Genomic DNA, 72,089 nt, shown 5'->3' with positions numbered 1-72,089 from the left:
TCATGCCAATTTGCAGGTTTACCCAGCGGGTCTTCCATCAATGATTGAGCTGTTTCGATCATCTTTTTACACATTTCCAACCTCTGTTTTTCTATTTTCGCATATGGATAAGTCATCCACCTTTGCTCTTGGGTTTGGTTCTTTTGAAGTCTAGCTTCATAAGGCTTTAGAAGCGCATCCAACTGCTCATTTACCTTGTCAGCCATTACAGATCCTCCTGATCCTGCACTTTTGGGCTCTGCTATTTCCTTGGGTGCTATGGTTGCTGTGGTGTGTGAGCTTAAGCTAGCTAGATCCTCTAACCGCTCTAATCTATCCTTTGTATGTTTCAACTCCTCAGATAGAGCTGTTTGCTCTCGTTTCTTCCTGGATTTCATACGTGCCTTTCTAGCTTTCCAAGTGCTTCTCTGATCTTTCGTTTCTGAACTTTGGGCATCGGTTTTTGGCTCTTCAACTATGGGTTGGTTCGTCATTCTTTGAGCTTGGGCTCGTGTTACTTCCTGAATAGGTATGATTGTTTCATTTTCTAACTCCACACTCAGTGCAATATGCGTTGACTCTAATGATTTCATCATGAGGACAGTCTCTCAGCCAATGGTCTCCACCACACTTGTAGTAGGGTCCCTTGGGTTGTTGAGGTGCTCCTTGAGCTCCTCTTTGTTGGTATGCATGTCTCTGTCCGCCCATGCCTCTGTTGGCTATGAACAACAATGTTCGTTTATCTAAGCTATATCTTCCTTCTCCTGCTGCCTGTGCAGCAGTTGGTGGTCCTGTATTTCCTATCATGCTCCATGGTTCTGATGTCGAGGGTTCTTCCGATGGATAATAGACAGGGTTTGCTGCATATCCATTGGGATCTTCATAATATGCATGCATAGGCACCAAAGCCTTATCCTCTGATTCGGTTACGGTTGGTGTGTATCTTATACCAACTGGTCGTAATCCTGGTAGGGGTGGTTGTTGCCCCAACACTGGTTGTGGTCTTTCTACACCTACAGGTCCTGGTAGGTTGCCTGCTTGATATCTAGGCATCGGTGGAGCTTGAGGAGAAGCTACTGGAGCTTGGGGGGCGTAAGGTCTCTCTCTCACATACCCCTGGTTATAATAACATTCCTCGGTCCCATGGTTTGTCCATTTTTGTTCAATAGCACACCACTTGGGCTGTTTAGCCTGGGGTTTGGCGTACAAGTTAATCTTTTTTAGCACTTTATCTACAAGCTACTCCTGGTTTACAACTACTTCTCCTTTCGGTGCTGTCTTAGAAGACTTGCTTCCACTTTCTTGTGAAGACGAATCGTCATCAAGGTCCTTGAACTCCCCCTCTTTGTAGACCGCACAATTGTCCACAAGGTAAAGAGCCTCCTTGGTCAACTCATTCAACGTCGTGCTCCTCTTCATATGTAAGTCTTTCTGGAGATTCGCATTCCTTAGTCCCTGGATGAATATCAGCATGAGCTTGGACTGAGTTGGCAGTTCTTCCACAGGACAGAACTTAACATATCTTTTTAGTCTTAGGGCTGCCTTTCGTATAGATTCCCCATCTTTCTGTTTGAATTTATGGATTTTTGAGACGGTATTATGAGCTATCCCCCTTTGTGAGAATTCATCGATAAATTCGTCAAACACTTCCTCCATAGACTCAAAGTCTCTACGCTCTACAGAGTCAAACCAAGTGGCAGCATCATCCTCTAGGGTTAGTCCAAACCCTGCAAATAGGGTAGGAAAGTCTAACACCTCTTCGGCTCTAATTACACGCACAAAGGCTTCTACATGATCTCTTGGGTCTCTGCTTCCTGTGTATTTCTTGTTTACCCATTTTTGCACTTGAGAAATTCTAATTCTCCGATGGTCCACAAACCTCATCATTGGATCCCCACGTCCTAATCGATATACCTCTTCAGGTCTTCTGTAATAGGCTGGTTCCTCTCCCAATTTTGCTCCTAAGCCATAATTTCTAACGGTTCTCACTGGAGGTGGTTCATCTCTTCGAACTCGTTCTATGGGTGGTCCTCCAGGCTCTGTTGACCCTTGAGTCTTTGGCTTACTCTCTCCTTGATACTTTGAATAGAGTGGTGGTCCTTGCAAATCCCTTAGCCCTCGTGCGGCTTGATAACCTTCTCGGTTTTGGTCTTGTTCCAATGTTGCACTCTGTCGGAGCCATGCCTGCAATGATGGCTGGTTTACTGGTTGGTTTTGGTTGTTGAATGCTTGCGGTCGGGTGGAATGTCAGGTAGCGTCATACTCATCAGAAAAGGGATTGGTCGACTTACTTGGGGTGTAGGTGGCTCTTGGCACTTCTTCAGGGGCATATGCTGATCTCCTGGACATGTTGCCCTTTCTACCTCCTCTGGGAGAATACATTGGTATTATCGCCCGTATCTATCAACAGAAACTATACCCTTCCCCATGGCAGTTTCATAAGAGAATAAGTAAAGAACCTTGTCTTTGCTTAATTCGTTTACGTGTGGTTCTTTGCTGCGAAAGTAAGCGACTATACCCTCACTCTCATGCTTGTAGATTCCCAAGTTCTTGTTATAAGTTGGAACCCTTGTTGTTTTCTTATCATACATAAAAATAGCTCCGGGCCGATCAATGTTTGGTGGCGATTCTTGAGCTTCTGAAACCATTTTCCCTTTCGCCACGTTATCTCCATATCTGTTGTAATCTTCAGGGTTACTGACTATTAGATAGTGGTTCCCCTTTTCGTCTCGGAATCTATCTCCATTATCATAGACTCGGATTATCTCCAATCTCTGAGCCGGCCTCTCTTCGATACAAATGCACTTGCATCCTCGATAGTCAGAATAGACTAGGGCTCCCCTTGAGTTTGTTTCCTCTAAGAAGATCACAGTGAGTTTGGAATCATTCAAAGGATTCAAGGAGGTGCTTCCTCCTCGCATCGGTCCGTCGTATGTGAAACCTCCTGGCTGTGACTACCCATCATGAAGAAAGATTTGTCTGACAAAGTGTCAGTATCACTACCTTCCTCAATAATCGGTGCTACAGGATCTAACCTTGCCTGAGTCACACTCTCTTCGGTGGACACTAAGCTACCTTGGTCACCTGCCACCTTTTGGTCTCTAACAATGTATCTTCCTGATCTTAAATTCATCAAACTTATCAATGCAATTTATCACAAATCCAACCACTCACCTAGCAAAGGATCAGTTTCTGCACAACTTCTTGCTTTGTTGCTGAATATACCTGTACACAAGCGTTTAATTTCGGCAATCAAATCAAAGCATTTATCTGCTAGAGGTTATCTTAGTAATGATTGGTATGTTAATCTCAACCACTACTATATTTTATACACTGCTGATGTTTTGGATTAGGTCTGCTAATCTGAAACTGTACTTTCCTCGGATGTTTGTCAATTTACGTGAAAAAGTCTGAATTCAATCTTTGCTCCATCAAATGGACTAACAAGGTTCAAATTCACTTCTGAAAGAAGTTCTGGAACCCTTAAGCCAAATGGAATCTCACTATCTAAGCCCGGTCAAATTTTCTCGTCAGCAAGCCCCAATAGACATCCTATGCGTAGGATGTCTCCTGCTTTGTTTTGCTTGGATTTTTGCACTATGGTTTCCCCTTGATGTGCTGAGTCTACAGCTGTTTTCACTTTTTGATTTGGACACCTATTAGCTAGTCAATGAGTTAGAAATCTGTTCCAATAGCCTGTTGCTGATCTTGATCAGTCTAATCAACTCCAATTTGGACCAAAATTGACTAGGAGGCTTGCCTTAGGCTATACAACACCTTACTATGCCCAGTGTCAAAGTCTGGCTTCAATTTCTTGCTTTAGACATCCTACGCGTAGGATGTCTTTTTCATCATAATGGCTTCAAACTCAAAGCACAGGCTCCCCTTGAGTTGCTGATCACTTTGGTATACTCAAAATCTGGTTTAGAGTGTAAAATCACACAGAAGACATCCTACGCGTAGGATGTCTTTTTGGCATGTTTGACCCCAGACTTGACCCACAGTCTCCCCTTGATGTCAGTAACCCAGTGGTATGCTTAGATTTTGGTTTGGATTTCAAAAGTCCCCAATTTTAGTTGTTCTTGCCTTTTTCAGTCAAAAGTGCTAAAGTCTGCTTTGAACCCAATTTTCTCACCCAAATGAGATGAAACCCCTCTCAGTCACTCAATATATCATGCAAGACATGCTCATGCAGCCATTTTATGGTTTTGGTCTCAAAATAATGTTTTGGCACAATTTGGGTAGGATGTCTGGCAATTTCAGTCTATCTGGCCTTATCCCGTCAAGATATGGTCAAATTTCCACTTTCCAGTTGAAATTAGGGTAAACCCCACCTTCTGAACACACTGCTCAACTCAAAATCCCAAAATTCCCACCAAATTAGCTTGTAGACATCCTACGCGTAGGATGTCTCCTGGCTTGAAATTAATTTTTTTCCTGACAGAAATGCTCCTGATGCTCTGTAGCTCTATCAAAAACACTCACAGTAACTTTTGGATTTCTCTTAGGCTTTCAAACACACTTTTGCGTCTTTTACAAACTTGTGATGAATTTACCAAGCAAGTATACATGCATGAAATGCTCTAGATCCTGAATCATGATGTCCTACTTACTCTACTCCTACTCATCATGTGAAATGGTGATAATGGTGTTTTGGTTGCTTTCTGGCCTCTCCGGACTCTCAAGCTCTCCTCTCATCGCTTCTACCACTCCAACTCCTACTCAAGAACTCGACTACTACCTTAAACTATCTTGGTCTACCTAATCTACCTAAGTCGAAGGATCTAGGCCAGACACACGCTTCCTGGACTCCCTCTAAGACCTAGAGAGTCCTCCACCCTCTGATCCTATCTAAATGTAAAACGAGACTCTTGGCAAGCCAAAAAATCCCAATCCTCAAGGATTAGTTTCGGTCACCTACCTAAGGTTTTCGTCCCCGGCAGCGGCGCCAATGTTGGACGGATACGCGGCGATGGACGTCACCACAACGAGAACTCACCTAACATATAATGTCAGCTAAGGACGAAGCTCGACCCGCAGGCGCGTGGAAGCAAGCATAAGGTGTCAACCTACACTCAACCGACTCCTAACTAATTCCTACAGAGGTCTCTACCAATTGTCTAAGTCACAGCTTTAAAGAGTGCATAAGAGGAAACTTCCTACAACGCTTTCTACAGCCGAATACCCATCAAACAATCTCAAAACACAATAGAACTTGAAGGAGACCCTACTAACACCAATAGGTCGCTCTCCCTAAGGTCTATGAACCAAAACCCCAACCCAAAACACCCGGTGCAAAATCACGTAGGATATCTGGCCGAAAGTTGTAGGTCTTCATTTCCGAAATCTAAAGTGCCTAATGCGTAGCTCTACTCAATGTGAACGCGTGGATATGCTGCAATGCAAAATCGGACAACGTATGCTCACCCAAACACCAAATGAAGCTCGTAGAAGGAGCTCGCAAAACCGGACCGTACGCACACAATGTAGGTATCGGCGCGTAGCTCTCGTTGGGGGCAACACGCTGCACTTCGCCGCACTCGATTCCGACCATCGGTGCACACGTAGCATCAAGATGAAGCTCACACTCTCTCTCATACACAGTACGCTCACTCACAGACTTCAAAACTTGTTTTTTAAAATGACAAAAGGTTTTTCATTAAGGTCAAAAAGTGGTATATATACCTTATAATTCTCAAACCCTAAAGTTCCAAAATCAACCATCTACTCAATCTAACTATCAAAACTGGGATACAATCTGGAAACTTCTGTAAGTCCCAATATTTACAAGGTGAAAAATCAGGTTTTCCTCAATGAATGAATAATTACAAAAATAATAATCTTCCGAGTAGTTAGTTGCCGTGGGGTGTGTCCAGCTTCTAACATTGTTCTTATCTAAAGCTGAGCTCCATTGAAGTTTATGGGGATTGGGTAGTGAAAAGTTTTGGGTTTTTGCATGTGTGTTAGAAGGGGTTCTCAAAGCATCGTAACAAGGGTAGCCATGGCTTTCTCTTATCCGAAGTTTCATGGAAGAAGTGATGAAGATGTGGAAGACTTTTTGGAAAAGATGGAGGTTGCCTACATTAGGAACCAGATTCATGACCCTGCGCAGATGTTACGTCTTCTCCAAATTTGTTTGAAGAGTGATGCACGAGTTTGTTCCAAAGCATTTGAAGAAGAGTTGCGTGGGGCTAATCCACCTGTAAGATTGAGTTGGGACAATCTATGGCATGGATTGGAAGTGGAGTTTGTGAAGACAGAAGATCCCGACAAAGTGTGGCAAGAAGTACAAGGTTTGGTGCAGAAGGAAGGTGAGCCAGTAGATGCGTACATACGTAAGTTTTCATTGGCATGGGAGAGGATGTGCAAGGCCTTAGCACCACAAGTACCCCCACCTGACATGATGAAGAAGGACAGATTCTTGGCTGGTCTTTGGGAGAATATACGTTGGAGAGTGGAGCTAAAGAAGCCTAGGACATATGAAGATGCACTAGAGGTAGCAAGGAACAAAGAGTGGAAGCTGAGGAAAATGAGTCAATTAGGGGTGGAGTCTTTGCCCATGAGGTCTGAATTTCAGCCTATGGATTCTTCGCAAGGTCGTGTGCCAAGGGTTCATCATGAACCATTGGTTTCTGTTACTCCTCAGGTTATGCCAGCAGTAGTCACTACAACAGTGCAAGATGATGGGCTAAGGCAAGACATGAGCCAAGTGGTAGATTTAATGAAGAATCTCAGCCTAAACATGCTAGGTCAAGTGGGAAATAATCAAGGTCGAGGGAGGTTTGCAAATCAGCCAAGAGGTGAAGAAAGACCTAGGAATGGTGTTGGACAGAGCAATGGTAGGTTTTGGAGGCAGATGCCCACATGTTATAATTGCAGAGAGTTGGGCCACATCAGCCCGCAATGTGATAAGCCACCAAGTATGGGGGGAGACATGTACCCATTGCCACGACAGGTGCTAACTAGGTCAAATGATTATGGCATCGAAATTAAGGGAGATGAAGGAACCAGTGGATTAACCCAGGAAGAAAAGGGAAAGACAAAAGTGATAAGTGTAGTCACCTTGGAGAAGGCATCAAAGCTAGAGGATACATTAGTGATGCCTATTGGGAAGAGGACCACAGAGGACAAGGAAGGAAGAAGTGCCCCAGGTCCTAGTAAGAAGAAGGGAAAGAGCCATGAAGGCGAGGATGTCAAGGCCAAGAGGAAAAGGAGAGCTCGTCACAAGTTTCATGTTTCAGATTTTCCACTATGGGATGGGCAATTAAGCTATGACTTGAAGGAGGATCTGACAAGTAGGAAGGAAGATGTTACTTTTGGGCAGCTTATAGAGATGGTGCCTAAGCGAAAGCGACAATGGAAGAGGATGGTTAACCCAATGGAGAAAGAGCCAGAGAGAGCTTCAGTGAAGGTGTTGGCGATGGATGAGCTACCAGACATTTGCCCAATAGTAGATGTGTGGCACAAAAGAAAAAAATATGGGACAAGGTTATGTGGATGGTGGAGCCCAAATATGTGTCATAACACACTCATGGGTCTCACAGTGACTGGGGTGTAAGGCTTTCGGATTAGATTAGCAAACCATCAAAAAGTAAAATGTTTGGGTGTTGTAAACAGCTTAGAAGTGGAGGCATATGATGCAAAGGTAGTGGTTGATTTTCATGTGATGCGAGCAGGGTTGTGAGCATATCCTATTATACTGGGTAGACCATGGTTACGTGCAGTGGGAGTTGTTCAAGATTGGAGACGTGGTACGATTAGCCTCTATGGAAAGACAGGTGCCAAGAAGCTTTATAATATGGACACAAGGAAACAGTTGGAGGAGCTTTATGAAGATGAGGATAAGTCTACTGATGAAGACTATTCCACAGTGTCTGATGAGGACAGTGATAGTACTACCAGCAGTGATGAGGATGCTGATGTTGCATTTCTTTTGACGGACAAAGAAATCCAGGAGTCTGGTTTAGTCACATTTGCAAATGAAGTTGAAGATGAAAGTGAAGGGCCTTATGAATTGATTGAAGGGCTAATGCAAACCAAGGTTGAATTGTCAAAGAAGCAGAAACTGATGACACAAATGATCAGTGGAGACCTCTCAGCTATGGAGAAGGAGATATATTTGCACATGCTGGCTAGTTTTCTTGATTTGTTCATTACTTCATATGAAGAGATCAGAGGGTTCAAGGGAGAAGAGATGCATATAGAGCTGAAAGAAGGTGCTAAACCAGTGCGACAAAGGCTAAGACGGATGGGTCAAGAGCAAATGGAAGCCTTGCGGGAAGAGGTGGACAAGTTATTGACGGCAGGGTTCATAGTCCCAATGGAAACCACAGGATGGGTGAGTCCAGTAGTAGTCAGCCCAAAGAAGGATGGGAAGTGGAGGATTTGTGTAGATTTTAAGCCCTTAAATGCAGCCACTAAGAAGAACCCATATCCTCTTCCATTCATCGATCAGATCTTGGATTCAGTGGCAAGTTATGAGAGGTACAATGTGTGTGATGGTTTTTCAGGCTATCTTCAATTGAAGATTGCTCTTAAAGACCGCACAAAGACAACTTTTATTACGCCATGGGGCTGCTATTGCTACATGGTATTTCCATTTGGGTTGTCAAATGGACCATCTTTCTATCAAGAGAGAGCAAATTGGGTATTGGAACCATTCATTGGTAGTTGTGTTAAGGCTTTTATGGACGACTTCTGTGTCTATAGCAGTAGGGCTGAGCACCATGAGAAGCTACAGATGGTATTGGCTCGATATGATTAATGTGGAGGACAACTTAATCCAAATAAATGTCATTTAGCACTGCCAAGGGTGAAGTTATTGGGCCATATGGTGTCAGAAAATGGCATTGAAGCTGATCCAGACAAGGTTAAGTCTATTATTCTTCTTCCATCACCTACGAGTACGAAGCAATTGGCAACCTTTATACACAAAGTGAAGTACATGGCACGGTTTATTCCATTGTCTTCACAGCTCCTTTATCCATTACAGCAAGTGGCAAAGCATGATCCATTGCAATGGGATGACAAGTGTGAAGAAGTGTTTCAAGAGGTGAAAGAGGTGTTAGGGGGGTTGTCACCCATGCAGGCTCCTGATTGGGAGAAAGTTTTTTATGTAAATCCATCAGTAGGGGGTGATGCCATTGGAGCCATGCTATTGCAAAAGGGGAAGGGCAGCAATTATATGAGGCCAGTGTATTGTGCAAGCCGAGTGAAGTTGGTAGCAGAGAGAAATTTCTCGGAAGTAGAGCTAGTGATGGCCAGTGTAATATTTGCTTGTCGAAGATTTCGTCATTACTTGCTACCACGACCTTTTGTTTTCTTGACGAGTTATGCCTTTTTGCCACAGTTAATTAATGGCACTAACATGTCAAATGTGGTGAAGAAATGGGTAATTGAGCTACAAGAGTTTGAGTTCTCTTTTCTAGTGGAAGACAGTACAAGGGCTACCCTAGCCGATTTGTTGACTTACAAGGAGAATCCCCTTCTTGTTAAGGAAGAGGTGGTGAGAAAGGTAGTTGAAGAAGTGCCACAGATCAGCAATGCACATGTGTTGTTCTTTGATGGCTCTTACAGAAAGAGCCATGATGCGGCTGCAGGGGGTATAGCACTTTATGATCCAGAGGGGAAGCTAGTATGCAAGAGAGGGTTCAAATTGGATGCACATAGTAACAATGAGGCTGAATATGCTACTTTGGAAGCCGGATTACACATTTGTTTGAAGCATGGGATTAGAAGGTTGAGCATAAAAGTGAAGCCTTGTTGGTTGTGAAGCAAGTGCTTGTTGATTAGAAGCCTTGTTGGTTCTGAAGCAAGTGCTGGGTGTGTGGAAGAGAAAGAACACCTCATTGAAGGAAATGTGTTTCAGAATTAAAGGCTTGTTAAAAAAGTTCGAAGCATGGAGCATCAGACATATTGAACGTGCTCTCAAAGGAGAGGCACATGAAGCAGCTCAAAGCATGATTGGGGAGCTATTTGTGTTGAGGACCAACTTACCTCTTTATCATGGCCGGGAAAGTTTGGCTCAAGAAGAGGAGTTTTTGCTAACAGGAATCATTCCGAAGGACATTCAAAAGTCTAAAAAGTACGGTTTTGTGCGTAGAGCATACAGGTACAAATTGATTGTTGATGTCCTGTACATGAAAGGGGCTGATCTCGTGTTGAGACGTGTACCTTGGCGGGAGGAGCTTTACAGAGTGTTGGAAGAGAATCATGAAGGCGCATGTGGTGGCCATTTTTCTCTAAAGATCACCTTGCATAAGATCTTGCAAGAAGGGTATGTATGGCCTAGTTTGCACAAGGATGTTCACCATTGGTGTAGGTCTTGCAATAGGTGTCAAGCATTTGGGAAGAGAGTGTTGAAGCCAGAGCTACGAAAAACCATTATGGCCTTTGATGTGTTTGAAAAGTGGGGAATTGATGCAATAGGCCCGTTACCTATCACAAGCAGGGGCAAAAGCTATATTTTGACTGCAGTGGACTATCTCTCTAAATGGGTAGAGGCTATAGCACTAAAACAAATCACTGCAAAGGATGTGGCAAAATTTGTGTACGATGAAATATGTTGCAATTTTGGGGTGCCACTGGAGCTACTTTCAGATAAGGGGCCAGGATTTAGAGCTAAACTGCTAGACTTTTTATGCGCAAAGATGTAGATTAGGCATCAACATACAACTCCTTATTACCCGCAGTGTAATGGCCTAAATGAGAGGTTCAATGGTGAGTTGTTTCAAATCCTTTCGAAAGTGACAGAGCACCAAGGAAAGAATTGGGATTTGGAATTGCGTAGTTCATTATGGGCTTATCGTACTTCGATGAAGACAGGTACAGAGTTTACTCCATTTCATTTGGTATATGGAAAGGAAGCACTATTGCCTGTGGAGGTAGAGTTGCCTGCAGTAAAGATTTAGAAAAGTTGCTTGGGCCACCTAGTGATGCATTCAAAGAGAGGCTCTTGCAGTTACAAGAGGTTCAGCTGGATAGGATGAGTGCAATGGAGCATTATGGACAAATGCAAGATAAGGCTTTGGCAAAGATAAATGAAAATGTCAAAAGTAAGGGTATCAAGAAGCATGACTTGGTTTTGTGCTACAACAGTAAGCTGGACAACACCTTCCAAAAGAAGTTTCAAATTAAGTAGGAAGGCCCTTTCAAGGTAGTGGAGTGTTTTTCGAATGGCACTTGTCAGTTGGCTAACCTGGATGGGATTTTACATAAGTCAAGGGTAAATGGATTGCGTCTTAAATTATATCATGCTAGATTAATGATGGTGGAGCAAAATGATCTGTCTGTGGATCAAGCAGTGTTGGTGAAAGATGAGGAGACGTGTGCCAGGTGTGTGGATGGATGCAGCAGGGTGACAACTATGGACTACGAGGTCAGTTTTTGGCTTGTTCGGGGTCCGTTTGAGGTCAACTAAAAGGCCAAGGGTGCCCAAGTAATAAAGCTAAGTGTGAGAACTGAAAAAACAGAGAGAAGACCAGAAAAAACGTGGAGAGAAGAGGAGAAACAGCCGCAACTGTGTTTTTGGAGCCTGTTTTGGCCGTAAACTGCTCATCCGAGGTCGGATTTGAGCACTTTGACATTGTAGACTAGGGTTTTGGGCCGTTCCAGACGCGATGGCGCTATCCATTTTGCCAAATTACTCATTGTTTTTTTTTTTTTGCTATTTTGGCTGTGTAAGTTTCTCCTATGAGCGAAGCTTCTGCTCCAGTTTGTGATTGTATCTGGCTTATTTTACCCATTTGTGTGAGCTATTTGCCCCATTAGTGTTGGCCCATGCTGAATTGTATCTAAACATCAGAAATTCTCCTCTTTTGATCTGAGTTTTTTTAGTGTGTGTGTGTGTGTATCTCTCTGTGTGGAGTGGGAAAACGGATAGTCTCTCTCCTCTCACTCCATAGGTGTGTTCCCTATCTCGGCCAGGCAGGTGTGTTGTGTAAGCCGAGTGGTACCCCATAGTGTGTGTGTGTATATCCTTCCAAGAGTGTGTGTCGGGTCATTATAGAGGCGTTTTGTGTGTTTCCATCCCGCTCACAACGTAATGCATCTATACTCTTTATAATGCACCTTAAATTTTTCAAGCTCAAAGAGCCCCTCCACGTGTCGCTCCCTCTTTACTTCTCCAAGGGCCTGGCCAGTGTTCGGGAAAAATGTGTCTTAGCTTAATATCGTGCCATTTTCAATTTCAACAAAAGTGCCAGTTGAGGGCAAGGGGAAAGGAGAAATTCTGCCCCAAAATAGAGAAAAATAGTGTAAAAACCCGAAAAATGAAGTAAATTTTCTAAAATTTCCTCTTGGCAAATTCAAGGAAAGGAATTTTGTATGTTTGAAAAAATGATTTTTCCCAAACACTACTCATCACTCACCATTCTTTTCCCGTGATCTACAGCAATGCTTGAGCGCGTGCACATTCTGTGTGTGTGACATAGAGAGAGAGAGAGAGAGAGAGAGAGAGAGAGAGAGAGAGAGAGAGAGAGAGACATTGAGTCTCTGACCTTGCGATTGACCACGGTTTGTTGACCACGGTTTGTATGTGGGTGTTTGTGTGTGTAGGATGAATTCAACTATCAAAGCATGAAAAAAGCCAATCATCCATAGGTAAAAAAAGTTAGAAAAATGTATATTCATCATGTATAACTTGGGCAATGTACAATCAAGGAAGGAAAAACTCCCATTAAACCATTTTCATGCAAGATATGGTAAGTCCTCCAAATGTTACCTGCCACCATCACAGCCAACAACAAAAGAGAGTTAGAAGTGGTAGGCAGGTGTCATCAATGAAGGACACTTGTTATCGATGTCTGCCATAGCTTAAGGCAAGAAATTTAAAGAGGAGGTAATCCTATGATGAAGGCCCAGACCTGATTGGGGAGCTCCATATAGAGCTGGTTAGGGAAGTATGGTCCAATCAAAAAGTCTTGCAAACTCAAGCTCTCAATATCCCACACTGCTACTTTCATATCGATCTGCAGATTTTCCATTTTGAAAAAGTAGGCCAGAGTGGTCTGCTCACGCAAAGTGGGGTGGTGGGAGTATGGGGCGACGTGGGAGAGGTGGTAGGGTCTCCTTCTTTGATATAGCCCTAAATTGGTACCCGCCATGCAAGGATGTATGCCAGCGTAGTGGTCTAGTGGAAGTGTGTGGGGGTGATTTGTGGTACTTCCCACCTGGCTAACGAGTATCACCCTTATGATGTCAAAATCACTCACTTTAGCCTTAGATTCCATAGGAAAACAAATCCAATGTAATTAGGAAAGTGTAGGAAACACCCTCCTCTTTTCACTAGGTCAATTATGTTTGTAGGAGAGTCCACTAATGGGGGCACTAGACCCCCATTAGGGACCTAGTGCCCACCTCTTGAGGCATAAGTTGACTTTTTTGAAGTACACGATTGAAGGTTTTTTGTGGCTTCCAAGTACATGTATATGATTATCCATAATCTAATTCTCTCAAAGACATTCTGACAGAAGGCTTGTACAAGGGATTTTATATCAAAGCAGGCTTGTTCTATAGAGTGGTTACAGAAGATTATGGGTTTGATTGGGATAATATGACTTTGTAAGACCAGTTAGAAGGTCTATTGTTGCCTCTGTGGATAAATTTCAGAACATGGGCGGGCACCACCATACTTTTGTCTATCCTAGATCTATGTAGTTCCCCATGATGTACTTCAAGCTTCATATTGAGGAAAGTTGTGCTCATACCTTTGCCTTCTTTAAAGATGGTGTTGTTGTCATATATGGAGAGGCAGGGAGGATAAATGGGTTTGGTGATAGTGAAATAACTGGGCTGCTCATTGTTAACCCAAAAAATATCATCAAAGAACCTGAAGGGAGTTTTGAGTTGGAGAAGGCGATGCCGATGAAGAGGGTCTTTTAGGATTGAGTTGATGTAGTTGTATTCCAATGCATGTAGGTAGAGGTTACACCAAATGGGAGAGCATGCAAGTCCCATGGGGATCCCATTAATCTACATGTAGACTCTCCCATTACACTTGATGTACATATTGTTAATCAGCCAGGAGTTCAATTCTAGGACTTGTCTCTTGTCGAAGGATAACCAGTTTTTGTAAGGTTGTTGCGACTAGTTTCCACTTGCACACTTACTTGGGAAATTTTTAAATGAGATGAAAGGTCCCTGCTGATCAAAGACATAGCTAATGAGGGAGTTCATGATGGTAATGATATCGATATTGCCTTGATGAGGAATGTTCTCATAGCATTTCTTTACATCAGAGCCGAAAATACAGAGGTTACTTTTCTTGGGAGATTTAGGATAACCTCATATAGCGAGCCGACAACCCACCAATATTGTAGCTTGATATTGCAACATAACATGGATTTTTGGTTGAGTGAGTGTGCCCTATTTTTTAGGCATGGGATACATGTTTTGAGAATACATGGTAAGAGTAAAGAAACCTCTAAAAAACAACAATTAGGCCCACATGTGATCCACCTAAAGGCATTTTTATGGGCTTTATAAATAGCCATTAGGTAGGGTAAAGGAGAGAGGTTTTTTAATTGATATTTGGTGAGGAAATCACCAATTGTTTGCAAATTGTCAGTTTGGGGTATATTAATAGGCAGAAAATCTAATTCTGCTAGCCTCTACTTGGCTTCCTGGGTCATGAAGGCTGGACATATGAAGACAGGGTTATTGGCAACTTTGTCTAAGCATGTAATAAAATATTTTCTTTTTAGGGCCTCAATGAATTGATCCATAGGGGCAATCATTTTGATAGAGTGTTTAGATGACAGTGTAGTTTCACAGTATGCGCAAAATAGGTTTTTAATCCTACCCTCTTGAAGATGGGGAGGTAGGGATAAAATGCAACTCTTAATTATGTTGAAAAAACACATCCACAGTTCACTTATGGAAATATGTTTGCACAAAGGTTGAGAAGGCATATGATTAAGCCCTTTCATGAGAATGTTTTTGATATATTGATCATCAATGTACTTGAGATCAAAAAATAGTACATGGTTTAGATTGCTCAAATAACGAGGGGTAGCCTCATTGCACTGACATGGAGGTAGTTCAGTATTAGAAAAAACTTCCTTAGCATTGCATATCTGTAGTTTAATAGGTTCCATAAAGGACCAAGCAAAACATAGATCGTCCCATAGCTCATTAGTTGGAACATCTAATCCATACAAACAAAGGCCAAAAAAGGCATGGATAGACCTTACATCCATAAAGGCATTTCTGTAGGTAAGATGCATGAAGTCACAACCCTTGGAGGGATGATTTGATACTAGACAAAATCTACCAACTTCATCCTTGGTAACATCCTGCAATCATTAGAAATACAACAGCTTCTTAGCACTAGGAACACATCCTGGAGCACGAGAAGTAGCAATATGGGTAGGGGTAAAACAAGGGGTAGTAGGGGATGGTCTGGTAGCTTGTGCCACAGGGAGGCTAATATTAGAATAACTAGCAAAAGATTCAGAAGGTGAGAACACTGGATTAAGTATCTAGGGTTTTAACCCTTCCTCTATCTTCCTCTCCCTTGGTCAATCCTTCCCCTCTTTCCATGCCTATAGTCAGAACTAGACTCTTTGGCAGGTAGCACAGCTTTTTGTAGGAAGGATTCCATCTCATTATTCTGAGCATCAAGTGGGGCTTGTTGGAATAAGGCATCTTGTTTGATGTATACTTTGAGCCTTTCCCTGTACATATGGTGAATGAGAAGTGCTTTGATTCCTTCTTGTCCTTCAGTAGACACCCATTTGAGGAATTTTAGGGTGGACTTCTTCAAAGAGTCAACTGGAAAAAATGAAGCAACTTTAAACATTATTAGCCATAGAGCATGATCAAACCATAGAACGTTGCCGTCTCTGCATTGGTCTCCTTCACCATTGAAATCACAGCCACATTTGATGATGGAGCGATGAATGTTCCATAACTGTGTAGTATAGCTAGGGTCCCTCCCGGTTAGGGATATTACACCTTTAACTCCTAAGACACACCCAAGATTGATTGAGCATCGCTGTGTCTCAAACTGCGCCATGGTGAAGGGACATCCAGTAAGATAGGGCTCAATGATATTTGAAGAATTCGTCATGAGGATTTGTTGCAGGCCAATTCTTGCTACCTCTTTATCTCTATCATTCGGAAGGGTAAGTAGGAATTTCTCATTGATGGGGGCAAGTAGGGAATAATTTCCAAAACCCCAAACCTTTTGATGAGTGCCATGTAACATAGGTTCCAACCATCGATGTGGAATGAAAGGGTCAGTATATGCTTCCATAGGTTTTGAAGCTTTGTCCAAGGCTGCCCCTGCTACAACGAATTCCTCCTTGACTATTGCTTTCTCCTCCTCATCCAATTCTTCAGGTATTAGGTCCCTCATGGGGTTAGAGGGTGGTGAGAGGAGGGTGAACATGGGAGCACCCTGCAGCATGCCTTTCTTCTTCTGTCTCACCAAAGGGTCATTCCTAAGCTTCTTCCCATGCATCTCCATAAATCTTCTCATGATAGAAGGTGATCCTTCTGGGATCCTTCCCACCATTCCCTCCTTTCTCTGTTATCCTCATTAACGATGTTGGGGATAATGGTACTAATTTCTTTGACTTTATCAATAGCCAGTGCCAAGTTTTCCTTGGCTCATGCATAAATACAAATCCAGGCGGGTACGTCTAGAGTAGAGAGAAGCATACTCTCAAAACCTGCACCAGTAGTGAGACATGCCAAATCATGCTAAATGATAGTAGTGTGGAAGAGAGGGTCTCTGATACAGAGAAGAAGGCCTTGTATGAAGGATGCAATAGTCGGTAATTGCTCCGAATAGCCCAGCCTTAAAAGATCCTCATTCTAGGAGTTAGCTACATCTTGTAATAGGAGAATTAAAAGTTATGTAAGCTCAAAATTTTAACAAAGGATCTTAGTCATCTTTGAAGGCTGCCAAGACCATTAGTGTGTGTAGGATGAATTCAACTATTAGAGCATGAAAAAAGCCAATCATCCATAGATTAAAAAAGTCCAGAAAAATGTATATTCATCATGTATAACTTGGGCAATGTACAATCAAGGAAGAAAAAACTCCCATTAAACCATTTGCATGCAAGATATGGTAAGTCCTCCAAATGTTACCTGCCACCATCAAAGCCAACAACAGAAAGAGAGTTAGAAGTGGTAGGTAGGTGTCATCAATGAAGGACACTTGTTATCGATGTCCGCCATAGCTTAAGGCAATAAATTTAAAGAGGAGGTAATCCTATGATGAAGGCCCATGACTGATTCGGGAGCTCCATATAGAGCTGGTTAGGGAAGTATGGTCCAATCAAAAAGTCTTGCAAACTCAAGCTCTCAATATCCCACACTGCTACCTTCATTTAGATCTACAGATTTTCCATTTTGAAAAGTAGGCGAGAATGGTCTGCTCACGCAGAGTGGGATGGTGGGAGTATGAGGCTACGTGGGAGAGGTGGTAGGGTCTCCTTCTTTGATATAGCCCTGAATCGGTACCTGCCATGCAAGGATGTATGAAAGCGTAGTGGTCTAGTGGAAGTGTGTGGGAGTGATTTGTGGTCCTTCCCGCCTGGCTAACAAGTATCACCGTGATAGACGACTTTCGGAAATCAAAGAAAAAAAAGAAAAAAACTTATCCCCCCCCCGTAGCTTATTCTCTCTCTCATTTTCCCTACATACCTCTCTCTAATATCCTCTCTCCCTCTCTCCCAAATTTACGCCCACTCTCATTACCGCCCCCCCCCCCCTCCGCTTTCCCGTATTCTTACACTCACCCTTTACATCCCCCCCACACTTCCCCCCCCTTTGGCCCGCTAATATTCTTTCCCCGACCCCTCTTCCCCACCCACTCACCTCACCCTCCCCTCGGCCTCATTCCCTCCCCCTTGGCCCGCTAATATATTCCCTCACTCCCACCCATTGACTTGCTTCCCTCCTCTCGTCCTTAAGCTCCCATGCAAGACAGTAGATACTATTCCCTCTCCCTCTCACCCACACATCTCCCCTACCCCACTCCATTGCCAACCCCCCCCCCCCCCCCCCCCTTTCCTTCACTCTCTTGTCCGGTGGCCCACAAGGCGCGGCCCTCATCCCTCTCTCTCTCCCTCACGAGCCGGTGGAGGTGCAGGAAATACTCTCTCTCTCTCTCTCTCTCTCTCTCTCTCTCTCTCTCTCTCTCTCTCTCTCTCTCTCTCTCTCTCTCTCTCTCTCTCTCTCTCTTATCCACACACCCTATCCCTCCCTCTCCCTCACAATCTCTCTCTCATCCCAACGCTCCCCCTCTCTCTCTGTCCCTCTCGGGCGCTTAGGCAGCGCAGTCCAATCTCTCTCTCTCTCCTTCTCACGGACAGCAGAAGTAGACCTCCCCCCCTCTCTCTCTCCACACACACCATCACACACCATCGCTCTCCCCCTTTGGCGTTGTGCACGAGCCCACAACACCACACTCTCTCTCTGCCACTTGGGCACTCAGGCCGCAGCAGACCGTCACACACACGCACACACGCACACCATACACACACACACGCACACCGCACGCACTCACGCTCTCTCTCTACCCATCTTCCCCCCCCATCCGCCTCGCGTAGTTTTAGCAGGCAGCCGGCCGTCAACCATCAACGAAAAAAAAAAAACAAAAAGAAATATATATATATATATTGTATATATATAACCCCCTTCCCACGCACGTTTACGCGCACACACATACATATACATACACACACATCCGCCCTCATGCACCAATACATACACACACACGCATATATGCACCGCACCAGAAATACAAAAAAAAAAAACAAAGGTTACGACTACAACATCGACAAATAAGGAAGAAGGATCCAAACCACGCGCCGCCAATAAGAAAAAGAGAAAATGCACCGAAGGCATGCCCCGGCCGACTCCGAAAAGAAGTACGCTCGACATCAACGCACCAGCAGCACACCATTTGCCGGCAACACGCAACCACGACGCCATTCCAGTAATTTATAGGTTATTTTCATCATTATCTTCAGTTTTTACCCGAGCCATTGTAAATTTCCATTTTTTTTATAAATATCTTCTCTCTAGGTGATGGTCACAAAAGCCCACCTAGAGATTCCCATCTTTTAATAACCTCCCAAAACAAAGCAAGGGTCAACCACACCGGGCCCACCACTTGCTTTGTCTCCCCGATTAAGCTTACCCTAACCACACTAGGATTACCATAATCCAAGCAGCCAACACCTATAAATTGGCACTAAGAGTCACTATCGGGGGGGGGGGGGGGGGGGCAATTCATGAGGAGTCAAGCATTTGGTAGAGTGTAGTGGGAAGGATTGACACCATCACCATCACCGGAAGGGGGATTTGCGTGTTGGGTTTGCCTTGGGAATTGCACCATGCGAAGGGAGCCACATCCATCTCTCGACTCCAATGGTCGATGCACACACGTATACACACTCTTGGTAGTAAGTATTCACAATCATTGAGTTGTCTTAGAGAACGCACCAAGTAGGTTGCACCACCTCCTCTCCCTATCTCTCTACCACCATGGCATGCCACTTTGTAAATGTTGCAGAAATAATTCACCCTCACACCCCCGAGGGTTTTCATCATTTGCAAATCTCTCTCTCTCTCTCTCTCTCTCTCTCTCTCTCTCTCTCTCTCTCTCTCTCTCTCTCTCTCTCTCTCTCTCTCTAAGTTTGCAGTGTTCATATCATCATGGTTTGCGTCCTAGCCGCTCAAAGCTAGGTGGTGCCCCCTGTTTACTTTACCGTGGCAGGCTCGAGTCGCACCATTCGGCCCCCGTCGTTTTAGAGGCCGTCGGGGTTCGGGGTGCGCTTCGCGTCCGTCATTTGGTGCCCCCACTGAGGAGGGCTTTTCTAAGACCCTTCAATTTACAATGTTGAAAGTGACGCCCACTATCAATCATGGACGAATGGCTGAAGGAATTTTCTAACTGGAGGACCGAAGAAGAGGAGACGAAGGAGGCACTAGCCGCCTTCATTGAGGTGCTACTACCAGGCTGCAGTGTCGTCAGCATTCAAGAGGTAAATTCTCCATCTCGTGTCGCTCGTTCTAACTATAAATCGAAAGCATCAGGTGGGAGGTTGGTGAAGTGCCATCACTATGTCAACCAAGGCACACTGTCAATGAGTGCCAGCAACGAAGGTAGCGAAAGGGCTGAAGTCATCTACATCGACATTCATTGCGAAGAAATCAGTCACGTCAAGGAAGGGAAGCAAACGGTGAGACCTCTTTTCCCTAAAGAAAGTGCAGTCAAAGATATAACTCCAAAGTGGCCTAAAGGGGCTGCTCGAGCCAAAGGCAAGGAGAAGATAAGCCAGTCTGGAAACACATGACTCCGAAGGGAGAAACATTTGACCAAGCAAGAGCTTCAAACTCAAAAAGCCGGGTTGTACCCACTTTGTCAAGGAAGAAGTCATCCGAAGATAAGCGGCGGAAGGTCGCCTACCGATTTGCACGACGCATGCGAGTGCTACCAATCCACTTCGACAATCCAGAAGAAGAAGTGGTAAGAAGATTCCCATGTCCTAGAGAAGAGTGGTTCGGCTACTGCTCTCTCTATTTTGGGAAGCGAGTGGAGGACCTCCTCCTCTCCCTGTACAACTTATCCTGAAGAGACTCTCTACCACGGGAGAAACCCAATGGGCTGGGGACTAGTTGCAACTGAATGGAGTAGAATTCATGCAACACGCCGATTACGGAAATTACTTGCAATTTTTGTTAGCCAAAAGGCTGTGATTGGTCAGACACGTCGCCATCACCCCGTACGTGTTGAGAAACGAAGGAAAGGTAGAGCCCATGAAAGGCGACGACCTCTTGTGGATGTGCCGACTCATCAACACTGGCACGGTAAGAGTATAAGTAAGTATTCCACGCTCTGTGCATGATGGAAAACGGGCCGACGGCATTCCCGTTCAGATTCCTGCAGCATATGCATGTGAATATCTATGTAGATAGGAAAGTCTTCTACCAACAGAAGATCGTATACCTATTCGGTGCGGCGGTACTAGGAGAAATCCTCAATTCCCTGAACCCTATCATTCTTCCCATATTAGATTACCATCATTCCTTTAATGTCTCTATTTTTATCCTATTTTAACCTATCCACCCACCCCTGTAAAAAGCCGCTATGAGCCGCTATTGTTAATGTAAAAATGTAAAAAAGAAAAAAAGAAAAAAGAAAAAAGGGTTTGTAATTTCCTGAGTCACCACCATGGCAAGCGTTTCTTTCCCCACGTTCAGTGGAAAGAAGGGAGAGGATCTCACCACCGACTTTTTGGATGATTTCGATATTGCTTGTGTCCTCTCTAACAAAGATGACGACGTTTCACGACTTAGAATTTTTCCTCTATTGATGAAAGTAGAGGCCAAGTCCTGGTATAATGCATTGCCCCAGGCTACCAAGAATGCATGGGATGTGTTAAGGGCTGCTTTTGTAAAGAGTTTTGGTGGAGGCACAACCTCGGAGAAGCTATGGCAGCTACTGACAGAATTAAAGCAGGGAGGCCTGCTAGAGTATGCCACCTACGAGTCCAAGTTTGTGGACTTATGGGAGAGATGGGTTGCCTCACTGGAGGAAGGTGAAGGAGCGCCTAATTTCCTAAAGAAGGACCGTTTCATTACTGGTCTATGGTCGCCGCTTAGAGAGAAGGTGAAGGGAAGGTTTCCTGCAACATATGAGTTGGCAGTCGAAGTAGCCCACCTTAAAGACAAGAAGCTGCACATGCAAGCAAGAGTAAACGAGTCAGAGGAAACAAGTTCGGCCCGACCAACCCCAGTGGCTGCAACAGCCAATCATAGAGTCCAACCGCAGGAGGCATTAGAAGAGCAGCAAGACCTGCTGAGTCGCATCACCACCCAACTAGAGAGTTTATCTGTGCATCTGGTGCAGCAAGGGCATGCATCTGGCAGAAACCCAGAACAAGGATGGGGACAACGAAGGCAGAACCCAGAGTACCACTGTTACAACTGCGGGGAAGATGGCCATGGAATGTACTACTGCCCACACCCGAGGAGGCAGAATTTCAATAGAGGGGGGAGACAGAATCAGATCTCTCCGCCAAGAGCAAGACCACCACCACCTAGGTAGCTAGGACCAATCCCACCGGTCCAAATCCTTCGACCACCTGTACAACAGCAACCACCACCCCAAACTCTCATTCCGCCACTACCCCCACCACCTGCTGTGAACCAAGCGGTGAGTGTTATTATCTTGGAGGCTAAAGGGAAGGCGAAGAAGGAAGAATCAGCTCGAGAGAAGCACAAAGGAAAAGCGAAGGTAGAAGAAGTGGATCCTATGGGAGTGAAGCGTGTGAGGCACAAGGAGGCATCTCAAAGAGAAGAGAAGATGAAAGGGAAGGCCGAGTCTAGCAAGCAAGCAACTAAACCGCGGTGGAAGATAGACATCGTGGACTTCTCACTAGGTGAGTATGCAAAACCCTATGACTTAGTTCAGGATGTGTTAATGCAGGGCCCGAAGATAACTTGGCCCCAATTACTCCACCTTGCACCCAGAATGAGGAGGCAATGGACGAAAATGGTAAGTACCAGGAAATCAAGACCCAAGATAGTTGGGGCTATCTCTGGGAGGGATCTCGACGACATCCTGCCAACCATGGACGCTCACATCAAGGGGCAACGGATTTCAAAAGTCTACATAGATGGTGGCGCACAAATATGCATCATGAGTGAAAAGATGATGCACCATCTAGGTCTAGAGGTAAGTAGGCCAGCACCCTATCGAGCCAAGATGGCAAACAATGTAAGAGTGAAATGCGTAGGCATTGTAAATGCGGTCAAAGTAAAAGCATTCAATACAAAAGTGGAGGTAGACATCTTTGTCATGCCACACAAAGGGGAGGGCTACCCCATCATTCTTGGGAGGCCTTGGCTTATGGCTATGGAAGCCAAACAAGACTGGAGCACCAGGATGATCCAGATGAAGGATGCTAAAGGGAAGTCCATATGCTACGACATGAGGACTGGAAAGCAACGCAACATGATCTTGGAGGCTTCAGAAGACGAGTCCACCGGCGACTACTCGTCTACCTCAAGAGAAGAGACGACCACCACCAACGGAAGTGACAGTAGCATCGAAGTAATGGGAGTCATTCTTAAAGACCCAAATAGATTAACACAATGTGAAACAACCTCGACAAACCAAGAGGGATCATCAGGTATGCAGTCCTTGGCGGATGCAGGTAAGCTACAAAAAAAGCTCTCAAATGAGTTAACCAATGAAGAAAGAAAGGAGTACGTCTCCATGCTAGGTAACTTCACTACTTTGTTCATAGATGGCTATGATAAGATCACAGGAATTACAGTAGTACAACACCACATAAAGCTCAAGGAAGGCAGTAAACCCGTAGTACAAAAGCTCAGAAGACTTGGAGTAATCCAACAAGAGGCATTGCTTAAAGAAGTGAGAAGTTTGCTACAAGCAGGTTTCATCTATCCTGTCGAAGACTCAGAATGGGTCTCCCCAGTAGTAGTCACACCAAAAAAAAATGGTAAGTGGAGAGTCTGTGTGGAATATAAACCTCTCAATGCAGCCACGAAGAGGGACCACTTTCCCCTCCCATTCCAGGATGAAATACTCAATGAAGTGGCTGGTCACGAACGATACACAGTATGTGATGGCTACTCAGGATACTTCCAGATTAGCATTGCGGAGGAGGATCAGAAGAAGACAACCTTCATCAGACCTTGGGGATGTTTTTCCTATAGAGTAATGCCGTTTGGCCTCACTAATGCCCCGGCCACATTTCAACGCTATGTGACTTTTGTTTTCCAACCCTACTTTGGAACATCAATATGGGTTTTCATAGATGCTTTTTGCATTTATAGTTCACGAGCCCTTCATTTAAGCAAAGTCTATGATGGCTTAACCAGGCTCCAAACCTTGGGTGGCCAACTCAACGTGGACAAGTGTCACATTGGTGAGAGCAAAGTCACTCTCCTTGGTCATGTAATTTCAGCAAAAGAAATCGAGGCTGACGCAAGCAAGATTCAGGCTCCGGTATCTTTATCGTCACCCACCACCGCCAAGCAGCTGGTTTCTTTCCTTCAGAAGGTAAGATACTTAAGCAGGTTCATTCACCTGCTCTCTCAAGTGGTCCTTCCCCTACAACAACTCACCCAGAGGGATGTCTTCTCATGGAGTGAAGAGAACGAGCAGCAGTTTACTGAGGTGAAGCAAATCCTAGCTAAGCTTCCCACTATTTCACCTCCTAAGTGGGACGAGCCATTTTATGTGAACCCCAGTGTGGGAAGTGATACACTCGGAGCAGTGCTAATGCAAAAGGACCCCAAAAATTCTTTCATGCGCCCTATTTACTTCTCTAGTCGGGTCATGACCCCGTCAGAAAAAGGATTTACCGAAGTAGAACACATGGTTGTGGCACTAATGTTTGCTACCACAAAGTTCCGCTCCTATCTCCTGCCTAGACCCTTTGTAATCCTGACAATGGAGGAGGTCTTCCTATATGTAATGCGACACATGGATGATCTCAAAGTGGTTAATTAGACTACAAGAGTTTGACTACACCATGCAAGTAGAAAACTCCACCAGGGCTAGTTTAGCGGGAATTCTCACTCATCGCCATTATGAGAAGAAGCTGAAGGTCAACACGGAAGCAAAGGAAGAAACACCAACGATAGAAAGTCCTAGGCTAGAGAGAGCTCACTCTCTTTTCTTTGACGGAGCATACAAGAGAACAACGGATCAGTCTGTAGCAAGCATGGTCATTTTCAATGAACAGCAAGAAAGAGTATTCTCCATGGGGCAGTTATTACACTCCCACTCCAACAATGAAGCAGAATATGCATCCCTAATTCTTGGGTTGGAACAATGTATTTCACAAAGAATTCAGCGCCTAAATGTGTTCGGCGACGCTTTGCTTTTGATAAGGCAGATAAATGGCACCTGGGATTGCAAAAAACACGTTTTACTTGGTCAACTTCGCCAAGTTAAGGACCTTCTAAAGAGGTTTGAAGCAGTGAAACTATTCCATGTCCCCAGAGCAGAAAATCAAGAGGCAGATGCACTAGCTAAAGAAAGAATACAAGACGTTCCCGTAGGGGCGATTAAATTAAAACTACCCCTCTTCCAAGGTAGTGATGATATGCCCGATATCATCAGTTTTCTAGATACAGGAGAATGTCTAGTAGGACACACCAAAGGCCAAAAACAGTGGCTGGTAAGGAAGGCTACTAGGTACCGCCTTATAGACGACCACTTGTATTGTAAGGGCAAATATCAAATTCTCAGGCGGGTGCCAACCTCCAGTGAAATCAGAAATGTAATTTCAAGTTGCCATGACGACGTCTGCGGTGGTCATTTTGCTCTAGATATCACCAGTAGGAAGATTCTATAGGCAGGATACTTTTGGCCTAGTTCGAACAGGGATGTACACCATTGGTGTAAAACATGCAAGGCTTGTCAAGTGGCCAGTGATCGCACGTTGACCTACGAGCCACAAACCCCTATCATTTCATATGGTCCTTTTGAGAAATGGGGAATAGATGCAATCGGTTCTTTACCAAGGGCCCAATCAGGTAAATTGTACATCATAGTGGGTGTAGACTACATGACTCGATGGGCAGAAGCAACGGTCACCACCCGCATTATAGCCCAAGAGGTGGCAAAGTTCATTTTTGAGCATATCGTTTGCCGTTTTGGCACTCCTCTTGAGATAATATCATATAGAGGACCAGGATTCAAAGGTGATTTGGTGGGAGAACTGATGAAGAAGTTAGGCATCACACGTAGGCATTCCACACCATACTATCCACAATGCAATGGTCTGGTAGAGAAGGTAAATGGAATGATTTGCAAAACCATCACAAAACAGGTGAACAACCACACAGGGGACTGGGATAAACATCTCATGACAGCTCTTTGGGCCTACAGAACAACGTTCCGAACATCACTAGGTTTCACTCCTTTCCATCTAGTTTATGGGAAGGAGGCAATTCTACCCATTGAGGTACAAATAGCCAGCTTACAAGTTTTGGCTAGCCAGACACATCGTCCAATTGTAAACCTCCGAAACCACATCTTGGATCTAGAGAGACTCCAACTGGATAGGGAAGAAGCAATCAATCACTATGCAGCACAGGTAGAACGACGCCGGCTCACTTTCAATCAAGGGCTTAAAGAAAAGGACTGGAAAAAGGCATGTTAGTACTGCGATACGACAACAGATTTGACATTAGGAAGGATAAGAAATCTCAACCCAGATGGGAAGGGCCATTCATCATCAAGAAACGCTATGACAACGACAGTTATAAGCTGATGGAAGCAGATGGGAGAATCCACAAGACTAGGGTCAATGGATGGAGACTAAAAAGGTATTTTCTTAGGTTTGACCCAGAATTCGTGCTAGACATTCCAGAGGAGGGAGAACCCTCTAACTCTACAGCTGAGGAAGCAGAAGAAGGGCTAGAAGCATGAATGCCTCTAGCCAAAGGGAGGGGGCCAATGATAGCCGACTTTCGAAAATCAAAGAAAAAAAAGAAAAAAACTTATTCCCCCCCCTGTAGCTTATTCCCCCCTGCCCGATGGGCATTGGATAAAATAACACCCTCTCTCTCTCTCTCATTTTCCCTACATACCTCTCTCTAATATCCTCTCTCCCTCTCTCCCAAATTTACCTCCACTCTCATTACCGCCTCCTCCCCCCCGGCCAGGCAAAAACTTTGAGCACTCACCCCCTACCCCTCTCTCGTGCTCCCTCTGTGTGAGCCGCATGGAAACCCCCCCCCCCCCCCCCCGCTCTCCCATATTCTTACACTGACCCTTTACATCCCCCCCCCCACTTCCCCCCCCCCCCCCCCCCACTCTCATTACCCCCCCCCTTTGGCCCGCTAATATTCTTTCCCCGATCCCTCCCCCCTCTTCCCCACCCGCTCGCCTCACCCTCCCCTCGGCCTCATTCCCTCCCCCTTGGCCTGCTAATATATTCCCTCACTCCCACCCATTGACTTGCTTCCCTCCTCTCGTCCTTAAGCTCCCATGCAAGACAATAGATATTATTCCCTCTCCCTCTCACCCACACATCTCCCCTACCCCACTCCATTGCCAACCCCCCCCCCCCCCCCCCCCCCCTTCCTTCACTCTCTTGTCCGGTGGCCCACAAGGCGTGGCCCTCATCCCTCTCTCTCTCCCTTACACACTCTCTCTCTCTCACAAGCCAATGGAGGCGCATGAAATACACTCTCTCTCTCTCTCTCTCTCTCTCTCTCTCTCTCTCTCTCTCTCTCTCTCTCTCTCTCTCTCTCTCTCTCTCTCTCTCTCTCTTTATCCACACACCCTATCCCTCCCTCTCCCTCACAATCTCTCTTTCTCAGCCCAACGCTCCCCCTCTCTCTCTCTCCCTCTCGGGCGCTCAGGCCGCGCAATCCAATCTCTCTCTCTCTCCTTCTCACGGACAGCAGGAGTAGAACCTCCCCCCCCTCTCTCTCTCCACACACACACACCATCACACACCATCGCTCTCCCCCTTTGGCGCTGTGCACGAGCCCACAACAGCACGCTCTCTCTCTCTCCCACTCGGGCGCTCAGGCCGCAGCAGATGGTCACACACACGCACACACACACACCATACCCACACACACGTGCACACACACACACACACCACACGCACTCACGCTCTCTCTCTACCCCATCTTCCCCCCCCCATCCGCCTCGTGTAGTTTTAGCAGGCAGTCGGCCGTCAACCATCAACAAAATATATATATATATATATATATAACCCCCTTCCCACGCACGTTTACGCGCACACACATACATATACATACACACACATCCGCACTCATGCGCCAATACATACACACACACACACACACACATATACGCACCGCACCACAAATACAAAAAAAAAAAACAAAGGTTACGACTACGACATCGACGAATAAGGAAGAAGGATCCAAAGCACATGCCGCCAACAACAGAAAGAGAAAATGCATCGAAGGCATGCCCCGGCCGACTCCGAAAAGAAGTACGCTCAACATCAACGCACCGGCAGCACACCATTCGCCAGCAACACGCAACCACGACGCCATTCCAGTAATTTATAGGTTATTTCATCATTATCTTCAGTTTTCACCCGAGCCATTGTAAATTTCCTTTTTTTTTAAAAATATCCTCTCTCTAGGTGATGGTCACAAAGGCCCACCTAGAGATTCCCATATTTTAATAACCTCCCAAAACAAAGCAAGGGTCAACCACACCGGGTCCACCACTTGCTTTGTCTCCCCGATTAAGCTTACCCTAACCACACTGGGATTACCATAATCCAAGCATCCAACACCTATAAATTGGCACTGAGAGTCACTATCGGGGGGGGGGGCAATTCATGAGGAGTCAAGCATTTGGTAGAGTGTAGTGGGAAGGATTGACACCATCACCATCACGGGAAGGGGGATTTGTGTGTTGGGTTTGCCTTGGGAATTGCACCATGCAAAGGGAACCACATCCATCTCTCGACTCCAATGGTCTATGCACACACGTATACACGCTCTTGGTAGGAAGTATTCACAATCATTGAGTCGTCTTAGAGAGCACACCAAGTAGGTTGCACCACCTCCTCTCCCTATCTCTCTACCACCACGGCATGCCACTTTGTAAATGTTGCAGAAATATTTCCCCCTCACACCCCCGAGGGTTTTCATCATTTGCAAATCTGTGTGTGTGTGTGTGTGTGTGTGTGTGTGTGTGTGTGTGTGTGTGTGTGTGTGTGTGTGTGTGTGTGTGTGTGTGTGTGTGTGTAAGTTTTTGGTGTTCATATCATCGTGGTTTGCGTCCTAGCCGCTCAAAGCTAGGTGGTGCCCCCTATTTACTTTACCGTGGGGCAGGCTCAAGGCGCGCCATTCGGCCCCCGTCGTTTTAGAGGCCGTCTGGGTTCGGGGTCTGCTTCGCGTCCGTCAACCCTTATGATGTCAAGTCACTCACTTTAGCCTCAGATTCCATAGGAAACAAATCCAATGTAATAAGGTATGTGTAGGAAACACCCTCCTCGTTTCACTAGGTCAATTATGTTTGTGTGTGTGTGCGTGTGTGTGTGTGTGTGTGTGTGTGTGTGTGTGTGTGTGTGTGTGTGTGTGTGTGTGTGTGTGTGTGTGTGTGTGTGTGTGTGTGTGTGTGTGTGAGTGAGAGAGAGAGAGAGAGAGAGAGAGAGAGAGAGAGAGAGAGAGAGAGAGAGAGAGAGAGAGACGATCACACACATCAAGGATTGAGGGGAGTTGACGAGCAAGAGCTGAGCTAGGAAATGAATAGGTAGGAGATGGACAAGGTGGGAGCAAGAGACCACGTGGTTGTTAGCTGGTGAATTTTGATGGGTGCGCTGAAACAAATTCTACATTTCAAGCTTCCATGGCCATGAGTAGCTCAGATTGCATGTCTATCATGGGAGTTGTGAGTGCCTTGCAAGGATAACGTTAACATCCTTAGAGGGATCATCTACCAATGAAGAGCTTACAGATGTTGTCGCTTCACTTGCAGCTTCCATGGAGACCTTGCCTACACCTACTTAGTAAATATCATGCATTTCCCCCATTCCAATTGTGGTCCCACTCCTTCTCTCTCCTTCTTATTCTCCAGCACGACGTTAAAATTCTCTTCTTCTTCTCCTCCTCCAGTACATGTTGAGCTAGCACAGTTGGTCGGCATCATCCACTGGCCACAAGGGACCTTACCATCCTTACTAAGAGGAAACAGGCGTGCACTGATATGAGGTGGATGGGACATCTTTGGCTTGTGGCGGGTGAGAAGCTGAAGAGCCTCCGTAGGTACGTCGAAGAGGTACCGACGTCACAACACGGTGCTCTACCACCACGACAACTTGCATACTGTATGAGCGATGCGCCCATTTCTACCTCATGTTGTCTTTGTCGCCGCTACTTTGTTGTCTGCTGCGACAGTTAGTTTTTTGCACAACTCTCGATTCCTAGCCCGCCAGTTGTTTGCCTCAGTCTTTTGCACCCTCAAGTCCCAGCCTCACCTCTTTCTCACAGTCACAGATTTGGGCCTTTGCCATTCCATCCCAACTGGTTGCACACCGTGCGTGCATGCCACTGAGCCTCTTATTCATTCGCTTCCATCGATGGGGACTCGCAAGAGTGCATTATTTGCAAGATATGTCCAACAACAAGGTCAAGAAGCTCTGGCTGTTCTTGGTTGTGATCGATACTCGCAAGTGCATTAATTGCAAGAAATGTCCACCAACGGGTCATAAAATGTTTTCAACAAATGCAAAGAGAGGGCATCTCTCCAAATGCAATCACATACACCAACACTGGTTGATATGTTGATAAGGGAAAAATCCATGTCATGGCAAGAGATGCGCGATTGAGCTTGCTGAGAGCGGATTTTTTGAGATGGGGCTCAACTCAAGGCTTCCACCAGACAACCACTCCGTGAGACCCTACACACGCATATTTCTTAGGGGCACCACCCTCTTTTATGGAGAAAGAAGGAAACCAAAACAAACCATATACAACACACACACACACACTCACTCACTCACACACACACACACACTCACTCACTCACACACACACACACTCACTCACTCACTCACACACACCCTTGTGCTATCTTCCACAAGAAAAGTGTATTCGAACTCTTGAAGTTCTAGAACCCATTTGGCTATCCTAGATGAGAGGCTCATGTGTTGCACAACATATGGTAAATGTTTTCCATGGTGAGAATGACAAATGGTGCAGGTAAGAGATATGATCGGAACTTTCTTACCGCAAACATAATTGTGAATACCACCTTCTCCATATCGGTGTAGCCCTTCTCTGCAGCGGTCATGACTTTGCTTGCAAAGTATACTGGCCTCATGTAGCATGTTTTTGGGTCTTTTTGCATGATAACTACACCGATGGCCTCCATTCCTACACTTGGCGTGATGTAATATGTATCCTTTGGATTTGGTGGCATTATTGTTGGAAGAGAGTTGAGAATACCCTTTACTTCAGTAAAGCATAATTCGTGTTCCTCTCTCCATTCAAATGTGGGTTTGTTTGCTAGCTTGTGCAAAGGTGCAATAGCTTCCGCTAGAAGGTGAATGAAACGAGACATGTACCTTACTTTGTGGTTGAAAGTCATGAGCTCCTTGGTTGTCGTTGGTGGTTGTAGTGACAAGAGAGCATTTACTTTTGATGGATCCACTTGAATTCCTTGCAAAGAAACCACATGACCTAGCAATACCACTTGTGACTCTGCAATGTGACACTTCTCAGGATTAAGCTGTCCCCCAAATTGATGAAGCCTCCTAAGCCCCTCCTCAACTTTTTGGCAATGAAGTCTTTGGCTACTATAGATACAGAAGTCATCCATAAAAACCCTAATTGACTTTCCAAAGAAGGGCTGAAAGACAAGAGTTGTAAACCTTATAAAGGTACTAGGAGCATTTGTGAGCCCAAATGGCATCACTCTATAGGCAAAGCAACCCCAAGGTGTGATGAAAGTGGTTTTTAACTGATCTTCTTCTGCTATTCTGATTTGAAAATACCCTGAATACCCATCACACACTGTGTAACATTCATAGCCGGCTACTTCGTTTAAGATTTCATCTTGGAAAGGAAGAGGAAAATGATCCCTCTTTGTTGCAGCATTGAGCGGTTTGTAGTCAACACAGACCCTCCATTTTCCGTTCTTTTTAGGAGTTACTACAATTGGGGACACCCACTCAGAGTTAGACACAGGGTAAATGAAACCAGCTTTGAGGAGTCGGTTAACCTCTGTCAAAAGTGCCTCTTGTTGTATTTTTCCTAGGCGCCTTAGCTTTTGAGCCACAGGTTTAGTACCTGGTTTTAATTCTATGCCATGCTCTATAACATCCACACCTCTAATTTGTGAGTAATCAGTGATAAAAAAATTGGGATACCTCTTGAGCATATCGATGTAGGACCGCTTCTCCTCAGGGGTAAGATCTTTTGCAAGCATCCTCTCAAAGTCTTCAAAATGCTTGTGGTCACCTTTGTCATTCTTTGTTTGCTCCTTTGTTGGGTCAACCTCTATTGATGGAGTTTTTGATGTATTGAAGATGATTCCCATTACCTCCAAAGATGACTCTTCTTCGCTATTGGATGTAGTGGTTGAACTTTCCTCGTCGCTTGAGCCAAAACTCTCTTCACTTTCTTCATCAGCCGTGGTCTCATAGTTGATGTCGAGCTGATTTCCTTCATGCCAATCGTATACTACATGTTGCCCCTTTTTGAGAATCAATTGTCCTCGTCCCCATTTTTGATTTGCATTTACAGCGATGAGCCAAGGCCTCCCTAGGATGATGGGATAGCCCTCCCCCTTGGCTGGCATAACATACATGTCCACACGTGCATCTACATTACATACAGAAACTTTTACATTCTCGATGATCCCTAGGCACTTCACACTTGCATTGTTGGCCAGCCTAGCTTGACAATTAGAGGATTTAGTGATTTCAAGCCCTAGTCTATTCATGGCTCTTTCCGTGATCACACACATTTGTGCTCCACCATCAACATACACGTTGGATACCTTCCTACCCCTTACATAAGCATCTACAATAGGTTCCACATCTTGTTGTGGCTTTGAAGTCAATGCCTTTACTGTCACCTTTTCTTTCTTTCTTGGGAGTCTTGTGCTTACAAGTTTGGACCAGTGCTTTCTCACCTTGGGTGATAGATGTAGGAGTTGAGGCCAAGAAATATTGGGCTTTTGAGTTTGAAAATCTTCTAAGATGTTGTAGGGTTCCATATTCTTTCCTAATGGAAAACCGTTGATGCCGATCTCCCTTCGCCTTGACCTCTGCTTCTTGCCTCCTTCCTCCTTCTTTGACTTTTTCTTCCTCTCCTTCCTTGTAGGTTCTGACTCTTCATTCCTTGTGTCTTCATCCTTGTTGTGTGCTCTTGTACGCTTTTCTGCTGGCATAACATCAAAATGTATAGGGCTCACCTCTATCTCCTCTTCCAGCTTTATGACATTTACTCCCCTCTCTTCCTCCACTGGTGGGACAGGAGGGATGTTTGCCACTGGAGGTGGTGGTGGTCGACGAAGAATTTGCGGGGCTTGAGCATGCTCTTGCTGCACCATGAGCGGAGGGGGTCTAGGAGGGTATATGTCCCCTGGAAGCCTTCGAGGGTGAGGGCAATTATACATGCCATGACCAACTTCGTTGCAATTCCAGCATCTCAACTCTTGTGCTTGACGTCGTTGATTGCGATTCCCTTCTCTTGGTTGTCGTTGTTGGGGTAGGCCCTGCACTAGATTCAAGGTGAGACTCTCTAGTTGTTGAGTTAATCTTTGCAAGATCTCTTGTTGTGATCCTTCCCCTATTTGTGAAGTTTGGGCAAGAGAGCCCCTAACTTGTGCTCCCATGCTTGGTGAAGAATCCCTCTCAATGACTTCATTTAGGTCCCTTGTTCTATGTGCTTGAACATTTAACTTCTTGAAATTTGACCATGGCCACCTCACGTGCTTCCTCAAATGTTGATGGGAATTTTAACTCTACCTTGGTCTTCAAAATTGGATACAAGCCAGCCATGAACCTATCTTTCTTTAGAAAGTTTGGTGCACCACCTTGGTTTTGTAAGGTAGCCTCCCATCTATCCCATAGGTTAAGGAAAACGGCCTCATAAGATGGGTAGTCTTCAAGGAATACCTGTTTATGTTGAAGTAGACAATTCCAAAGACCCTATGGAGTATCTCCTTGCCCAAATTTGGCAAGAAAAATTGCACGTAGCCTCTCCCAATTGGTTTTGTTTTGAGGTTGCAAGGCCTCGTACCATGCCTTAGCCTCCCCTTTGAGAACGAGTGGAAAAGCACGCAGCTTTACCTCTTCTTGATCCCTCCCAGAGATGAGGTGTGCCATCTCCAAATTATCCAGAAATTCTTGTGCATCCTCACCATTTTTAGAATGAAAGGTAGGAAAAGTGCTTGACATTTTTACAATACAAGGAGGCTTGTGTACCACAAAGTTTTGACTACCATGAGTGATCACATCAAAATGAAAATATATACATCAAGTGCTAGTTCATAATTTATCATAGGCAAAATAAAAGGGTTGATTGAGGCATTAATTTCATTAAGGCGAGTGGGTCCAAAAATTCTCCTAATGGTTGCTTGAAATCTAAATTTTGTAGCAATAATGATGTGCACAGATTGACGAGCTATGGGTGTAAAAGGAGAAGGGGCTCCAGGTTGGTTCATGTGACAATGTGTTCTCCTTTTTCTTTCTCTTGGAAAAAGTTTCCTTTGAGTGGATCGCTATCTAAGCGCCTCTTGTCCCTGCCTCAAAACAAAATAAAAACATGGACATCAAATGAATCATCATAATTAATGAATGGAAGAATGATGGGATTTGGAGATGCCAAGATTTCACCAAGTCTTTCTGCTCCAAACATAAAAACAATGCGTTGTTGGTAAAAAAAATTGCGATCTACACAAATGTTAATTCTAATGCATTGTGAAAAATGAAAAGCATATGGTGCAACTCTATTGTTCATGAGGAGAATAGAAGGCAATTAGGAAAGTTCCTCAGTGGGGGCACCACTTTTATGAGAGCGGATTTTTTGAGATGGGGCTCAACTCAAGGCTTCCACCAGACAACCACTCCGTGAGACCCTACACACGCATATTTCTTAGGGGCACCACCCTCTTTTATGGAGAAAGAAGGAAACCAAAACAAACCATATACAACACACTCACACCTTCCTTATGTGCTTCAACACAAAATGCCCTTCAACCATTCAACACACACTCCTTAAGCAATCCCTTTGAACACTGCACAAACTCACATGCAAAGATTGACCTTCACCATATTAGTGCTCATATACTTCTAAGAAAAGCAAGCACAAAACCTCAAAACTCAAAACACCATAATGCACAAATACTTGACAACTCCTTTCCTTTCCCTAAAGAAGAGACTACTTACACACATAAGGCGGCATGCATAGAGAGCTCTTCTCCATCTATGCAGGCCCAAGACTTACTTACACACAACATAAGGAGAGAAGCCAAGCAAATAGACACCATGGTGCACAAAAAACTTTCTCAACAAACAAGCAACCCAATGAGCACAAAATATGAGAAGCTGCCAAGATAGGCTTACCAATTTTACATGCGTTTAGAGCAAAAGTGTGACGACGACACCCCAATTGCAACAATTTGTTGATCAAACCATGAGATAGATCATTGAACTTGATATCCTTGCTCTCATATAGAATCTACAATCCTTATTTAGGGATGAGTATGATAAGAGAAATGTTTGCAAGAGAATGGTAGCAATAGCATATTGATGCTCTCTCTATGGTGCCGCTTATGATAGCGAGCTTAGGAAATGGATAGGGAGACAAGAGGAGAGAGAGATTAGGGCTTCCCTAACCTTAGAGGAGCTTATTTGTAGCAATGGAGTAGGTGTGTGTGTTTTTGTGCTTGCCAAAGGGCCTTTTTATAGCTGTACAAGACCTTGGGTTAGGTTAAACTTGACTAGGGTAGGAATTAACCATAGTTAGGTTCCCTTTTGACCATTCCTTCAATTATGCAAATAAGGGACTTATTTTTTCATTAAAAATAGCCTTTTAGGTCGTGGAGGCTCCATAAGGGTTGATAATGTATGTGGGCCCCACCATGATGTCCCTCCAGTGGCTCCTACAGAGTGTCCCCATCCTGTTTGTTGTGTCTTTGGAAGCATCTTGAGCCGACCCCTCCACATGCAAGTGGTTTTTAACTCCCCATTGGTATTTTAGAATGTTGGAGAAGTCAAGAAAACTTTTCACCTTTGTGGTTTACCTGATTGTTACTTTGACCTGCAGTAACAGTGTCCGCATCACCTTGTTTTCACCATAACTTTCAGCCTGTAACTCAGAATCATTGAGTCAAGTATTTTGGAGTGTTCCTCAAGTATACCCACGAGCTAAGGCGTTCAAGATGCATCCAAAACACCTTTTGAACCAAGTCTCCTTGTAGGGGGCCCTTTAGCATGCATCCAAGGTGTAACATGCTTTTTCAAAAGAGAATCCACCTTAAACAAATGAGGTAGGCTCCAATAAAGTTTGATTTATTGGAGATATACATTATATTTAAGATTTGTTGACCAACACAAGTAAATGATCCAAGACTTGGGTCACATAGTGGTGGGGAAGGGAAGGCCTACAAGGTTAACCCTACCCTTGAGAGAAGATGGGTAAGATAAGTGCCCATAAATTATTTATTTACAAATTATGGGATGTAGATAGCTATTTAAATTAGTAAAGGTAATTAGTTAAAAGAATACACAGTAAAAAAACTAGGAGAGTAGAATTAAGTTTACTATTTACATTTAGCATGAAGAGAGAAATATGATGTAAATGCATAAAGATCTAAGAAGGGTAAGGTGTTTGTATGGAAAAAGGTTATTACGGAAAGAGAGAATGAACACTAGGTTAAAACTTTGATAAAAAATATATACATTTGAGTAGAAATGTAGTGCAAATGCACGGTTACCATTTAACGCTACTCACTTGCGTGGTAGACCAGCCCCTCCGCGGGTAAGAGGTGAACATGTGAGGAATCATGGGGGAGCTAAAGAGCCTCTAGCACAGAGAGGGACTCAATAAAATCCACTATTCAGTCAAATTAGGAATTTAGGATCTCAATTTCTCACTGTGCAGCATGGGTCCCAATTTGTGAAAAGCCCCTCCTCTTTCTTCACTCTCCTAAGTTCTCTGCACTCTTTCAAACACTGTTTAAGCATTAGGTGTAAGAAATGGTCAACTTGGTTGACCAAAAAGACACAAATCCATCAACAGAAAGGGTTAACAGAGAGAGATAGAGAGAGAGAGAGAGGATAGACCTCACCTCACCATGGTTATTTAAGAATACAGGACAGTGTTGTCTCTCAAGCTGCAGAAGATTGGCAAGCATATGTGCCATGATATGTGTATTAAGGTTAAGGGTAATGTGTTTGAAGTGGGAGCTCATGGAAAGTCTTAACGAGTCTAAAGCAGATACGGCTCGCGACAGCACACTATATGATTAGTTTGAAGCCCAAAATAGAAAGATTTTAGGAGCGAAAAAGTGCGAAGAGTGAATCATGTTTGGCACAGAGATTGAATACAGAAATAGCACCCACTGTCCATGCAGTTACCTAGAGGCCACTAAGAAGTCGATGTAGTGAGCAGCATACCACAATTTACGCAGACCTGGTGACTAAATAGTGCTTAGTAAGCAGAAACATTGATGATCATACCATTTAACTTCTATATGGATCTATAGATTTTGTTTAAATTTTGAAAACATTACTATTACAATCTTAAAGTGGTTTGCAAATTTTTTTATCACTTTCTAGATGGATGCAAGTCATTGCCAAGACTGTCGATACGCCTTTTAAGTTGTTTTTTGCCTCAAAAGATAGCAAGGTGCTTATTATGGAGCACTTTGCAATCAAAAACACATATGGTTTTACGTATTACATGATTAGTATTCTGCTCTAAAAATATGGTGAAAAGGTGGTTATTGTGCAAGTATGTGTGTGTGCGTGTGCGCACACATGCGCACACACACACACACACACACATAGAGAGAGAGAGAGAGAGAGAGAGAGAGAGAGAGAGAGAGAGAGAGAGAGAGAGAGAGAGAGAGAGAGAGAGAGAGAGAGAGGCTATTCTCTTGACTTGGATGTTCTCAAGGAAAACTACTTAGAGTGAACGCTTGGATGGTAACCTGCACAAAAAATACCATTGCAGCCAGCATGGTAGTGTGGGGTTACAATATAGGAGCAAGATAATAGACTGTCAGGCCTCAGCATTGATGTGTGGGAGAGTCCAATATCATGCTTTGTATGTGTTTTATCTTTGGATGGTTGAGGGAACACAGCATCCCAATGCTTTCCTTGGCAAATGGCCCAGTTAGTGCCAAAACTTAGGTAAGAGAGAGAGAGAGAGAGAGAGAGAGACGGCCTCCGGTTGTCTATCTCTAAATGGAGTCTGGACTACCCCCTTACCGTCTAAAGCATAGGGTTTTCTACTACTGCAGCGCCCTCATGTGTGCCACAGCTACTAGCCATGGTCAAATTGTAGCTCTCAGTTTGGATCTTTCTCTTTTGCTGCATTGACATGACTGCCATCTAGCATTGCAGGCAATGGGAGGTCTTAAAGGAGGTGTCGTTTCTGAGGCAATGATGCTAGCTTTCAGCAGGGCATTAATGCACGCGAGCTACCAGGTGCAACTAAAGCAAGCACTCTTAAAGGAGGTGTCGTTTCTGAGGCAATGATGCTAGCTTCCAGCAGGGCATTAATGGACGCGAGCTACCAGGTGCAACTAAAGCAAGCACTCCTGGGTGTATTCTCCTTCCCTATTAGGGAGGTTGTTCCCATCGTGCCCCCCTCAAGGGTGTAACATACAGCAATGTACAATTGTAAATACATGATATGTCTAAAGTTTCTCCCTACTACAGTCACCGTGCTCAATGGTTTTTAAAAAAATCAAGCACTCTTAGTCCCCGTCTCTCTCCCCCCCCCCTTCCCCATGTATGGCACCTTTATATTTACAAACAATATATTAATTGTTTATAGATTAATGTAGGCTTGGATCTCATTTTCTGTTGTTTCGTTAGATGTATGTCTAGGACATGATTTTGGCACCATCACTAACATTCTCCCACTTTCCATTTTGCATCCCTTCATGGGCTCATGGAAGGACTTGAATGTGTTGTTTGGCTCTCTCTGTTGGAATTAGGGTTGCAGAGAAACACACACAGCTTGGAGAAGACGAAGGAAGATCAAGGCACACAATAGAGAGTGTATTACTTAGTGTGCAATGGAAAGATAGATAGCCCTAGAGTGATGGGCGTATATACAATGCACGGGGGAAAAAACCTCCTAAAGAGGGAAAAAATGCCCCAGCGGTCCTAGTGTGTTCACACACATCACTACCACATGTATATGGTAACAAATCCCCCCTGGAGTGATGCGGTGAACAAGAGCTGGCACATGATTAAAGGGAAGTGCCATGCCCTGAGGACATGATCAATCCACAAAGGGGAGTAAGCCCAAAGCTTTGCGGAAAGCTTCAAGCTTATCACGAGACAATGCCTTTGTGAAAAGATCTGCAAGGTTGTCCTGTGTTGGCACATAAGCCAAGCTGATCTCTCCTGCTGAGAGCCTCTCCCTGACATAGTGGTAATGCACCTCAATGTGCTTTGTGCGAGCATGAAAAACTGGGTTCCTCGCAACTGCCAATGCGCTCTGACTGTCAGTGTAGATAGTGTTGGCAGTGTCCTGTCCAACACCCAAATCAGCCATAAGGCGTCTGAGCCATACACACTCAACCATAGCTGTGAAGACTGCCCTGTACTCAGCCTCACAACTCGAAGTGGCCACAGTAGGTTGCTTCTTGCTCAACCATGATATACATGAACTGCCAAGCATGAAACAAAAACCACTTGTGGACACTCGCGTGTCAAAACAACCAGCCCAATCTGAGTCCAAAAAAGCATGTAAGTCTGGCGGCAATCATCCCCCCTTGGGGTAAAACAAACCAAGATGTAAAGTGCCACTAAGGTAGCAGAAAATCCTCTTGACAGCCTGCCAATGCTTAGACCCTGGGCTATGCATAAATCTGCAGACATGTGAGACTGCAAACTAAATATCCGGCCTCGTGTTGCATACATAAATGAGGCAACCAACAACAGTTTGGTAAAGAGTGACATCAGCAGGATCGCCAGCATCATGTAGACTCAACTTCAAACCTGTTTCCATGGGAGTGGCAATAGGTTTGCAATCCTCAAGTCCAAACTTACATAGCAATGTCTCTATGTAACTTTTCTGACACAAGGCAATACCACCATCACACTGCTTAAACTGTATACCCAAGTAATGATGCAACAGCCCCAAATCTTTCATCTTGAAAGTAGCATTCAAATCAGTCTTAAATTCAGCAATATGTCTCTCATTTGGTCCAGTGATCAGCAAATCATCAACATAAAGAACCACAATGAGAAGTACATCACCCTCACGCTTTACATACAATGTGCTTTCTGTTGGACTATTACGAAAGCCTCGTTTAACCAAATGAGTGTCAGCTTTCTCATACCAAGCACGAGGAGATTGCTTCAACCCATACAAATCCTTCTTACATCTGCACACTTTGTCCTCTTGTCCTTTTATGACAAAACCGCGAGGCTGCGTTACATAAACTTCCTCAAATATGTCACCATTCAAGAAAGCAGTAACAATGTCTGATTGATGTACATCCCAACCAAAATGGGCTGCCAATGCACATAGAAAACGCACAGTAGTCATACGACAAGTAGGAGAAAAACTCTCTTCATAATCTATGCCTTTTTGCTGTGCATAACCCTTTGCAACAAGTCGAGCCTTATGGCGATCGATCTCACCATCTGGCTTGCGTTTCAACTTGTAAACCCACTTCGTACCAATGGCCTTTTTGCCAGGAGGCAAATCATATAAAATCCATGTGTCATTTTCTATAAGTGCATCATATTCTGATTGCATGGCAGCCATCCAATTTTCTGAATTTTGTGCTTCATCAAAAGACAGAGGCTCCTCAACATCATGTAAGCTAGACACAGCCAAAGCATAACAATCTGATGCATAAGATGCATGGCGAGAGCCTGAACGAGTACAACTAGACAAAGGTGCATCCAATTTACTGTCACGCAAAGTGTGCACCAACCATTTTGGCATACCTCTAGCCTGCTCATTTTCAGCCCTTTCCTCATCAAGTACATCATGATCAGTAATAGGCTGATCTAGAACATTTCAGAAACCCCCATAGGCTATACAGTTGCCTCATTGGAACTTACATTCATATTTCCACCACTGAAAAGAGGCAACAAAGTGTCATAAATGTCCTGTGATCTTACATTACTATCTCTAGTACATGACAGCAAGGGCTGAACAGAATCTTCCACAAACACTACATCCCGAGAAACCAAAATACGTTTTGTTTGCGGATGATACAACCTGTAACCTTTGCTTTCAGCACTATAACCAACAAAAATACATTTGACAGCCTTATCATCCAATTTTCTGCGCTACACTTGTGGCACCAAAGCATATGCCAAACAGCCAAAAACACGCATCTCAATAGAAGGCTTTCTATCATGCCATGCTTCATATGGAGTAATAGACTGCAAAGCTTTCGTAGGACACCTGTTAAGTACATAAGTGGCACACATGATGGCCTCAAGCCAAAAAGAATGCGGCAAAGCATGACTTTTGACCATACATCGTGCCATTTCCGTCAGTGACCTGTTTTTCCTCTCAGCAACACCATTTTGCTGAGGTGTATAAGGCACTGTACATTGGTGTTTTATCCCACGACTAGCCAAAAATGCATTAAATTCATGAGACATATACTCCCCCCCTCGATCGGAACGGAGGGTGCCCATAGTACATTTCGAGACATTTTCAGCCATAGCCACAAATTGTTTGAAGCACATAAAAACTTCGGACTTCGCTTTAAGCGGAAATACCCATGCATGCCTGGAGTAATCATCAATGAAAGTCACGAAGTACAGGTAATTGCCCAAGGATGGAGTTTGCATGGGCCCACAAACATCACTATGCACAATCTGCAACCTGCATGTGGCCCGAACTGAACCATCCTTTGGAAACTTAGAACACTGCATTGTACCCAAAATACAGCCTTCACAAACATGTTTGACAGGTGCTTCAAAAGGTGGCAAAGAAGCAACCATATCAGATTTCTGCAAACGCAGCAAACTGGCAAAATTCAGATGACCAAAACATGCATGCCAAAGTTTTGCATCAGAAATAGCCCTTGAATCTGCAACAGCATTTGCAAAAATTTGTCCACACTTGTCATACAAAGTGAGCTTATACAGCCCACGGCACAAAAGGCCAAATGCAACAATTTCATCACCAAAACTGAGATCATGAACTGTACATCTGTCATCCACAAATTTGACTACAAGTCCAAGTCTAGCAAGTGCGGATACAGACAAGAGATTCTTCTTGATCCCAGGTACATAAAGTGCATCAACAAGTGTGAAAGAACTGCCATTAGCAACAGTAAGCACCATCTTTCCAACTCCCTGAACTGGATAAGAGGCATTGTTGGCACAAGTGACTGAATTCCCATGAGGGACAGACTCGAGAGAGGTAAACAATTCACGATGTGAGGTAATGTGCTTTGTAGCACCACTGTCGAAATACCACACATGTGAATCTACAGCAACTAACAAGCATGCATCATGGACAGCAGGATTGTAAGTGCACTCTGCACTAAAAGCCCATTCTGCATCAACATCAGCATTACAGTCTCCTTTCACAGAAGACTCAACAATGGCTGCATTTGTAGTGGAACCAGCATTTGCAGTGGAACCACCCTCTTTCTTCTTAGCCTCTTTTGCCTTCAACTTAGGACACTGCTTGATCAAGTGATCATTAGCTTTACAATAATGGCAACGCATCTTCTTTTTGCCCTTATCACCAGAATTGCCAGACGAAGTGCTACCAGCAGAAGCATTAGGAACAGAAGTTTTGCCACTCACAGCAGAACCATAAGAAGTGGTTGCATTGTTGTTACCACCCTTTCTTTGAGAAGCAATAAAAGCATGTTCAACTGCACGCTGTCTAGTCCTGTTTTTTTTGGAAAGTGACTCTTGCAACAGCAATGTGCACAATGCATCAAACTTGACAACTTCTGGATTTCCTTGGGTCATAAGTCTCCAAGTACTAGCAAAAGTATGGTAAGAATCTGGTAAGGCATCAAGAACAGTTTGCACAAGGGAACTGTCTGAAATGACTTCACCTGCAGAAATAAGCTACTCATTCATATCCTTGACACTGGCAAGAAAAGTGTCCATACCATCTTCCTCATGCATAATCTTCGACTCCAGCTCTTTAGGCAGCAAAGCAATTTTAGCCTCATTGCGGCTTGCATAAAGACCTGCTAGAATATCCCAAGCTTGTTTTGCAGATTTTGATGAACGAATGTGAGGAACAATGGTGCGCTTCACAGACAACGCAATTAATGCATGAGCCTGTGCATCCTTAACATCCCAACGAGCTTGTTCTGCCGTAGGCGAAACAACTCTAACAGCAGCAATCCTTGCAACAAGACCTGCAACATCCTCAACATCGCCTACATCTTTAGAACCAGGACGTACATCAATGCCCTGCACAATGTTCCATACACCCTTTGACACAAGAACATGTTGCATCATATAAGCCCACATAGGGTAGTTGTCCCCATCCAACCTGTCCTCAGCAGCAAACATCTTGAACAGATCGACCTGCGAACGCTCGCCAAAGCTCACTGAAATCAGAGAAAGTGAGCAGGCGTGTACTAGAGCAGCTGGCGACTAAGCCCAGGAGGACACAACCTGATCTGATACCAATTGTTGGAATTAGGGTTGCAGAGAAACACACACAACTTGGAGAAGACGAAGGAAGCTCAAGGCACACAATAGAGAGTGTATTACTTAGTGTGCAATGGAAAGATAGATAGCCCTAGAGTGATGGGCGTATATACAATGCACGGGGGAAAAAACCTCCTAAAGAGGGAAAAAATGCCCCCGCGGTCCTAGTGTGTTCACACACATCACTACCACATGTATATGGTAACACTCTCGCTTTGGCATCCAAAATATCGTCCAAATTCCTCCCAAACGCTAGCATGCCTTTCACCTAAAGTGTGTAGAAAGATTTCTAGGCTGACCAACTATTTACTCTATTATGCAAAAGCGGAATCATGGAGTCCACTTGGAGGATGGAGCCATCTCGCATGAGATTCCTGAGAAAAATATCAAAAGAGCCTCTGGGTGGAAGGCAAAGAGGCACGTGAAGCCTACATAGGACTGGATCACAGAGTTCTCTTTCTCTATTGTAGATATCAACACATGAACTCAAGCTCTCTCTCTCTCTCTCTCTCTCTCTCTCTCTCTCTCTCTCTCTCTCTCTCTCTCTCTCTCTCTCTCTCTCTCTCTCTCTCTCTCTCTCTCTCTCTCTCTCTCTCTCTCTCTCTCTCTCTCTCTCTCTCTCTCTCTCTCTCTCTCTCATATTCTTATCTGTGGAGTTGTGGGGAGCTCGAGATCTGAGGGTGTGGCGGCGATGGAAGCTCCAAGTCCAAGTGCTACCACCATGATCGCTCACTACTAATACAATTCCATCTGAAGAGTGAAAACAATAATTGGAGAATACTGACCCCTTGCTATCGCCTAAGCTCTCTCTCTCTCTCTCTCTCTCTCTCTCTCTCTCTCTCTCTCTCTCTCTCTCTCTCTCTCTCTCTCTCTCTCTCTCTCTCTCTCTCTCTCTCTCTCTCTCTCTCTCTCTCTCTCTCTCTCTCTCCCCTTCAGTTGCACAAGGAAATGGCAGCTCTAATATGTGTGTGTGTGTGGTAAATCTTTGAGGTCTCTTGGCATTGTGTGAATGATGCTAAATTAAGTTAATTGATTCTTCTTCTTCTCTCCCAGTCTTTTGGCAGGTCACAAATCAGATACACACTTAGAGTTCATATGGTCGAGGAGGCTATGGAGATCCACTGGGGCTGAAAGCAGTAGGTCCACAATAGCTCTCCGCATAGAAAATATGGTAATAGGAGACTTGGAGTTGTGATTCCAATTGCTAGGTGTCAACTAGGAGCATGCTTGCTGATTTGCGCTCTGCCACCACCAAGTCAGCATGCGATGTGCAAAAACACCAAGTTTAGTGGCTTCCTTTTTTGGGAAGAGACCACCCCTTCAAAGATCAAAACCAACAAAGATTGTACAAAGTCGTAGCTAATTTTTCCTTCGTACTCTTCTCCTCACATCTATCAGTTCCCATAATGGCAAGCCCTTTTCAAGCTTGCCACATGGCGCTAAGAAAATCCGTCCACATGGCACCAAAAAATTGGCAGACTCAAGAAGAGATGGGGTTGGTGAGCGGGGAGCTTGGGTGACCTATGGAAGCTGAAGAGCCTATGGGTGGGAGGCAAAGAGGCACAACCTCTTGGAGAGAGAGAGAGAGAGAGAGAGAGAGAGAGAGAGAGAGAGAGAGAGAGAGAGAGAGAGACTCAACTACAGCACCTACATGCAACATCCTGTACTTTGGTAGCCTACAAAAGTGGAGCAAGGCACAGAGTGTAGAGAATCTGCAAGCAACTCCTTTTGTGTGATCAAATGTCTATATGAGGCATGTGGCATCACTGAAGACATTGACCTTGGTTCACTTATGATTGCAATGTGAAGAGTCCAAGAAGATCTTGGCCATTTCAACAAATGCAGATTCAGATGACTCCTTCAAATGTGCTTGCATTTTGAAGGCGTGTGGCATTATGTAGGATATAGACATGGGAAAACACAAATTTATGTAGACATATGTAGTCAAGGGTTGTTGAAAAACATTGTCTTGCTTGACAATGCTTTGGTAGACATGTATGCCAAGTGTGGTGTACAGTTGAACGAAAAAGTACTCATCGAGTTTCTTATCTAGGAAGTGGCCTCTTTGGACACTACTTATTTTAGGGAATGCCCAACCTAGAAAGCTCTATTTCTAGTGATATAGAGCAACTGGGTCTGCGGGTGAGGAAGGTTTACTCTTTTCAACGATGTAGATCAAGGGATGCTAACAATATTAGTCTCCTTGAATGTACATATGGGAGGAGCTACAAGCAAAAGCTAGTTAAGGAGGCTCTAGGTTGTTTTTGGTCGATGAAAGGATCCGTTCATATACAATCACTTTTGTTTATTGTGTTAAAAGCATGTGTTGCTCATGTGTACAGAATGAGGGCAAGTAGGTCTCTAGATGAGCTGTTTTCTTGAACTCCATTTTTGCAAGGTATGTCTAGCATGGACAACACATGGGAATAACAAAGGAGCTCTAAGTTGTTTTAATCAGACGCGAGGTGAGGGCCACTCTCTAAATGTGATCACCTATTCTTGCATCTTGAAGACATGTGATAGTATGCAAGAAGGTAAAATTTATGAACGAATGGACAAACCATTTGTGGATGAGCTTCATATGTGCTTCATCTCCTGGATATGATCTCTTCCAATGCATTGACTCTACTTGCATTTCCCCTCCCTCTCTCTCTCTCTCTCTCTCTCTCTCTCTCTCTCTCTCTCTCTCTCTCTCTCTCTCTCTCTGATTTGATGCCTTCAATTTCCCAGGGAATAGCGAGACATTTTTGGACTACTTTCAACGGGTTCAATAGGAGGGCATTGCCAAGATGTTGTCAATTCTACTTTTAGTGCTCTTTACAAGTAGTTACTCATAGTAGATGAGGGAAAAATATACTTTAATAACATGAGGACCCTTGCTATGACAATGCTAATGATTAGGCCGTCTACATGTCACTTGCTGCCATCTAAGCACTTCAAGGCTTCCACCTGGCTCTCAAGGATGTGACAGATAGTAACATCCCCTCTCAAAACCTGTGCATGGTGCTGCAAAATCTAGGCATGCAGGCCCACAATGTGCGCAATGTGATGTGCATGGAAGCTTATAACTAGCCGCTACAACGCGTGGGTCACATACTATTGATCATGATCTTTTGAATCCATGTCTATATAATATTTTTCAGTACCAACATCTGATTTTCCATTCTTGTGAGGCATGCATGATTTATATGGTCATGCACTAGGATCCATTTTCGGCACAAAATACAGATACACTACTTTTCTTCCATTGGGGCTTATTCGATGCTAATTTACTTCATGGATGTGACTTGAATTGAACCATTCCCTACAAAGTAATCATGGCACTCTAATTTAAAATCCGACAAATCATAAGATTTTTTTAATTAATGATATCTTTTTGTTAAAACAAGTGAAAGGGTCACGACGGCTTTCAAAAACAATAAGAAAGTGTATCAGTGTTTGGGAAAAGATTGCCTCAGCTTAGTCTTGAGCAGACTGAAAATCGAGACTAGCTAGCTGCAAACCATGGTAAACGGAAGAAAAATCAATGAAATATGTAAGAAAATCGTCCAAAAATTTTGCAAATCTCAAAAATTTTGCTGGTATCTCCGGTTTTCTTCTTTATGAGGAGGAAACTCGATCATCAACTGCTTAATAAAGTAGACTTTCTCGAACGTTAAGCTATAAAATGCAAAACCATGTGAAATTGTGAAATGAAAGGTGAAATAAAAAGAACTAATTAATATATATGTGTGTGTGTGTGTATAGAATTTATTAGAATTATGCAAGGTGAAGCTTCACTTTAACATTCTAAAACAATAGAATACAAAAATAAACATGTGTGTGTGTGTGTGTGTGTGTGTAAAATTTACTAAAATTATGCAAGGTGAAGCTTCACTTTAGCATTCTAAAACAATAGAATGCAAGAAAAGTAAAAACATGTCAGAATATGAAATGGTAAGTCTCCATCATGCACACTGAAAACAATGAAAGTCTGCCTAACCCAACACAACACTAAGGGTTTCTTTTAGAAAGCCAAAAAGCTATTTAGGATTTCAGAAAGGAGAACATTTATCCTTTCCATCAGTTCCATATTCATTGCCCACTCTCTTGGGGTCAATCAAAATTTTCTCTTTTTTTAAAATAAAGCAAATTTTTTAATAGCCAAAGCTAAAAATCGTGAAGCAATGTCAAGACTCTGGCCTTTGGGCAGACACACATAAAATATCCATGACAAACAAGCTCACTTTTAGCATATGGCGAATGTGATTCCTGCACGGATCAAGAGCAATTCATTTATCCTAGCAGGCGCTCATCATCGCAGCAGCTGCTCATGTGGGATTTTTGGAGGAGGAGGAAGAGGAGCGGGCCGCCTGCGCAAGGGCCCCCCAACATGTGGAACGTTGCTGTGGGCTCATGCAAGGTTCTGGAAAGGCCACCCTCCCAGAAGGTCACGTGCTTTGATTGCTACGTGCTCTTCGTTCCCCTCTGATCCGGAGAGTGAGGAGAACTTCTGGGAGCAGGAAGAGGGTAAAAAGAAGCTTGGTGACATTGAAGATATGAAGGAGCTCATTGATGAAGCCAGAAAACTCAAAGGTTCCTCGTCTTCGTCTTCTCAACAAGATAATCAGCAGCAGGCAAATACTGCAGCTTCCAATGACGAATCTGTTGAGCCAGATCAAGCACAGAAATTGAGTGAAGAACTTGCTAAGGTTTGCTTGCTAATACTTTCTTTCCGTTTTTTAATCCCGGAGCCGTGTGATGGGTTGGTTCATATCCAAGGTTAGGAATAAGAGAGAAGAACGGTAAGGAAAGCCAAGAATCTGTATTTTTTCTTCTGATGAGCATGTTTTTTTTTTCGAGAAAAAGACCATTCTATTAGTTAATGAAACTGCCCATAGGGCTACAACCTCCTCTTCAAGAGAGGGCTACAACAACCATGATGGGGAGACTCTCCCAATGAAAAAAAAGCATATGTACAAAGAGGCTAAATCAAGAAATGGGAGGAGGGAAGAGCCACACAAGTGGGCGGTAGTGCCATCTAAGTACATCATGGACCATGGTGAAAAAAGGCCCAGGACGCCAGAGTCAAAGGAATGCCTCTCTGCGTGGTCGGAGCCGCCTTGGAGTCTCTCGAGTTGTCCTCTGAGTGTGTGGATTAGCTCTAGCCAAAGATCGCGAACAGTCTTTGCTGGTGGTACAGGGCGAGCCTTGAAGATGCGAAAGCAGCGAGCCCGCCAGATGAACCAGAGTGTCAGGCCACAGATGAGCTCCCAACAATCCTCTTTCTCTCTCTCTGCACCACTCCTATGGAGTAAGCTCTGTGGCAGGCTAGAGTGTAGGTCGCCCCCCCCCCCCCCCTGCATCACTATCATCCTGCTTGTGGAAGATAGCTTAAACTGAAGTGCCTGGCCCATAAGAGTGGACCAAGCAGCTGCCCCCCAAGTGTACTGTCGGGCCGTGGAAAGAGCAGACATCAGCCGAAGAACACGAAGCCACACCTGCTGTGCGAAAGGACAGTCCCAAAGACAGTGACGCTGACTTTCCACAAGATGGTCACAAGCTGCACATGCGGTCGAGAGACCACTATGTACAAGCCAGCTCCCAACTGCTGTAGCTTTGTGTGCGACGAGCCACTGAAACAAAGTGACTCGCCTCGGCTGTCTGGAGTCCCACAACCTCTTCCAAAAAGCTGCCAAGAACTCAACTGTGAGACCCTCCTCCTGCCAATGAGGTGCTGCAGCAGCGCGAGCCTCTCTGCATGTGACGTCCCAGTCGAACAGTTTATTGAAAGAAAGGGACACCTGGGTGGTCTGCAGAAGAGAAAGGGTGTCCCTGGGTGGTCTGCAGAAGAGAAAGGGTCCCTCCAAAGCCACTCGCCAGGATCCCACTGTACTCGTGCTAGTGGACAGCTCTTCCAAGCCCACAGTCTCCAATGTCCAGTCTCAAGAACTGCTCGGTAAGGATCGATGACACAAGTCCTCCCACAGATGCCCACCATCCGGTTCCTCTAAAAACAGCACTCTGCCACCTGCGGGGCCTCTACTGCAACTCGCTGTAAGTGTCCCTCACCCTGTAACTCCAAAAACAGGGAGGGTACAGTCTCTGAACATGCCCGAACTGAGATGAGAACCTCCAATCGCGTGAAGGCTCCCATCCATTTGGGCGCTGCTGGCTCGAGAGGTGTGAGCCACTCAGCTGGCACTGCCTCTGAGATATCCTGGCACATGCTCTGCACCCCTCTCATGCTCTGTAGTAGCTGAAGGCCCTGCAGCTCCTCTGACAAGCCTGAAAACTGTAACCAGTCACCTAAAGGGCGTGCTGGACCCGCTGCCATGGGACCCCAGGAAAACATGAGGCCGACTACCAACCAAGTGGCCTCTCTGAGTGCTAACCATGGGGTTCGAACCTCCAGTTGCGTGAAGGCTCCCATCCATTTGGGCGCTGCTGGCTCGAGAGGTGTGAGCCACTCAGCTGGTACTGCCTCTGAGATATCTTGGCACATGCTCTACACCCCTCTCATGCTCTGTAGTAGCTGAAGACCCTGCAGCTCCTCTGACAAGCCTGAAAACTATAACCAGTCACCTAAAGAGCGTGCTGGACCCGCTGCCATGGGACCCCAGGAAAACATGAGGCCGACTACCAACCAAGTGGCCTCTCTGAGTGCTAACCATGGGGTTCCAAACAAGGGGCTGTCTCAAGCGCTCCTCCGTGCAAGTAGGCTGAGCTACTCCAGGCCTCGCCGCATGTTTGTGTGGCTGCTATTAATTGCATGGAATTGTGGTGCACATGGTAGTCTTTATAATTCGGGGCTTAAAGTCAATGGATTTCTTTATCAAGAAGGAATTGATTCTCTTTCTCGATATGTGAGTGTCATCAACAAAATGTATGCTTCATTTTAGTAAATTTTCTATTTGTATAGCATCAATTGTTGCTCAAACTTCAGTGTAGAAATTCTTTTCTATGATGTCACATGCACACTGGCTCTATGTGCCATGTGAACATCCAAGTCTTGCGAATAGGTTCACAAAATTGTCGGAACTAAATTCCTTATACTCTATAGACAAACCTTGGTTTCCAAGAGGTAGTAGTAGCATGTCCACGTGACACAGAGAGATATGTGCACACGACAATGTAAGCGAGATCTAGAAGGTGAACATAAGGCTCTAGCAACCTCCCTCAACTCAGACGATTCTTTGGAGGATCCGATTCTTTCTACAACACACATGGGTTCTCGCACAGTGACGACACTCCTCCAACGGACACAGTCTGCAGGGAGATGAAAAAAGCAAAATCCGAGCGAGGGAATAGAGTAATTAACGGATATTCCAATGGGAGTAAGCCTTTTTCCGAGGAGTCGGGATCTTTTGGCAAATTTTTGACCGGGAATCTTGACAGAGCAGATTACAAACGTCAACTGCAGGTTGACACATGCATGAAAAGATTGATTAGGTACTCCAAGGACCCAAATTATGTGGATCAACTGAAGGATTACCCGCTCGACAAGGTGCACTCCAGATGGCACGAGGACGTCCATTCTCCTCTCAAGTCGGTAATGAAATAGAAGGAAAAGCCGAGTGCAAAAAAGCAGACAGAAACTGTACTCGCAGAAAGAGTTTGATGAAGCTTTTAAAAAGAAGACAAATGTGGGAAGTGAACAATGGTGTATGGCTCAGGATGCGCGATCAGTGAGTGCTCAAGCTCCCTTTTACTCAGCAGAAGGGAGAGCCTTTATTACTTAGAGAGATAATGTGCAATGACCCGAACAAGTGGAAAATTGAGTGCAAGTGCATGAGAGATAGAGAGAGAAGAGACGATACCAGATGGAGTCCCAAACCCTCCTCCAAGGGGCCCCCTCTCTATAGAGAGGTATTTGAGAGTGCTAGAGAGAGAGAGAGAGAGAGAGAGAGAGAGAGAGAGAGAGAGAGAGAGAGAGAGAGAGAGAGAGAGAGAGAGAGAGAAGATACGATACCAGATGGGGTCCCAAACCCCCCTCCAAGGGCCCCCCTCTCTATTGCTAGAGAGGTATTTGCTTTAGATTGCACAAGTTCGGTGCAATGGGTCTAGATGCTGTGGTCGACGACGGCGAAGACTGAGGGCTGAAAATGAAAAAACGCTAGGCTGAAGGTTGGCTGAAAACTGAGCGCTGTCCTTGGGCTGAATTCTGCAACTGTGCCGGCGATTACGACGAGGCTATGCAAAAATGCTGATGGTTGAAATGTGTGAACGCTGCTGAAATCTGAAAACGCTGTCTGTTCTTGGGCTGAAAACTAAGCGCTGGCTGATCTGCTATGATAGCTGGAAAACGGCGAGGATCTGCTACCGGATGGGTGAGGTACGATGAGGTTTTGCGAAGCTATCCTTGCCAACAGAAAACGCTGATGGCTGAGATCTGCAAACACTAGGTCATGTTGAGGAAAACGCTAGAGGGAGGCTGGTCTGTTGTCGGAGCTGTTGGTTCTTCTCTGTCTTTTGGCTCTTCTGCTCTCTATTGGCGCCTTGGCCTCCTTATATAGCTGCAATTATACTGGGTCGAGCAGCCTTCATTTCAGCCCCACGATTGGAAAATGATAAGTCAATAATACAATGACCTATAAGAGGTGTTTCACATGCAGTCGTAAAAATGGGTTCATGTGGTGGAAAACGCTCATGCTAGATACGGAGTACTGATGCTAATGATCATGGTGTGTGCAATCAAAGGGTATGCAGCTACTCAGTGCCTGGACATGCACGGCTTGCGTACATGCTCACAAGGGTGCCAGAACACTTTCTAGGCTACCTAAACCCGTGAAGTAGAAATAGCTTGTCCACATGCACATAGGGTTAGATGTGCACGTGACATCCCCCCTTTTCAAGGTGAGGTACTGGTACCGAGTTGTATAGCGTCCATAGAGTCCGCCAACGACTCTTGGTATCCTGCGAAGTGCTCTTCGCTAGCCCACTCGGCTGCGTGGGTCCCGCGATACTTGAACTTCAGGAAGTGTGCAATGCTTACTTCTTTGGGCCGTGCCGAAAGCGACAGAATAATCTGCCGCGGCTCCTTGTCTTCGACTTCGTCTATGATCTAGGGTTCATCTTCTTCAAGAATCTCCACTGAGGAATATCCCTGAAACCACTTGAAACACAAAACCATAAACATATCCGTTCTTGTCGAGTGACTGGAAAAAAACTGTTCTTCCTAAATGACTGTGCATGAAATGCAAATGAACAATGTGAGAGAGTGCCAAACTGTTCACCAAATATGTGCCAAAAGTGAGATCTAAACTTGACCTTTCGTCCTAAAGCTATCAACTGTGGCAAACCACAACGGAAATGCCAATGCTTGATGGACAATCATGATCGTGCTTTTCCCGTGACTGTGTCCTACCAAGGAATGAACATGCAAAATCGACTATCAAAATGGCAATCGCGAAACATTGTGAAGTTCTTGAATGCAAATTTTCTTTCTTTTCTAAATTGATCTGGATACATCGGTGCTCATCCGTGGGTGAATCATGTGCATCGTGCAATACGACATGCCTATGGAAAGGTAACACATAAAGATGGTGACGAAAATACAAGAGACTATCACGAATGAGAGACTCGGACAATGCATACTGACTAATCATGTGAACACAAGATACTTCCTGAATGGGCACTTTGGACCTCGACTCTAGAGCCAAGATCGGTCCTGCGTGACTGATTGTATTTGCAATGAGGTTGCAATGAGGTTAGCTGTACTATCCAAACCATCAAACTACTCACAAGACTGGAACTATTTAGCTTGACAGTCACCCCAAGGTATACTTGGTACAGACTGGAGCAACATGAAGGCTTGGTCATCCCGACGAACAATCACATCTCTGTCATGCAAAAAATGCGTATCGTGCTTCGGAGAAGGAATGAGAGAGAGAGAGATTCCTTTTCATGCAATGACTCGTTCTTTTCTGGACAGTGGGACCGTGTACTGAGAGAAACTATAATACTACGTGTTTTACCCTCTTTCGAAACATGAGAGTGAAAGATTAATGGTTAAGATGGAATGTTCTTGCACAGCGAAGAACCACGGGAGGTGCTCCTTCGACTGTGTGAGAGAGAGTGTTTTCTTTCAATCAATGTGTGGATTATAACCTTTAAACCACTTGATGCCAAAAATCAAATCACATCCTTTGAGAGGAGAAACCACAAATCTACGACGAAAACCGACATTTTGAACTAACACTGTCACATCAGGACATTCATGCGTGAAAGAAGAGTGCATGCCATGAGCAAATCCAGAGATCACAATGGGATCTATGAGAAGAGCTTCTAAACGTGCGCTAGGAGATTGACGACAAGGAGATCCATCGTGGTGGATCCGAGATCTATTGGCTGCCCGATACGAAGAGGTGGCTTGCTTGTGGTTGCATAGAAGTGCATCACCTGATTCACCCTTTTCCGTTGCACCTTTGACAATCATTTAGTGACAAAAAGAGGGAGAGAGAAAAGAGTAGAGTCGACACAGAACGGCAAAGTACTGTCCCCAGACGCAATGGCCCAAAGCCAGGCACCCCTTCGCGGTATTTCTTCCTTATTGCTTGACAAGAGTAGAATGTCCGAGGGTCCTTCAAGAGCGAGGGCCTGGGCACACTTCTAAAGTGTTAAAGTTTAGGCATCTCAAGTGAACTGCCCAGTGTGAACCCAATATTTATTTTGGCTTTTAGGGATTTATTTCACTTATTTGTCAAAGTCTGGGTAGGGCAATTTACTGAGGTTTTTATATAAGAAATCCTCAACCCCCATTGTATTATCATCTGTTATCTCATTGCCTTGGTTGATTGGTTCAGTGCCTCTCTCTCTCTCTCTCTCTCTCTCTCTCTCTCTCTCTCTCTCTCTCTCTCTCTCTCTCTCTCTCTCTCTCTCGTGCTTTCTCATCTTGGTCTACACGCTTCCGCATCGCCGACTTTTACATGGTATCAGAGCAAATGGGCGAGTGAAGGACCTTGGCGGAGCAAGGTGACCCGGAGAGGAGAAAAAGAAACCCTCTGCTACCATTACCCTAAAACGCTGCCCTGCTGCCCTGCATTTTACAATCTCCCTGGCGTTTTTCCTCTCTGCAGCCATTACCGCGGAAATCTGCCCGAACTGCCAGCGTTTTGCTCTGCTACCTGGCGTTTTGAAACTCACAGGCCTGCTGCCCTGTTCTGCCCACATGCGCAGCCATCTGCCCCCAGCAGAGCCTGCGTTTTTGAAACGCAACTCCCTTCTGCCTGGCGTTTTTTGGCTGCGTTTTTCATCCCTGAACGGCAGCGTTTCCTGCGTAACAGCAGCCTCTTCGGCGTTTCTCGAGCAAGAGGAGTTCCTGTGTTCGCTAGACCATCATCCAGCGTTTTCGGCCTCGCTTGGAGCACGTCTGGAGTGTTTTCTGCAGGCTGGACAGCAGCCTATTGAAGCGGTCAGGGAGCAGCAAAAGAGGCGAGACCAAAACCAACTAAAAGCTATGGAGAGCAGATCAACCTTCCAGTTAGCGGCCTATGCACCGGCACAGTTCTCAAGGAGACCACCCAACTGTTTGGCTCGACATTCTGAAGTCAAAGAAAGGCAAATGGGCAAGTTTGACCAAGGACAACGGCATCGGCAAGCTTGACACGGATGGCAGTACCAGTACTCAGTTAGCTGTCTCGGTATCCGAGAGGTGCGATAACAGTTATGATTGTGATTCGACGCTTTGTTTGGCTCGGGAGTTGGAAGCCAAAGGCAAAAGCAGGAATTCACTTGAAGACAAAGTCAAAGGCAAGCTGGACAGAGATTACTTTAATAAAGTTTTGACAGAGGAGATCGGCATGGCACACGTGGCAGTGGCCACAGTGGCCTCGACGCAGATTTCTAGTCAATGTGAAGGTGTCACCACTAGCTTCAGCCAGAGAGAGGCTTATGAGTGGCAGAGAGGGGCAGACAGTGCTCCCTATGATTGATTTGGACCCTTGTGTAGGAGTTCAAGTTATTGGTGTTTGGACCCGTAGGTCGGAGTTCAAGGCACATGCATCTGGCAAGGAACCAATCAGGCGTATCAAAGACACTATGGATGGGCACGCCAATTCATTGTTGTTGGTCGGATCATCGACATGATGTGTTCTAGAGTTCATTATCTTGGAGTGTTATATTTTGGACATGATATGTTCACAGTTCATGAATGGGGATTATTGGACGTAGTCTTGTCTACGGTTCAGATTCTCTACAGAGGCAACCGATGCTCAAGATAGCATTTCTTTCAGGTACAAAGTTGAGGAGAGCAACACCGAGGTGTATCTAGTAGTCTGCAACTGCTGGGGTGTCCATGGAGCTTCTTCATCGACTTGGTTTCACTATTGATGTCCACTATGAGCTGCAGAGAGGGTGTTAAAGTTTAGGCATCTTAAGTGAACCGCCCAGTGTGAACCTAGTATTTATTTTGGCTTTCAGGGATTTATTTCACGTATTTGTCAAAGTCTAGGTAGGGCAATTTACTGAGGTTTCTATATAAGAAACCCTCAGTCCCCCATTGTATTATCATATGTTATCTCATTGCCTTGGTTGATTGGTTCGGTGCATCTCTCTCTCTGTCTCTCTCTCTCTCTCTCCCCCCCCCGGTGCTTTCTCACCTTGGTCTACACGCTTCCACATCGCCGACTTTGACATAAAGTCCCTTGGAGTTACACGAAAAGCATTGGCTCCCAAAAGCTGCAGGCCTAAAATCTAGCGCCCTTTGTGCCTTCCGTAAAACGCGGGCTAGTCCGTACTGCCACATCCCACCACACCATCTTTTACACAAGTTGGACTCCAGGTTTATTTTTAAGGGTTAAGGTCCTTCAGCCGGATTCAGGTAAGCTGGTAGGGTTAGGAAAAGTGCTAACCCTCTTATCTTTTAGGCCTCTTGGCCATCTTTTGTAAGTAGGTGATAACTTCTTCTGCTTCTCTTTGTTAGGGCCGAGGCCCCTCGGCTGGGTTCTGCCAGTTAGGCCATGCCATGTCATCAGTTTGTGACAGTAGAGGTACTTTTATTGGCCTTGCTCAGTTAGATGTGGCTCAAGTTAGATGTGGATGTGTTTGTGCGGACTTGCATGGTAAGTCAAAAGACGGAAGCATGGCAGGCACAAGGCAGGAGGAACCCTATAATCTTTACCGAGTTGAGATCGACGGTGGGACAGTATTGCTACGAATTTGATCTTTGACCTCCCGCCGACGACCGAGAGTGGGTGTGGTGGCATCTGGATTATAATTTCTAGTGGACAGATTCAATAGCTCACTTTCTTCTAGTGAAAATGTAACCAGTCGGCACCATGTGCTGACAGGAATAACAATGATACGACTGGAAAATAACTATAAAAGAAAAACACTTCAGATGTCACTTGAGTCGACGTGGAAGAGGTGTAGCTCCTTGGGAGAGTAGAGGCCTTTAAGTTGAGCACCTCTAGCAATGTCTCTTGCTTAGTTTTTCATACGCCGATCACATAGCGTACGCATACGGGTATGAAAGCACGAGTTAGACTCCTTGAAAATACCATACATCGGGTTTCATACTTTTGTTCTAAGAAAAGTAGAGGGGAAATGACAAGATGCATGAAGCTTTCATTATCTTCAAACAAGCACACTTAAGAACATAGAAAGAAGCAAAAGGTTGCAGGTTTGAGACGAAAAATTCCATTGTTAGCAGTTTTGGGCCAAAATTTGGGCCGCCCTTCCAGGCTGGAGTATGAAATTCTCAAATCGTTTGCATGGTGAAACATAGGCACATGAAAAAAACTATTCTTTTTCAATTATATAAAGAGAGTTTTACAACAGCTTTGTATGACCACACACAATCTGTGTCCAACTGGCATTAAGGCCTTTAATTTATAGGCACTTGAAAAGGTCAAAAGCATTTAAAAACTCTTTTATTCTTCAAAAAGCTTCTTGTGTAAAGTTCTGCCATGTCAGCAGCATCTTTACAGCTGGTGGTTGGCACCGATTTTGCGGCGTATTTGACAGGCTCCTGCACTCAGATTTGGCCGCCGTATGTGTGCTCTGCTTGGTCTCTTCCTTTGCTCTCTACTTGGTGGCTTATGCCATGTCACCAGCCACCTAGTTTGGGCTTTTAATTTGGAGGTCACGCTGTTGGTAAAACAGAGAGTGGACAAGTCAGACTTCAAGTAGTCATTATTCAATGTGGAGTCTTCTAGAAGGAACATGATGGAGGATTTGGAGCTTTCTTCTATCGTAAAGACATGCTTGCTGTAATGCATATGGAACTAGTAGTAGTTTTGGTTGTATTGGAGCTCTCTGTGATATGGGACACGGAGCGCACGGACTAGTTGTGTGTCTGTTCTAGGAGCTCAAATTATGGCTTGAATGGATTGAGTTGCTACGCCAGCATGGAGATGGATCTGTACAAGCAACTTAGAGGGCCCTTGCGAACTAGGATAAATAAACCAAGCAGCCTATTGCAAATATATGGCGGTTGCTATGTTGCAGTGTATGTATAAGATTGCATTGTCATTTTACTTAATGATTTACACCATACACCGTCTATGTGCAGCGAGCAAAGGAGCAAGCTGAGAGAAGAAGACAAGCTGAACAAATGTTTCAATTGGGCCAGCGAGCATATGGAAGAGGCATGTATGACAAGGCTGTGAAGTTCTTTGAGGGAGCCCTTACCAATATTCCGGGCTCTTCACACCTTGGTGGTGAGGTAAGTGTACTAGCCGGTGCAATATTATGGGTGTTTGTTCAAGAAAGAAAACCACTGACCATCAGCGTGCTGTTTTTTTTCAGGTCCAGGTTTGGCTTGCTATGGCTTATGAGGCTGATGGCAAGCACGCCCGGTGCATTGCATTGTACAAATCATTGGAAAACAACCATCCGAGTAGATCTATCCGGAGGCAGGCTAAGGATCTGCGATACATTTTAGAAGCACCGAAGTTGAAGATATCAAGAGAAGAAATGGTTACCATACCACTGATTGGTGACAACAATAGGTAAGGGTTTTTTTTTATTAGCTGATTTTGCTTGGCATCTCTGCAGCCATGACAGACAGTAAGCAAGCCTCTATTTAATTATATGCTCAGTTTTGTTTGTGTGCGCGTGCGTGCTGTGACTAATTGACTCAATTTCTATATTAAAACTTGGAACTACCATTTGTATGTAGGAACTATTGAACAGTTCATCAAGCTAGCCATATAGAAGCGAGTCCAAAGTAGTACGTGCGGGGCATTGCTGCAAAATGCATATAGATGTTGCATATCTATCCAAGAAAGCTTAGGATCTGCACTTCTGACGCGCGTGCTTGTGAGCATACTTATACCTAGTTCTACGACCAATATCAGGCATTGATGACTGTAGGGGAGATGTCTCAATGTATGATGGAGCTGATTATGATTTCTTGTGGGGGCGACTTTAATGAGTCATATTGGGCTTTTTTGGGGCTAAATAAATATTTGTTTTGTCACATTTGAACAGCCTGATTATATAGATTTGATTTGATGTAGTGAGACAAGAACATGGAGCAAGATGTACAAAGAACGGAGAAAAAAGTTTACAAAGAAGGCAATGCCAACGAAGGATTACATGGAGGACTGGCTAGTATGGAACCCCCCCCGCTGGGAGCGAAGTCCTTACTTCTGGGTTGCGGTGACAGTCTGGTTAACCTTAGTAGGAATTGCTTTGGTGTTCCAAGACTGAGGATCTGTTGGTTCTTTCTTGTACATTGAATTTATTGTGGCTATTTGTGCGCATACTGGCCCTGCTTTTTCCCAAGCTAGGGTATTGTGGGAGTCTGGAGAGATGCCTGGGAGTTTCGGTGAAAGCTCTCAACAGGGTCACAGTTCGTAAAGTAAACTACACTCAATCTCTGTGATATAAGCTGTAGCTTGTGACATCTTGTTGTACTCATGCCAGCCTTAACGCAGAATAGCATCCACACTGTTGCCTGAGAATGTTTGATTGAGTGTGTCCTTACTGTTAAACAAACATGGAAAAATGATGGCGCAAAGGAATTCTTGGTCGCTGTTCCTCCCTAATTGTGCATAGTGTAGGGGTCTTCCAGGGCGGTGCCCTAAGGAAGTAGAGTAAGCCTATCTCCTGAGGTGGTCAGGGTGGTGCTAAAAGGAGTAGATGAAGTTGGTGGCAAAAGCCTCTACTTGGGTGTTGGGAGCTCTATTCTCGCTGTGAGCTAGACGGAAGGCCCCTGTCTTGCCGCCGAAAGAAAAGAATACAAGAGGTCTTAAAGCTTTGCTGAACTCCACAACTCACAACGTATCGGCTACGAGGACCTGGCTGGCAGCACTCTTAGCTGTAGGCCACAGACTAACCAGGTACAATGTGGGTGTGAAGTGCATGGAGTAGAGCTAATGTTGTGCATAGAAGTAGACTTGACACATTTTTACACGATGCAACTATTCATCCACTAAAGCTAGTGACAACATATATACGGTGACAAAGGTCTGTGAGAAAAATATCTTCTCATATAAGATGAAGTCCCATGATAAATGATGCACACACACACACATACATCTCTCCCTCTCTCTCTCTCTCTCTCTCTCTCTCTCTCTCTCTCTCTCTATTTATATATAAAATTTCCAAGATTACCTTTTTTTCTTGAGATTTTCTTTGTCCTAGTGACGTGTTTACTTATCGAAAGGAAACGTGGAAGCCTACGTATCATGAAAGCTGCACATTACCAACATGGTCAAGGCATTTGCCTTTGAAGTCTAGATGTGAGTTCAACCATTTTGGGTTCGAGAATGGGACATGGTCCCAAGATTCCTATTATACTTAAAATACTTTCACACAGGCGATTTATTTGCCTCCAATGCCTCATGTTGATAATGAATGGAATGGTATGATGATGTGGGTGGTTGGGTGGTGTGTGCATGTGTAGGTTTATCTTTTTGTTGTTTTTCACCTTGGTTTCTAGGTTTCTCTCGTTTGTACGTACTCTTCTCATTAGTCTTCCTCTCACAGTTTTTCTCTCTTACAGTTTCATTGTGCCTAGAACATATATTTTGTTCAAGTCAATTTTGTAGTCAAGCTTGATGGGAACAAATTTTACTCTTGCCATCCATTTGAAAAGACAACTTTGGACACTTCTTTCCTACTTGCTTAAGATGGTGTTCCATAGACCCAATCCCTGTCCTTGATAGTAACTTCTTGATGATGCTTATTAGCTTGTCGTGAATAAGATTCATGGCCTTGAAGCTTCACACTCTTAGAAATCTCATCCAAAGATTGCTCTTAGCATTAGTAATCTAGTCAACAAGGATTGGAACGGATGGCCAAATGCAACCTCATATGGTGTTCTATCAATGGCATTGAAATAAGAGTCATTCAAAATTGTTTGAACTAGCGGGAGATACTTCTTCCAATGAGAATGTTAATCTTGCAGATATGACTTTAATACATCGAAAGCCAACTCATTGTAGATCTCAGTTTGACCATCAGACTGTGGATGAAATACGAATGAAAAATTCAATTGCTTTTTATGTATAACCTGTGAAGTCTCAAGCTATGGCCAAGTTAGAAATAAGAGATAGGCTGGTTTAGAGACTACCTTAGTGTCAAATAGAGGGTATGTGATCTCTATTCTACTTGAATGGTGGTAACAATTTCAAAAGAAAGCCCAAGCATCATTTGGATTTTTTGGAGGAGTTACGTTATTGGGGGCAACATGGTAAGTGTCCAAAGATGGTGCTGATGTCTATGGATAACGAGTCATGCTAAAGGTGAAAGTTTACTAGTATTGTGTGTAGAAATTCAAATCTCCCTTGTGATTGCTTGCATGTATGGTATCCTACCTATAGAAGTGGTATTAGAGTTTGGAAAGATGCTCTGGTGGTGCAAGAACGAAGATAGTTGCGACGAAAATCAAACAGCAACGAACAAGTTGTTCTATTGGTCAACTAGGCCTAAAGCATTGTTTACACCAGGCAACGAGTAGCATACAGCAAGTAGATCTTCATTAGATCCTATCAAGCATTCGAATAGCCATTTTTAGAGTTTTTTTTTTTAAACTTGGTGTTAAAGGGTAAAATACATTCAAAGCCTCAAGCTTGCGTTGCTATTAATTTTTCTCCCTACTTGTAACCAAAAACCCCAATTTGTATGCCCTATTTGAGCTAGTGAGCTTTGCCATTTCACACTCCGAAGTTGTAGATGGATTCAAACACTACCAAAATCATTTGGTAAGACCGCCCTACACACAATGTCCACCAAAAATATCGAATGGTGAAAGCATGAATGGGTGATGTAGTTTTAAGGGTGGGAAGCTGTTTTTCAATAGCTATTTTGTAAAAAGTGGGGAGTGATAATTTTTATGTAAATCAATTCTAAATTTTGTGCCCATTATACATTTAGATTCTCCTTTTGAAGAGCTATCTAGTGATATACAACATGCCCTATATTTTTTCGTTTCGGTCAAACATATTTGGTCAAACACATCCAAAAAGAGCATTTTTCAAACACATTTTTTTGTCCACCCACTCATGCTTTCACCCTCATGAAAATGAATCTTTGGAGCATTGTAAAACTGCCATCCAGTTTGAGGGAAACCTTGACACAATCTTTGAATGCTCAACAATAAACCAAAGATGAGCAAGCACTTGGAATCATCATCACAACATTCGAAAATGACCATCCACCACATTGATGATGCTACATCTCTCCATCCTTAGCAAATCCTAGAGCTTCTATTTGATACTCGAGGTAAGCACTCCAAGATGAGCCTCAAAATGCAACTTTATGGTCTCACTATGCAAGATCAAAATGATGTTTCTATTTTTGTCAACAGACTCAAGAGTATCTCAACCCAGCATGTCTATGCTAAATTCCAAACGAGGATAAAGTAACCATCCTTATTAAAGTCCTACCAAGTAGCTTTGATAATGTTGTAATTGTGCTCAAGGAGAAAGACTCCATCCCTGCACTTGAAGATGTTACATAAGGTCTCAAATTAATGCAACAGTTGTACAAGGTAAAGGTTGCTTACATTGCGACAAAAGCAATCAACAAGAAGGGACATGCACGTAGTAGGTGTTTCTTCCCAGATAATGCTAAGAACCAAAGAATCCTAGAGATTCTAAAGGCAAAGTACATGTTGTAGAAGAACAAGAAGGGGATTTCACCACTACCTACTATAATGATGTATTGTAATGGGTTTAAACACTACCCCAAACCCAAAATTTTGGAGATAAGACCTACTATCTTGTATTAGATATATCTTATGAGCCATGTGTAGTTACCCAATGTAACACATATTGGACTCCTTGATTGGAGTCCATGCTTTCTTGTGTAAGCTTCAGCTTACATGGGTGTCTATTGGGGCAAGCCTTTAGCTTACACTCTATGTAAAACCGACCCCTAAAGCCAAGCATACTAGCATGAACCCTCTATGTGGATTGACACAACCTCCTACATGGGAATCTCTAACACATGATTCTCACGCTATTCACAAATGCTACTCATTATAGCCATAGAGTTGGCCTCATAAAGTGATGCCACTTTAAGTGAATTAAGCTTGAAATGTACTCCGTTTGTATGGTCTCTTACCATACAAAAGAGTAAAAGGTATTTGTAGAAGAAGTCGGTACTAACGCGAGATATGTTGTTTCCTTGCATCCAGGAAAATTTTGCCCAAGCATGGCAAGCATCAAGGCTCAATTGAGGAGACAAAAATGAATCTTTCTCCCATTGTTGAAATCTTTCCCAAGTATGCAGTTGCTTCAAACTTTTGCAAAGTGCTTTATCAGAGTGAAGCTTGGCTAGATAAACTATTAGTAGAACATTTAATTTTGTCTTTTTCATTAAAGCCCCGACAAAATAGTCAACAAATTGTGTAAGCCATGATAGCACTCATTTGGAAATGTTTTGATCATCAAACTTCTAAAATCTAAAAGATTTTTTACTTATCTTGTGTTCCTTGTGTGGTTGTTGCACATTGAATGGAGCAGTGCGAACATGGATTCAAACCTAGTTGACCAATAGGAGGGGGCTTGAATACCATGGAAGCACCCCTTAAAGAAAGTCGCGCATCTAGGGTAGTGCGGGCAACTACTTTGGCCAACAGGATAAGGCCAGGGAGGCAAGCATGAGCTTTGGGTAGGCGGAGGTAGATGGGCATGCAGCGAAAATTAAGTAGTCAGAGGCTCATGGACAGAGATAAGAGGTTCATGCCTTAGTGGCCAATCAATAGCCACTAGTCCATCGGTTCGGTCGGACCTAAAATCTAAGTGAGCTCAATTTTAGACTTTGAAGTCTGTGGGTTCCACCCCTTTGTGACTTGGCCTGAGGTAGTTGCAAAGGCTAGTTGGCTTCTTCTCTCCCATCTAAGAGGTGACTCCCACCACTTCTTGCCCACATAGCCACACACACACACACACACACACACACACACACACATGCATACACGCGCGTGCAAACACACACACACACACACACACACACACACACGATCAAAATGGAAGTTAGTGGCAGTAATTTCCTCCACATTACCTGATTGAGGGCTGAAATGAAAGCCATAAACAGGGAGATCTTTGAGCATACTTTGATACAAAAAAATAGGGCTTTTGATTTCAAAAATATCAAGAATGCACAAAAATTAGTGGAAAAGAGGGTCATGTAAGCACAAATAGCCAAAAATATCAAGTCAAGAATGCACACAAATTAGTAGAAAAGAGGGTAATGTAAGCACAAATTAGCCAAAAATGAACTAACCAAAAGTTGTTTCGTGGAATTAGTGAGTGCAAAAGGAGTGGGATTAAACTACATGCTAGAGGAGCATAAATTAGTGCAATCATAAGGTTGCAAAAACCTCTATGCACACACATACATTCCAAAGTTCAATTCATCCTTACTAGCAAACTAAATGACTTGGATAAAATGGGAAATGATAAAAGCAACACACGCATGATCAAGCAAGTTCAATGTACAAGAAAAAAAAATGCACACAATCTAATACTCAATCCAATCACCGCTAATCATTGCAATGGTAGCGGCAATATAAACATGCCCAAAAAGAGCTAGAGATGATTGAAATTGACTAGCAATTAACCTAAAGAGTTATGATTCAACTTAGTGCTTAGAAAATTAGCACTAAGTGTATTATAGGGATCTATCCAATGTAATTAGGAGATACTAATTACGTGTTATTTGTGATAAATACTTAGGTGCTATCGTGGATAAACTAATGTGGCATTCATTATTGTGTGAACACCATATCAATAAATAGTGAGTGAGTAGATTAGATAGAAAATACAATGAATGGAAACTTGCTTGCTTGATTAGAATAAGAGGGGATTACAAGTTTAGCATAGTGGCCTTATATATGCTCAAAATGGAAGGTGGAAACGAACGTGAAAGATATATACACCACAAATGGTGATGAGTAAGTAGCATGTGGCTATAATGAGTAGCATGTGTTAGGAATTCCTATGTAGGAGGTTGTATCCATGCACATAGAGATGCTAGTATGCTTGGCTTTAGGGATGGTCATACATAGAGTGTCAGCTAAAGGCCACACCCCAACATGAAAATCTTTCAAAAAACACACTTAATCTCATTCTACTTCAATTGCTACACACAATTATATGTTAAACAACTATCGTCACATTGATGAGCAAGCCATGACATTTTTCTAAGATTTAGAGTCCAATAGCTACCCAACTTATAGGACAAGTAGATGTGGTTTGGATGCACTAGAGTCTCAAATTCACCATTAAACCACTTGCAAAAAAATTGATTACTATCAGTAGGCCTATTTTGACCTAGTGGGGTCTGGTCTAGATTGCACTTGGGAGCTTAGCTTTGATGTCCTAATATCTCTCCTATAGCTTAAAAGTAGTTTCTAAGTATAAATGATGAGTTATGAGCTAGCTAGCAAGAGCATTATCGATAAAATCATCATGAAAAACTTACCTTGTTGCATAGAGCTTTCACTTGTGGAATTCATAGAAGCAAGTGACACTTAAAACAAACAATCCATGAGAGAGATAAAAGCATAGAGCATAGAAGCAAATGGCACTTTGAACAAACAATCCATGAGAGAGATAAAAGCATCAATAACAAGAAGGAGAGTACACATTGCTCAAAGATAGTGACATATTCCTTATTATCCAAAATGTGAAAGAGTCTTTACAAAAGTTGTCTTTTATACCTTAGCCAAAAGGTCTCTATTGATAATTAATGATCTCATGGCCCATATGTGGCTAAAGTCAGAGGCTAATACAACTTGGAAGCACTCAGTCCCTATCCGTTCAACTCATAATTATACATGTAAGCTTGAAAATTAACAAATTACGTAAAGCTATACATATCCAAGTTGATCAAAGAATAGCAAAATTTTCACAAATGGCTCATAAAGGTAGCTTTGGCTCATAAGTTAACTATTTAGATAACATTCCCCCCTCGACTGTGAGATAGTGTGCAGATTGACAGACTTTGTGTCTTTCTTGGATCTACTCTAGTACTTTTTGGTATTTGATATAAATCTCTTTCTTTGCTATAGTGATAAAGTGCATGGTCACTTTGTTCTTCTCCTCAATGGCTAAGTAGCCAATGAATCTTGCTTTGAGGTTGGAGATTACAAGGCCAAAAATATTTGAGTGGAATGTGAAGAACTCTGTGTAAATTCTTCTTCAAATGTTTGTATGTAGTAGGAAGGTAAAAATATATACCTCACATAGAACCCATAGAGAACTTCACATGTCGATTGGTTGGATAAGTTGTAATAAAAGTCTTTGCTACCGTTCAGGAAGGACATCCATGCCGTGTCCGTTTACGCCGCCTTCTAAAATTCTCAATGCCATGCAAGCAATCTTGATGAGTATTATACATGCTAAATATGGTAATCTATGGAACATTTGTATAGCCTCTATGAGTGTACCATGTATGCTTCAGAGGTCTTGCCATTCTTGGGCAATGAGAGTCAAGGACAATTCAACCAAGCTGGATGCTTTTTCTGTAAAACTTTAAAGCTTATCCAACTTGTGACCCATGGTACAGGGCGTTGTGTGGGGTCCTTGCAAGAGTTGGTATGTAAGATCAAATATCTTGGATATCTAGATAGCCATATCTTCCTCCAAGTGTTGTAAGTGTGTGCATCCTGTTCCTTTAGTAATATTTCCTTCATTGTTAATGGCTCCAACTTGCTTAATGGGAATGGTAGGGATTGTTGGTGCCAATCATCTTCAATCTTCTTGGGTGTGATCTGGGTCATACTGAGAGGGTGGAGAACTCTCTTCTCATATTCCATAGCTTCCTTGATCTGCTCAGTCTCCTCAAGGATGCTAGTCTTGAACACTCTTTAAGATACAATGGTGTATGTCAAAAGTACCAGCTTGGGTACACAACTCAACCTCAGTACAACTCATCATCCAAAAATGGATGGTCAAATTGAATAAGTTAACCAAGTGCTAGAGGATATGCTACATGCATACGTTAGCAAGAAACAAACAGACTAGGAAGAATATCTACCTCTTCTTGAGTTTGCTTACAATAGTGCTAAGCATGTCACGACTTGATTTAGTCCTTTCATGCTCATGTATGGTTTTCAACCTAGGTCCCCAGTTATCATGAGGTTGGCAACGAAAAACTCCAGCAGGTTAAGGGTTTTCTCCAAGACCATATGGATATGTTGAAACTCGCTCGTCAGAATGTCTGACAATCGCAAGATCAATATAAGAAGTGCGCTGATGAGAAACGCCGGCAAGTTACCTTTGAGGAAGGGAAGGAAGTATTTTTATGTTTTCTAGAGAATTCAGAAAGTCTAAAAATTGGGCCAACACCTAAATTATCTCCACGATATTGTGTGCCTTTCAAAATACTCAAGCGAGTGTGTTACCCACACACTCTCGTGTCCATCCGATGTTTCATGTAAGCCGTTTACATAAGCGATTACATGGGGATGACAATGTCATTGACCAACAGATTCTGGTTGATTTCGTTGAACCTCCTACCGCATATACCTGAACGCATTCTTCACTATCATGATTTACGTACGCATCATCATGTACGTCAACAAGCTTTAATCAAGTGGAAAGATCGACATGAGGAAGGTGCCACTTGGGAAAACATTAGTGCTCTTAAGAAGAAGTTTCCCACTTTTGTTTTTGAAGATGAAAACTCTTCCTTAAGGGGGAAGTAATGTCAGGACAATGGCAAGGTCAGGGAGTCACGGACTACGGCCAGGGGTCAGGCTAGGCAGTGTGGACATAGGATCCGTCTAGGGCAAGAGTTTAGGAGCTTGCCTTTATAATGGGAGGTTGGGAGGAGGATCCTAAGGTCTAGCTACCCTAGGCTTTATATTGAGAGGTTGAAAATGTTGATAAGCAAGTTGAAACCTACCTTGCATTCACATGTGGAATTGAAGAATCCAAAAAGCATGAAAGAAGCATTATAGGTTGCTTACAGCAAAGAGAGGAAGATGAGGCTTATGGCAGGTTTGGATGCGCCACTAGAGATAAAGGATACATACTTGGTTGATTTATTGTATGGGATTGTTGAAATTGATCATGCACTTCAGAAGTCACTTGCTATTGAGGAAGAAAGAAAGCATGGAAATATGGTAGCATGTGGTCGTGTGGAAGACATTGACATGTATGTGGTGAATTCTTATGATGTAGACATAAATAATTCTATGGGTTCTTCTCTTGATGATGGAGATGCTGATTTTTGTGCTTGGGAAAATGATTTGCATGGGTAAGAGTGATCTTGATATGGATAGAGATTATGTATCTACATATGAGTTACTTTTTATGAGAATTCTTTGGTATGCAAAGTTGTGGGAGCATCTACAATGAATGATCTATGTGATGTGGTTGTATAGAATCCTTTCTTGAATATGATAATGTTGATGTGGTTGATTTTCATGATCTACATTAGGAGAAATATGAACCTTGCATGGGCCTTGTAAGGAATCCTAATTTTTAAGGATTAAGGCTAATGGTGTGTAGGGTTAAGGGGACAAGGGCATTCAAGAAGCTAGTTTTGAGTAGGCTTTTCTAGCCTTTTTTTTAGACACATGTAGGATGTGGACCTGGGAGGTCACCTTCTCTCTCTAGCTTTTTGAAAGTGAAGGGAGTAAAGAGGTGTGGCCACATCATCAAAAACGTGGATCACTAAGAGCCAAAATTTGACTTTTTTTTAAAAAGTTATTTTTACTTATTTTTGACTTAAAACTCCCCCCAATATATATCCATATCAAAAAAGTATTTTTTGACATTTTTTTTAAACTTACAAGCACTAAAAGTCCAATTTTTCAAAAAAAAAACTCCCCCCAAAAAAAAAAAAAAACCTTTCTTCTATCTTCCTTCTCCCTCCTTTCTCCCTCTCCTCTCCCTCCCTGCCCCTTCTCTCCTCCTCCTCCCCTCTCTCCCTCTCCCCCACTGTCCCCTTCTCTCCTCCCATGTTCCTCCCTCTCCCTCCCTGCCCCCTTCTCTCCTCCTTCTCCACTCTCTCTCTCTCTCCCCCACTACCCCCTTGTCTTCTCCCATGTTCCTCTCTCTCCCTCCCCCCTCTCTCTTTTCATCCTTTGCTTCCTCATGCAACAGCTACCATGGTGCTCAAGGACATCACAAATCGTATGCATACATATTTGCTTGTTCGCAACGTTTGCATCGAAGGCCGCACGTGAGGGTGAGGAGAGGTCATCCCAGGAACGTCGTACCATCGGTGAGATGAATGTTGACGATTCTTCAATATCTTGCCAATACCATCACATATTTGAATAAAACACCCCTTTATGCAAGGTAACAATATACTTATTACTTTTGATTGTGTTCTTCTTATCATAAACTTTGAAGTCTAAGGTGTTGCCTCTACTTTTTTTGTAGTGCTTGGCACAAAGGTTGCTTTTATGCACAAATAGTGAAAGGCTGCTGGTTAGAGAGGCCAAGTGTCACCGCTTTTCCTCTAAAACAGTCTTCTTTGTTACATCTTGCAGGTAGGTGCTTCAAATCTATGCTTATTAGGGGTGGTAGTCTCATCCTAATGTATATTTTTGTATTGTTTATTCCCAGCTAGATAGAAATACTTGCAAATTTGTACAACATATACTTAACAAGTGTCTTCATTATATAGCTTGCAAATGTTGAATTCATACATGTTTTTGTTACAAGGTGACCTCTTGCTATGCTAGTTGAGTGGCGTTGTTTGCAAGAATGGCTCAAGGAACTGGCATAACATGAAGCTTTTACGGTGGCACAAAGCTCTCCTCAGCGGCAATGTGGCTCCCACTACACCAAAAATCATTATGCTGACATGAAGAGATCCCTAGTAGGACAATGCAAAAACTTTTCATCAGCAGCAACACACTCTTTCCTAACATGAGGGCACTCCTACCAAAGATATTTTTATGTGATAGGTCACCCCAGGAGCATACCATGTCATGGAATGGATGTAAGAACTATGACCGCACTGTTCCTTGTAAAGTGTTCACAGATGTATGTTTATCAAAGTTAATGAGAAGAAATTTGGACTTTTTTGTTTTTTGATATGTAAGAGCACTCTAGGTCTACCATATTTTAGATTGTTTGATAAGTTAAATAAAATTTGTAGTCATTTAAAGTGTAAGTTTGTTTTTGTTTGGTAAGATTGTACATGAGAAGACATAATAAAGTATAAGAGATCTTGATGGAATAAGCCTCGATTAGATTCCTACCATGCACTTGTGACACCAGACCTCTCCTTGAACGTTTTGATTTCTATCATTGTGGGAAGTCTAAAGGTGGTCTATTTTCAAATTTTTAGCAATAACTTTTTTTTAAAGGAAATTTTGGTTATTTTAAAGTTTGTACACAGTCTAGGAGTTCATTCTGATTGTTTTCCTTCAGTTTCAATTTTTTATCGAGGGCACTCCTTGGAAGCCACTTTTGAAGGTGTCAGGGTGATATTTTGAGAAAGTTTTGTATGTAGGAAATGCAGTCCTTAACACAATAAAAAACATTGGTTCTCTGAGTATTTTCAGATTCCATGGTTTTAATGCCCGTTCGAGCCCGTAGATTAAGGAAAAAGTAAGAAATGTCTGTTTTACATCAGTTTTTAAGAAATTGCCAACTTGCACGTTGATTTTTGGAAAATCCGAGTAGGATATGATTTTTTTGCATCACACGATGGTCGAAGAGCGCGACGAGATGAGCAAATTTATGTGAGACAAGCCCAGACAGATTCGGAGCCAATTGAACACTAGAAGCCCTTGAAAACAGCCTAAAAGTTCAACACTTAAAAATAAAAAAATAAAAAAAACTTACCACTTGAATTATGACCATGCATAAAAATAAATCTTGTACTTGTCATTTTAGGGCCCCAGGGACCCTCAACATGAGGGGCCACAAGGGCGCGCAAATTTTGAATGGCCGATTTGCGCGCCCTTGTGGCCCCTCATGTTGAGGGTCCCTGGGGCCCTAAAATGACAAGTATAGGCTTTTTTTTATGCATAGCCATGAGATAGAATTGGGCAAATTGATGTATTCATAGCCAACTCCCCCCCCCCCCAATGGAAAATAGCTAAACATTGTATCATGCCATGCATAAAAATAAATCTTGTACTTATCATTTTAGGGCCCCAGGGACCCTCAACATGAGGGGCCACAAGGGCGCGCAAATCCGCCATCCAAAAAAAAATTTGGATGGCGGATTTGCGCGCCCTTGTGGCCCCTCATGTTGAGGGTCCCTAGGGCCCTAAAATGACAAGTATAGGTTTTTTTTGATGCAAAGCCATGTATTCATAGCAAACTCCCCCCCCCCCCCCCCCCCCCCCCCCCCCCCAATGGCAAATAGCTAAACATTGTATCATGCCATGCATTAAAAAAAGCTTGTACTTGTCATTTTAGGGGCCCAGGGACCATCAACAAGAGGGGCCACAAGGGCGCGCAAACTGGCCATCCAAATTTTGGATGGCCAGTTTGCGCGCCCTTGTGGCCCCTCTTGTTGATGGTCCCTGGGTCCCTAAAATGACAAGTACAAGCTTTTTTTAATGCATGGCCATGAGATAGAACTGGGCAGTTTAATGTGTTCATAGCAACCCCTCCCCCTCCCCGCCCAAATGGCAGATACCTAAACCTTGTATCATGCTTATCAACCATTTTTTACTTCCTTGTGTCCATCCCCTGTTCTTGGAAATATCTTGGTCCCTATTTGTGCCTGGATGGGCATTCTACGCGCCATTGTGGTCCCTCTTGTTGAGGGTCCCTGGGGCTTCAAAATGACAAATAGGGGCTTTTTTTTAATGTATGGCCATGAGATAGAGTTGTAATGTTTGATGTCCGGAGTATTCACTATGTCAAATTTTCCTATATCATGTGCGTTCACCACAATGGATTGAAAGTAGCCCTTATAGGCCTTACCTACACATGTTTCTGTAACTTTACAAGAATATAAATTCCCTTCTGTTGAACACATGTGCTATGTTACATATACTTTAGTGAACTCCCAAGGTCAAAGGCCTCACAAATTTTGTGCACTCAGAACATTTAGCACTAGAAATCAACCAAACAAGGAGCCAATTTTTACTTCCTTGTGTTCACCTCGTGTTCTTGGGAATGTTTTGGTTAAGCCATTTCTTTGGTATTTTAAACCACATGTGACCCCTATTGTTATAGTATCCGACCAAAGGTTTCTTGATTAGCAGTTATATAGGTTCGAGTGATACATATCTTCTATGTTAACAATGCATGTATCTATAATTTATGTTTACACTTTCTCTATCTAAATGAGCTACATAGTAAAAATCAAATCCGCAATTCAACAATTAAGTTCACAAGGTGATATCTATTGGTATGATCTTTAGCAATACCAAATAAATAGCTACGAATAGCC

General features: G+C 43.7%; 1 protein-coding gene across 1 annotated transcript; it reads left to right on the top strand.

Moving 5' to 3' along the window:
* Window positions 1-47,520: 47,520 nt before the first annotated feature.
* Window positions 47,521-59,301, top strand: LOC147449598 (Tetratricopeptide repeat (TPR)-like superfamily protein). Its single transcript, XM_086522020.1, has 4 exons — window positions 47,521-48,025; window positions 57,826-57,978; window positions 58,062-58,264; window positions 58,775-59,301. The coding sequence occupies exons 1-4, from the start codon at window positions 47,570-47,572 to the stop codon at window positions 58,965-58,967; spliced, it is 1,005 nt and encodes a 334-aa protein (XP_086378146.1). The 5' UTR covers window positions 47,521-47,569; the 3' UTR covers window positions 58,968-59,301.
* Window positions 59,302-72,089: the final 12,788 nt, after the last annotated feature.

Source organism: Adiantum capillus-veneris, chromosome 10 (genome assembly GCF_014529385.1).
Source record: "Adiantum capillus-veneris isolate H3 chromosome 10, ASM1452938v2, whole genome shotgun sequence".
NCBI lineage: Eukaryota > Viridiplantae > Streptophyta > Polypodiopsida > Polypodiales > Pteridaceae > Adiantum > Adiantum capillus-veneris.
Note: the sequence above shows the minus strand (reverse complement) of the source record. Positions and strands in the feature narration are given on the sequence as shown.

Excerpts from the sequence above, each read along its gene's own strand:
- LOC147449598 (XM_086522020.1), top strand. The coding sequence starts at position 47,570 with ATGGCGAATGTGATTCCTGCACGGATCAAGAGCAATTCATTTATCCTA. Across the intron at positions 48,026-57,825 it reads TGAGTGAAGAACTTGCTAAG|CGAGCAAAGGAGCAAGCTGA; the intron begins GTTTGCTTGCTA and ends GTCTATGTGCAG. Across the intron at positions 58,265-58,774 it reads CTGATTGGTGACAACAATAG|TGAGACAAGAACATGGAGCA; the intron begins GTAAGGGTTTTT and ends GATTTGATGTAG.